Source organism: Ostrinia furnacalis, unplaced genomic scaffold (genome assembly GCF_004193835.3).
Source record: "Ostrinia furnacalis isolate ACB-3 unplaced genomic scaffold, ASM419383v2 OfSCF1516, whole genome shotgun sequence".
NCBI lineage: Eukaryota > Metazoa > Arthropoda > Insecta > Lepidoptera > Crambidae > Ostrinia > Ostrinia furnacalis.
The window spans coordinates 59667-131755 of NW_021131755.1; the positions used below are offsets into that span (position 1 = coordinate 59667).

At 39.8% G+C, this 72089-nt stretch overlaps 2 protein-coding genes and 1 non-coding gene across 3 annotated transcripts; all 3 read left to right on the forward strand.

Moving 5' to 3' along the window:
* The first annotated feature begins 38856 nt into the window (after positions 1 to 38856).
* LOC114352984 (transmembrane channel-like protein 3) lies at positions 38857 to 59816 on the forward strand. Its single transcript, XM_028304763.1, has 13 exons — positions 38857 to 39221; positions 42508 to 42655; positions 43218 to 43463; positions 46808 to 46956; positions 47978 to 48128; positions 51099 to 51337; positions 52319 to 52433; positions 53199 to 53311; positions 54410 to 54602; positions 55829 to 55923; positions 56108 to 56266; positions 56958 to 57091; positions 59474 to 59816. The coding sequence occupies exons 1-13, from the start codon at positions 38857 to 38859 to the stop codon at positions 59719 to 59721; spliced, it is 2355 nt and encodes a 784-aa protein (XP_028160564.1). The 3' UTR covers positions 59722 to 59816.
* A 7150-nt stretch (positions 59817 to 66966) lies between these two features.
* LOC114352985 (dynein heavy chain 3, axonemal-like) lies at positions 66967 to 71489 on the forward strand (the record flags this gene model as incomplete). Its single annotated transcript, XM_028304764.1, has 5 exons — positions 66967 to 66979; positions 67325 to 67466; positions 68884 to 69022; positions 70017 to 70192; positions 71286 to 71489. Coding segments are annotated over exons 1-5 (674 nt in total), but the record flags the coding sequence as incomplete, so codon positions are not given.
* On the forward strand, positions 67819 to 67890 carry TRNAM-CAU (transfer RNA methionine (anticodon CAU)). The gene has a single exon. It is a non-coding gene; the product is annotated as a tRNA-Met (tRNA).
* Positions 71490 to 72089: the final 600 nt, after the last annotated feature.

The following is a 72089-nucleotide window of genomic DNA, read 5'->3' on the forward strand; positions in this document are numbered from 1 at the left end:
GTGCGTTCTTTTCAGCCTAATGACGTTAACTGCTGAATAACCCTGAATAAGGGTGAATAAAGGTCTCAAGAATTTCCAAAATGACCAGTCCTGCACCGCCCGCATTCAAGCACCTCCCACGACCTTCACCAGAACGCAATAAAGATTTTTATATCATTTAGAAAGGAGATAGAAATGAAAAAACAAAATATCCCGCTTATACACATAATTACTATGTTGTGTCATTCTGCCTGTGACCAAGACTGTAGCAACACGCCCGAATTCAAGCTGTAAGTACTTACTCATGTACTAGGTACATAATAATTATGACAATTTTAACACTAAAGCGACTAGAACTACAAGCCCAAGTTATCGTAAAAACTGGGTAATTATGGTGTTTAGATATCCCACAAGATCTACTCCAATAACAAATAAATTACAAGAACAAAATTATACCAATTCCTGTCGGTTTTTTCAATAAAAAGCGATACGAATTACGAACGCAACGTCTTGCCAAAGACTTGGTTCATCCTAATTTGCCATCTTCAATCAGAAAATGTTATATTACTAGCTTCCCACTGGACCGGTGCCTTACCATGATCTTTCTTGCCTCCGGGATTGCAGCGGGATCCCGGAGGGCTGGGGGACGCGTCCCGTTATCCCGTACCTTTGTAATGTGGTATTTTGATGGATGGCCTTAGTTCTGCCGTTTGATCTTTAGTGTGGGCTTAATTTGCATTGTGGAGACTGGCTAAAATTACTGCTGGTATACCATAACTCCATATAAGATATAATTTTCATAGTTTCGTACAATTTGGTTATGCTCATATCTCGTAATTTAATCAAAACGCGACTCTCCCATACATTTTATTTGACAAGAAGGATTATGATGACTTCACCTGTTCGCTACTCAAAATCGAATCATCAAATTGATTAGGTACTTACGTCCCGTACTCGATATGGATTTAGTAAGTGCTGGTTGGATTTCGTAATCGCCATAAGTAAGAAATTAAAACATAATTTACATATTTTCATGTTTTAATGTAGAGTGAATTCTATCATATATTTTCTAGAAAGAAAAGCATGACTTAGGAATGTAGTATTTTGACAGGAGGCTCTTATGTTATTTCTCTGAATTCTGATTACGCAGTCTGACTGAACTGTAGTTAAACTAAACCGTTAACGCTGCCTGATGAGCGGATCAAGTTGAAAGCCGGCAATCAAGTGGTAATTAACTATTCATTTCACTACAAAAACCACTTACAAATTACAGAAATTAATTAGAATTAAGCGAATATTATTTAAAATTAGTCTACAAGACTAATTTATAATGTTTAAGGTATGCTAGTGGTAGCATTTTGTTATATTCCTTTCAACTGTGGCTAATACCACCTCATGGATAAAACTCCAAAAATCGTTTAAAAATTCTAACACAAGTTGGCTGCTGGATCTTAAAAAAGAAGATATACCTACCTTTAACGGAATAAGCATTCCATTTTAAAAATCGAGACTCCTTAAAGACTAAACACAATTCAAGCTAGCGCGTTGTAAAATCGCACAACGCCATCTATGACTTCTTAAACACACTACTGCAGAGCCCAGACGCTTGTATCTAATAATTATAACTCCCTACGCAAACAATGGGCCAACTCGACCAACTTGCTAACTTGGACGTGCGCCGATACAGACTATCGTAATAATTAGTTATTATTATTTAATGTTATGGAGAACAGACGCGTTAGTGTTTCACGGTTAGTTGGGCGTATCAATGGGTATTTAGTGTCGTAGTTTAATGCTTAACTCAGAGCCTGATGGGAGGGGCACGGGATGATTTTGTGACGGTAAAACGTCAGTAATATACTAAGAGCTAGTGAACGCCAGACCTAAGCCATAAGGAGTTGTACTTACCTTCCATCATCAGCTCATCAATATGAGATGATGATTTACAGACTCAAATACTTGAGTAACTTAAGAAAAAGTACAAAAAACAATATTTATAGTGCCTCGCGTTCGCACTTTCAGCCACCCTAAAAGCTGTCTGGCAAGGCGAAGGAACCATCAGAAGTGTCTGGCTGATGAGGAAACTTCATTAAATGATAGTTCAAATATTTTATGTAAATATCATTACGTTTTCATGAACTTTAAGGTGTCTGGCTAAGGGCTGCCACCATGGTAGGTGTCCGTCAATGAATGACGCCATTTCTAATAACATTTTGAAGGAAATATCAAAAAATCAGCCTTTATACTTTGAAGTAATTAGGTTGGTATTTTACACACCTTTAGTACCGTCTGTCTGCCAAAGCCACCATGACCCATACTTCATGTTTGGCCATGGTTCTTAGCTATGTTGGGACCATGCGCTGACAAACTTTCAGCCTTTATAAAATAACGTAGGTCTGGCGTTCACTAGCTCTTAGTCTATAAGACTTCAGATTTGTATGCCCTGTCACATAATATTTTATGTCAATGTCACCCCTCCCGTGCCGCTCCCATATCTCAGGCAATGACTGAGTTAAAATCGCTAGATCTTTAGTACATTTATTTATACGCTATTTCAAAAACATCTAAAATCAAAATTAACAACACAAGAGTTTCGTACGAGAAAGAAAAATCATTTTTTATCTCAGGCAATGACTGAGTTAAAATCGCTAGATCTTTAGTACATTTATTTATACGCTATTTCAAAAACATCTAAAATCAAAATTAACAACACAAGAGTTTCGTACGAGAAAGAAAAATCATTTTTTTCTGTGTTGGTTCTAAGTTTAGAACACTTATTATTATAAAAAATAATTGATTAACATAATTTACGCCTAATTCAGACTTTTTAGATGAGCATTATTGGAAAAGCTAATAACAAGTTCAAATTAAACCTTTATACAAACTGTCTAAAACAACTGATAAAGATAATTAAAATCTCGTAATCATAATTAAATTCGGTTAGGAAAGTTCCCTCTTGTTGGAAAATTTTGACGACACGGGGGTAGTTTCACCCCATGTTTATGTAGGGACTGACGACAAGTATAGACGACAGTTTAACAAGCTGAACACTGTGGCATCTTATCTATTGGTAATATGGGCGAATTTGCAACGAAAATGTATAGTCTGATGTGCTTAGGTTTGGTTACTAGATGAAAAAATCAAAAGTCCGGAGAAAAGGCCTGATTTTCTGAGATTTTGTTGTAGCTTGAGAATTTTCTCTAAAACGTACTGAGAAATTTCAAAAAGTCGCATTGTTATTTTTTTTTACAATTTTTTTTACTGTACAAATTACTGGTAACCCTAGATGTGCTTTCAACTGTAGATCAAGCTACACATTATGATATCTATTACTGTTGTAATAGGTGCTGTATTACAACAGAATTTGTAGTCTGACGTGCTGTCCCCTGTTCTAAAACTGAGACTCGCCCTGAAACTTTGTTAGGCAATGAATGTGTATTTTTGGGCTGCAGCCGAACATTCCTGCTGTTGACAATTTGTTAGATAGGTACATTAAACTTCACTACATATTATAAAACAAATTCGCTTTCCTGTCTGTCTGTCCCTATGGACTATGGACTATGATATTTGGCTAGTATTAGTGCTACTTACTGCAATTTCTGGCAGTTGGTGCAATAATTACGATCAAGGTTCAATTAAAGGCCCAGAGCCAAAAAAATCCTGTGTTCTTTGTTTCTCTAAGTAATTCTACTAAATCTTCGTACATTTGCAATTCCTTAGGCGTCAAAGGCCGGAACTTTTAAACTTAATTGACCCAAAGCTCCGGTTACCGAAACCTGAACGCTAAAGAGTACATGCGGGCTTTGAAACAGGAGTTCCAAGGAGGTAACTACCTACTAAACTACCTGAAATGTTACCGGCTGGCCAAGTTGAGAATACAGAGGGTAGGGTTGCTTATTTGTGTTTATTTAAAAAATGGGGTACCTAGTTTTTGTAACTGTCTACGTAATAAAGCCTAAAGAGCGTCTCATACTTAAAATGCATAATTATGATTATACTGCATATCGAAAGTCGAAGATTCTAGACAGATGATCACACAAACTTGTGCCCCCGACAAGACTCATATTGTATTGATACTAGCGTTAAAATCTAGGAAGGAACCACTAGACTAGGTGGCTGTCCTGACCTGTAAACCTTTGAAAAAGAGGCTGACAATAGTGTCTGAGTTTCTTGCGCTGCTTCTTCTCAGCACTGGTCCATTTATTGTCCTGAAGCAGTGGTAGGGTTAATACTGGGACGTGTAAAAGTGCTTTTTTAAAGCCTACTTACAGAAATAAATGAGTTTTACTGAGTTTTTTTTACTGTCAATTTTTTCTATCTAATAGTAATGCTGCAAACGATCAATTTTAGTACATAGGTAAACTGCTTTTCGACATCAGAACTAAACGTACGTAGTAGAGTATCGCATCAATCACATAGCACCTTTGCTCTGCAACAGAATGTATAATAAGGCTTTCCTTTACTAAGGTGCATCTCTTGTCTCCTCTACTTAGTACCTTACCTACCTATTTACATTTCTACGTGAAATAGTATAACAAAAAGTACCAGCAAATATTTTTTCAGGAACACTAGCTAGCGTCAACCCTGCAGAAAATGCGGCATCTTACAAGCTTACTCCTGAAGTGGCTGATAATACCCTGATGAAGTTTGATGCAGTTTGAGTGCCCGCGGGTTGCCGATACTAAACTTGAGAGCTTTAAACTCACGTGACTAATGGTTTAAATGGTGGAGATTAAGATTACCATCCTAGACTGCATCTTACTTAACACCAGGTACGATTGCGGTCAAATACCTGCCTTGTCCTGCATAAAAAAAGAAACTTTGTATATCTAGGAAAATGTGCTCTATGGGAAAAAATATTTTACACCACTTGATGATATGTCTAACTCATTACCTCCCAGTGATACAGCATTAAGACGCTGTTTTCTAAAGTCAAAACAGGTCGTCCGTCCATCGAGGAATGAGTGTCTTTTCAATCCGCATTCGCCATTCTACATAATTATAACATTTCATCAGTAACGGTATAACTTTATTTATTTTGCTCCGTTATTCGGCTAAATAGCTCTTTTTTAGAAACCACGTGAAGGTATTAATTAGATACTCCTAAAAATTGTACTTATTTCATCTTACTTAACTAAACAAAAAACAATTCTCATTTTAGAAACCACGTGAAGGTGTTAATTAGATACTCCTAAGAATTGCGTCTCATCTTTTAACTAGCCACACATAATTCTTATCTAAATATGTATAACTCTTCATAACTTAGATATTCCTACTGGGGACTGACAATTCCCAGTGCAGCAAACTCGGGCACTAATTGCAGAATTATCCGTCCCTCCTTTGTTGTTACTCCTCGAGGACTGAGGAGTCACGACGCTAATTGCATCTGTCAAATACTCATTGAAACTATTCCGTTAAGAGAATTGTTTGCTTTGGTGCGGTTTGTTGATCCTTTATCAACCTCATCTGAACAGAATCCTGAAAAGTTTGAAGCAAAAACTGCTATGTTACATTCATCATCATTTCAGCCATAGCACGTCCACTGCTGTACATAGCCTTACTGTAGATCCTGGCTTCACAGGATTTGCAGCGGTGGGAACGAGAGGTGGGAATAGTCCCGTACTGAACACAGGCCTATAGGATTTCAGATTAGCTGGTTGCTAGCGGCCTGCATCCAGCATTGTTACATTATGCAATTAATTTTCATTTAATTAACTAGACGTTGGCAGGCATAGACCTAAAAACTTATTAATTGATTGAAAATCACTGAGAAAAAAAATGTAGATGGAACCTTAGCGAAAATTTTATGAAACTCTTCAAAAAAAATATTTAATTAAATACCTATCTTTGGGTCCGCTTTCAATAGAAAAGGATGGATCATATGTTATGATTTTATCTCTATCGCTCATGAATAGTACCATCATACAAACAAGTTGGGCAGTTATCATTAAAAGCTAGCACCTTTAAGGTACCGTTTTACTGCATTAGTACGGAGAACTCGGATAAAACGGTATGTGTCGCGTAGCTGTACCGTGAACATGACGTCTTCATTAGGAAGGCATTAAAGTTTAGTTGTATTTAAACTTTAATGGCTTGGCTCATGCTTAGAGCACTACACGCATACTTTAGCGTTATACTAAATTGCTTGTACATCTTTATCTGTATAAAAAGAAATCTTGAAGACGTTATACTTTGGAGAGATACGTATTTATCTTTATCTGTTTCAAAGAAATCGGCCAAGTGCGAATCCTTACTCGCTCTACAAATATTTTTGCAAACTCTCCTTTTCTGTTACAATTTGTGGACAAAATAAGTTACGGAATTCTAAAAATTGTGATATTGATGATCACTTGAGACATTTTAATCTTTAAAAAATCATAATTAATGTTATGTCGATGTAATGCATGATATTTTTGGGTAAAGTTTCTCTATAAATTAGTAAAGATGCTTAGTAGAACTAATAAAGTACCTAAATATTTTTGTTTGTTTGTGTTTGTATTGAATATGTTCAGAGACTACTGGACCGATTTGAAAAGTTCTTTCACCATAAGAATCCTACATTATTGTTCAACATAGCTGGTACAAAGCACGCTGGGGCAGCTAGTGTATGATATTTTCGCTTAATTGTTATGGGTCAAAAATCCTTTCTACTCAATAAGCGATTAAAACTAGCAATATTATAACGAAAATACTATCGATAAATATAAATGAACATATTATGTAGGTATATTTAATCTAAGTGGACTAATCAATCAAGTCAATTCCCTCCAAAGGTTATCGCTTCTTGATATTGATTAATTTACAAGGAGCTCAAGTAATTATAAAATACGTCGAAATTAGGTCGCTATCAGGCATAAATAAAGGGCTTATCAATTAACGGTATCAAAGGAGCGTGTAAGACGTACTTAGCGCAGTGGAAGCGGAGGAAGAAGGTTCGAGAAAGGAAAAAATCTATAGCTAAATACTGCTCACTGATTAATCACGAAATCCCATAAACTATAACACGTACAAACTTGAAATTTGACAGGTAGGTTCCTTATGACACCCCTAAGGATGCATTCGCTTTGAACGGATTTTACGAAACTCCACCCCTAAAGGGATAAAACAGGGTCCACACCACAGTCCACACGTACGAAGTCGCGGGAGGCCGCTAGTTTAAAATGCAAGATTGTTTTCAATAATCATTTTGTTCGTTTAGCTTGTTCCAAGTTTCAAACTTATTCCGTCCATTGCTGGACAAATATCTTCCCCACGGAATTCCACAGCGATTGGTCCCACGCTGTGATCATCATTGTCATTCTCACTAAAATGTCTCTGGGGTGGTGGCGTAGTGAGGCGGGTCGTTACATTCCCTCTAATATGGTCGAGTGAAGCGATGGCTGGTTCACTCGTCATGTCTGTGAACAGGCGCTACTTTCGGGGACTGGTCAATCCAAGTTATTCAAATTTATGTATGCGAGTCATTTCTACTAGTATCTTAATATGTAAGTCTAGAAATTAGTACGTCACTACCTTGTTTAATATACCACGCAATCTTGTATACCCATTCTTATAAGATACACCATACAAGAATGCATGGTAAATTCAGTGAACTGCTCCTGAATCGAATGTACCTACTACTACTATTTCTATTTATTTATATTAACCGGCAGACAGTGGTGACTGAGTTTGTTGCGGCGCTTCTTCTCAGCACTTGCCAAATGTTGGTCTCGAAGCGCTGGTAGGGTAAAAAGATTATGAGACATGTAGAGGCTCCTTAAGAGCAAAATGACGATTTGTAAGAACTATTTATTAGTCCAAACAAATAAAGAAATTTTGACTTTGACATCATCCAGGTGCTTTCCGCGATTTTCCCCAGATCTTCGTCCTTAGATTAAATATCTTAAAATTTAATAAATACGTCGATTTCTCCGTTTATCCAATCAATTAACACGATTTTCCTGTCATAAGATTATTAATTATAAAACAATCAAATGTCATGAACATTCATTAACCTAATCATCTTTACAAATCAACATTTTTTTTTAATTGCGATCGGAAATGAAACTTCAAATATTGTTTGTTCGTATAAAATCTCTGACTGTGGCCTTATTTTTAAATGATTTCCTTGCTTTAAAGTAAGTAATACATAAGTAGTTATAATAAATAGAACAGCAAAAATAAATAGATGCGTCCTTGCAATAAAAAATAATGAGCTGTCGAATGTACACTAATAGGGTAGTAACTGTGCCCTTTTTTACCGACTTCAAAAAAGGAGGACTAATTTGTGTTTTTTTTTATTTAAACATTTTCTACGTTATAGCATACGATTGCAACCAAGTTTCGAAGTTGGTACGGTAGCCGTAGCTTATATTTTTCTTTAGAATTTTACTCTCTCACTTGCTCTACTAGAAGCAACCATTAAAATTTAGTGTCTTAGTATAATAATAAAGTAGATTGCTTAATGCTTTATTACATTAATGATTGATACGATTATGTATGAATATTGCTTTGTTTGTGGCGAGGTAATTAAATAATAAATATCTTTGTTAAGAGCGTTTACGCGAAGCGCGGCGTTTCAAGGGGCATCATTGGAAATGATTCGCGCGCGGCGTTTTCTAATAGTTTTCAAATGTTTATAGCAAAACAATAACAATGAATTAAATATAGTTTCAAAGTAAATATTTTAAAGAAGATGTTGTTTTATTATATTAAGCTATTTTTATGTTGAATAAAGGAAGAATATTGGTGAAAAAATCACTTTGATTTTTGGGTATTTCACGTTCTTTTAATTTGTGATTTCTTATTGTAAAATGCTTAAATCTAAAAATGTTCTCAGATAACTATTTGCCCAAGGATCTATGCTATAGGATATAAATGTTTTTTAAATCGTTTTCACAGTATTTTTATAAAAAATTCAGCTTGTAAACTGACGCTAAAGTGGAAATTTACAAAACCTGTGTGAACTTATCTTGATAGAATTCTTAAATACTAAACTAATCGCAATATTTTCTCAATTAACTATTTAGACGACGAAATTGCCTAACTATTTATGCCTATAACATATTTGTAGTATTACTGGTTAATGATTGTAACGAGTTGAAAAAGTACTGTTTTTGCGCCAAACGGCGTAAACGCTCTTAATTGGTATAAGATTGGAACAAATACATTTATTCTCTGTCAATACAATACGTCTTAACAAATCTGTTACATGCAACTTTATAGATCTAGCGCTTAGGTATGGAAGCGGCACGGGATGGGTGACGATATTGACATATAGTTCCAAAATACTGAACTGTCCTATCCCTGACATTGACAGTGGGGCACCACCGTCAATACCAGTGTGCCTACCATGAGTTTACGTTAGGTGAGCTCGCTAGCGAATACGTCAAAAAATTCTATGAAGATTTTATTTCTTGAAAGTAGCCGCTAGGGGCGCTGCACAATATGTCATACATTTAATTGTAATTTTTTTACGCAGTCGCTAGCGAGCACACCTAACGTAAACTCATGGTAGGCACACTGATCGCTGGTTCCGATTTTTTCCATGTCGGAAACCATATAGTTGAACGATGGTAGCGCCCCCCTGTCATTGAGTTTGGTGGGACAGTTCAGCGTGGGTCATCTATAATAAGACGTGACACAGCATATAAATCTGAAGTCTCGCACACATGACGTTTGAAGTTACAGAAACACCGCTCCCATACCTCAGGTACTGACTAAGTTAAGCGCTAATTATAGTACAGTATAATGAGGAGCATAGAACTCCCCTGTAGGAGTATAAAACTAGGTGGACCGACGATTTGGTGAAGGTAGCGGGAGGTGCCTGGATGCGAGCGGCGCCGGACCGGTCTTTGTGAAAATCCTTGGGGGAGGCCTTTGTCCGGCAGTGGACGTCTTTCGGCTGAAACGAACGAACGAAGAACTCCCCTCAAGGTGTGTTTATTATTTGCTGCAATTTCATACTTGCACTTATGTACTAACATGCATCAACATAGTTCTCAAGTTATCGCATTACCGCGGAGCGTTTGAAAGTTCGTATAAAAGTGCCCAACTTAAATTGGAGTCAAGCTCTAAAGGAATTTCAGCCGTATCGAGTTCGAGTTGCGGACTGAATTAGGGTGTAATCAAATCGTCGGATTTCATGTCATGTGATCCACCACGTTCTTGTTTTATATTCCCTCATATTACTTACCGTGAAATGTAAGGTTTAGGTATCAAGTTGATACTGAAATTAGCTGGAATTAGAGGCAAAAAATAGGCTCTACTGAGGCCATCGAGTATTGTGCTTAGGTTCTCCACCATTCCTACGATATCGTCCGCGAACGCGAATCGAAGGTGGGTGATATACTCGCCGTTGATATTTATGCCGAATCCGCTCCAGTCCAGAAGCTTGAAAACATCTTTCAGGGCGGTGGTGAACAGTTTCGGAGATATGACATCTCCCTGTCTCTGCCCTCGCTGCAACTGGATAGGTTTCGAGTCTTAATCCTGGAGACGGACGGACATTGTGGCGTTTTCTGAACGAGCCCTTCAACGCTTCGATATATCTAATAAATAAATAATAAATAAATAAATAAATCTTTGGACAATTTCACACAGCGCCAGCTAGCCCCAAAGTAAGCAACTTAATGCTTGTGTTATGGGTGCTAGCCTCAGATCATAGAAAGAGAATAGATATGAAGTCGTGCTTAACTACAACGAGAACCAGTGTCCCCACATTTCCCCCACCACAGCTCCCACACACACATTCAACTGTGTAAAAACAAAGCGACTGTGAGTCTACGACAACATGTGCAACCGGCTTAAAAGTGCTGTGATTGGCCAGAAGGCACGCCTTCTGGCCAATCAATGGCTGCGTGACGTGACGCACACATAGAAAACGCTAGTGAGAGAACAAAGATAAAATGGAGTCGACAAGATATCGATACTTTAAATCGCTAGGGGCAAGGCTCGAAACTGGTTTCACAAAATGCTTATGTATGAAAACCTTTTTATTATTATACGTTATTATTAACTACTATCACGCATTTATTTTTTAATTACGGCGATCTGCGTACCGCATATGTTTATCAAAAATAATGCCTATATTAGGCTTTCAACTAGCTCTTATAGTAATTACATAGTTGACAGTTACTAATTACTTCTACTGTTATTTTTTTTTTGTAAAATCTTATAATCGCAAGTAACACATCATTTTTTTATTTAAAATTACAAAATAGAAAATTATAATTTACTTCTATTTATCGATAATAGGAAACCGCATTAGAACACGAGCACGGCACTATGTTACGACCGGCACATGCGGCCGTACTGTGTATTTTCACACGACAGTGGATATCGGAAGAAATTAAATACATTGCGCAGTAGTTGAGCATGACATAAAGTGGTTGCTAACTAAATCGTCAATGTACAAGCGTGTTAGAATTTTTATCACCACTGATTTCGATATCGCAGTAACTGTTACGGCACTGAATTCGTTCGTAAAAATGTTTAGTTTTTTTTATTTATAAGCAAAATACCAATGGATTTGCAATACTTACATGTAGTAAATGACTCCATTGTTCCTGTAGTTCTTCGTTTCACTTGTTTTATTGCACGTAACGACGCATTATCCAAAATATCGGAGAACATTTCCTTAGTACGACTGAATCGCGACTAACCTAGCTACGCGGCCGATGTTCGTTTCTGGGCATATCGCGGAGACACGCGCCACGCCCCCGTTTCACATCTATTCCCTTCTATGATCTGAGGTGCTAGCTTAACGGATATACTACTTATATAATTTTTTTAATACATACATAATTATACATAGTCACACCCAGACCGTCACAGAAATTAAAATTCATCATTTCAATTTCTGCCCGGCCGGGAATCGTACCCGGGACCTCTCGGCATAGTAGTCCGTTCTGAACCACTACACCAAACGGCCGACAATAATAAATATCCTTAAATAATAATAAATATCCTTGGACATTTTACACTGCGCTTCTAGTCCCAAACTAAGCAAAGCTGGTACTAGACAACGGACATAAACGTACTTAAATACTTTTTTTTTGTTAATACATACATATTATACATAGAAAACACCCAGTCCAATACAAACAAATATGTGCGGGAATCGAACCCGCAACCTCCGGAATAGTAATCTGTTTCGAACCACTACACTAAACGGCCGACGATCTAAAAGAATTTAATTCATTACATTGCAAAAGAAGAAAACAGTTCAAAATGTCGTGCTCTCGTTAATTCGTTCCAGCCAAATGCCGTCCACTGCTGGACAAAGGCCTCCCCCAAGGATTTCCACAATGACCGGTCCTGCGCCGCCCATATCCAGGTGCTTCCCGCGACCTTCACCATCTCATTGCTTTTTTGTGAACAGTCAAGATGTCCATAACACCTGTCTATGATAACCTTCAGTTCATCTATGATCATAGCGCATAATTATAACTGTACTGATAAAAAGTGGCCAATTGTGCGTCGGACTCACGCACTGAGGGTTCCATACAAACTTGTAAGGTTGTAATAGTTTGTTCCTGAAATTAAGATTTTCGAGAAAATCTTTGATGTACGAGTGCCACTACTAAAATGTTTATTTCATTCTGTTTTAGCGGAAAAAAAATACATCATCTGTAAAAAATCCACTGTCTAGCTATCCACATCACGGTTCATGAGATTCAGCCTGGTTACAGAAAGACAAACGGATAGTAGAGTCTTAATAATAGGGTCCCGTTTTTACTCTGGAGTCTTTAATTATAGGGCCCCGTTTTACACTTCGGGACCGGAACCCTAATAAAAAGTATATGAAACAGTTATAACTGCATCAGAGAGCATCATTGCAACTGGACATTGCCCTTGCTCCATATGAGTTAACCACTGCGCTATATTCGCGCACCATTAATAGCGCAGTGACGTCACTCGCGTAACCGCGCGTGTAAATCGATTTTACGCGCGAGCGATCCAGATCGGGTTGCGAGGGGTCAAACGCACGCGCAGGTTATAATTAAACTTACGCATTATTGATGGTTATATTACGGTTATGTTGAGAACATTATAAAGGTAGCATAAAGGCGCTAGATGACGCTATCAATCGACCAATCTGGAAATCTTTGGGGGAGGCCTATGTTCAGCAGTGGACGTCTGGACGTCCTGTGGCTGAAATTATTATTGCAGGATTAAATATTTGCAGGAATTCGCTGGATATCCGAAAAACCACTAATAGGACCAGGAACACGAATTATTACTCCTTACCGGTATATTCGGGTCGATAAAGTAAAAGATCGAATGAGACGACTACCTATGTCCAAGGTAGTAGAACTTGCGAGAGGCTATGTCCATTTTTGCACCATGAAAGAGCGTTTACTCCCCAATTTATCGTCTTTTTTTTTCGTACGAAAACCTGTATGACCCGTTTCACTGGCTTCAGTGGCCAAAACTCGTAATCAAGTAAAAACTTTTTGCTGTCCTTCAATGTCGAAAAACAAGTCGGGTCAAAACACTTCCCCAAATAAACGCCCCAGACGTCCCAGTGACATCACTAACGTAGTACCGATGCGTGAGATCCTATCACCGAGTATCGAGTTGCGGTCAATGCTCGGCTCCAGTCGATTACGCAATCGATTCCTGCCGTAATTATGTTAATGGCGTATACATCGATGATATTTCATGCCTGAGCGATGACGTCACTGATACGGATCCGTCAACGAGTATAAATGTTTGTCTCGCTAATTAATATTAATGCGGTGGTTTGTTCTGCTGTTTAATATATGGGTAATGATTGCTAATAAACGATATATTATTATGGTAATTGATAGAAAATATCTGCTTGCCAAAGTGAAACGCACTTTATCGACATAATAATTAAGCCTGGGTGCAAACCACCGACATTTAGTTGGCCGATAGTTGGGCTCGATTCTAATTGTATGAAGAATCAGCCGATAACAAATCGGTGTAATGTGCGCACTTTCATACATCTCCATACTGATCAACAGCCCGACCCAACTATCAGCCAACTAAAATCGATGGTCTGCGGCTAGGTTAAATAAAATATCCTTGAAAATTTATATCCAGTAGTCATTTTACACTGCGCCTCTAGTCCCAAACTACGCAAAGCTTGTACTATAGGTACTAGACCACGGATATAAACATACTTAAATACTTTTTTTTTTGTACATACGTACATTATTATAGATAGAAAATGTAAAAAAGAAAATTATGTTACGAAATCTTGTTAACTATGTAATACAGTAAGTTTATTACACTCAATTTGGGTCGCTACACCAGCTTAGTTAGTTAGTATGTAGTTGATTACATAAGTTTACCGATTTAACTAATTAAGACTAAATTAATGACAAAATGATGCTTAAATACGCTTTTTATTATTGATAATATTAGCACAATGTAGTTTAATTAAGTATGGCAAAATATGCAAAAAATAAAACAATAGATATCTCCCAAAAACATTAATAATGTAACTTTACCGTGAGACTCCCCAAGGAAGAGAAACCTAGTAAATTACAGGTAAATAAATACAAGGCTATTATTAATTCAAGTACCTGCTACGAGAGATTAATTTAATTATGATCGTATCGTCCGTAACGGAATGTAAGGTGAGACAGCAATTAACAGCTGGAAGAGAACAGCTAATTCGTATTATTACCTTACTAACAGAGTAAAGAATTCTGTACTCATGTGCTACAACTGCGCGAGAGAAAATATCTAAAGTATAGTTTATTTTACTCGTAGTTTATAAGTTGTAATTTAAATAAATAAAACGAAAGTTTTGCGTGAGTAATTTTATGGAGGTAGACACCTTGTTACGGCTTTATTCTACACTCTATGGCTGAGTTGCATCACCTAACTATAACAATAACTGTTGTTGTAAGGAGTTTGGCGACCACTCGAGTGGCGACCACGGGCTGGAAGACGTAGCGTGGGCAGGCCTCCTACTAGGTGGACCGACGATCTGGTAAAGGTCGCGGGAAGAGCCTGGATGCCGGCAGCGCAGGACCGTTCATTGTGGAAAACCTTGGGGGAGGCCTTTGTCCAGCAGTGGACGTCATTTGGCTGAAACGAACGAAGGAGTTTGACAGATTTTTGACGTTTGTTAATGTTAAAGTAAGATGGTGCAACCCAGCCTAAATATAGCTATGCTAGCTCTGGCAGTTGTCAAGGTAGAAAATATAGAAAACAACTGTTATTACCTTAACCTAAGAGGTGTGTGCAGTGCATATAGGTACTTACGTATTCAACAACTCCTACCAAGCAGACAATGACTTATTGATGAAAGTCGGTTGTTTGAAAATTGTTTTGTACTCTACCTGGAAATTAAATTAATTATTTACTAGCTACAATTTACGATAGAGTTTCTCAGAATATAAATAAAATAGAGAGAGCTTTTCCAGAAGATGCGAACCATTATCTAGTGCCTTAACGTAAAAGCTTTAGTTCTATCATTATGTCTGAATCGACGTCCAAAGCTTAATTGAAACAGAAGTATTGATTGGTGTAAATATTCTAATTATGTAATTCGAAGACAGTCCTGAATCTTGAGTGTTAATACCTATAATATTCTACTAATTAAACTTGGATATCATATCACATCATAATCGTGTTTAAAGAGCTGTACTAACTTATAATTAGTTTATCTGTACTTGTCTTACACTTAGGGTTGCCACGCTTTAGCGGGACATGTTTGGCTTTTTACGGTCTTGTCCGGCCTGTCCGGCTTTTGTTAGGCTTTTTATTTGGCCGCCGCGCCAGGCGAAAGTCAAGCCACAGAATAATATGTAGCACACGCATCAGGATGTTGGGCAACCGATGATGATAGTACTCACTTACTACACAATACGCACACTAATTAGGGTAAAATGTCCGGTCAAATGAAGCACAGAGTCCGGCTTTTGTGTTTTTGGACCTGGCAACCTTACTTACACTGGCTGCTCTCTTTGTGCTGTGCCGTGTTAAATCAGAATTCGCATTAAACGTATTGTGCTTATGTCGATCTAATTATTAATTGGAATTTCTGATACATTTGGCTAATTAATTCTGGGTAATCATAATGGTTCGGTTCGGATAATAACATATTGGGATATTGTTTTCTATTGTTATCATTAATTGGATACAGGAAATTGTTTTGTTAAGTAAATGAACAATAATATACAGTATACATAAATTATTTATCAATCGCGTGTGTCTACATCTATCGTTTAAATTGATCTTAACAAGTAACAAATGTATACAGCTTTTTAGCCACCTTTCGCATCCATAATAAAGATCATTATCACTATTTAAAAGAATTCAATACATAATTTTAATAACATGTCAAATACGGGAATTAATATAATGGAATATACATATCTATTCAATCACTCGAACGATACTTGTGGAGCTTATTAGATCACAAAATTGGACTTGTAATTATTATAATTAATGACCAATATTTATTGTATTTACAATTTCAAACAAACAAAAAAAAGTACTCATCGAAAAAAATAATCATAAACATTTTATGAAATGGATAAAATTCTTGGGCAGGCTGAGATTTTGCCACCTGAAAGGAAAATACTGTAGATAGAAAATTTTACTCAAAGGAAACATTTCTTTATTTTTTTTTAAAGAAAGAGGACTGCATTCAAAGATTTCCTGTACTTATTAAGTTAGGCTGAGTTGCACCATCTAACTTTGACCGCAACTATAAAGATAACTGGTGTCTTTGTATGAAGTTTGATAGATTTTTGACGTTTGTCAAAGTTAAAACCAGCGTAAGAGTACTTTTCTCTCAGATGGCATTATATAAACCATCCTGTATATTACTGAACTTTGTAAACACTTTATTTTAGCGTATATGAATTTGAAACATGAAACTCAAGTCCCAGGATGTTGTGCGATGTTCTAGAATCCAGCCTAATCCAGACAAACTCGCTAGTGTTGAGCTGCGGCATATTCTTGTCGTGAAATATCGCCGGACTAGTGTCAGAAGCTTTATATTGTGTTTTGGAGTATACAGAGAGGAACCTGGTTGTCTAAATAAGAGTAAACTGTTTTGTAGGAAAATGCTAGAGAAAACATTTTTCCTATTTTATTTATCAAGTATAGGTACATCTCTATTATCTGTAACGACTGTTAATTTTGAGAGATAATACTAAGGAAAATATTTTAGGTAATTAACACAGTATTTTACCAATTCTATAATATCATTTCTTAAGTCGCCTTTACTAAGTGGCTCGTAATTTTGACATCAGGCTATTCTCAGTTTAAGTAATAGTTACCAAAAGCTCTAACGGAGATTTGAATATGATAGTTGTAAGTTAGTACTTCGTTAACACCTAAAGTTAAATTAACTATGGTTTGTGACGTTAAGCACTTAGGAACAAGACAACAAGTCCTAAGTCTAGAATCTCAGTTAGAACACTGTTTTGTCTTATGGTCTAGCAAACAGACTGAAGCCCGTATTCACAAACATTACTATGAGGTCTCACAGTGCGCGTGGACGCACAGGGTGACGCGTCAACCAATCACAGGGCTCTATTCAACTCTGTGCGTTCGATTTGCTGCTTCACTTATGCAAGTATCGTTTGTGAATACGGGCCTGATGTACCGACGAGACGACAGCAGAAGTTAAACACAGAGGTATTCTATTTAATTGTAATAGGTCTTATTTTGCAACAAACATTTATTGTAGCTTGATATCATATGTACAGTCTGCGTCAAATAGTTCATGACACCCAAAGTAGCCAAAAAGTTGACAACACCACAGAATAATAAAGTACTACGTAACAACACACTCATTCCAATTGTAACAAAGACGTGTTGCGAACTTTTTGGCTACTTTGGGTGTCACGTACTATTTGTTGCTGACTGTGCGTTGTCTAATGAAGATAAATATGTTGTGTGCAATACTTATACAGAGTAATGAAAACGTGAGAAGTGACAAAACAAAACGCATCCGTCTCAGTCAAACCTCGGCAACGTAATCGTCCACCTTATTAATTAACAGGTACAGTTGTGTACGTATTCTAAAAACACATTTGAAATATACAAACTCATAATATGACTAGCTGACTCGGCGAACTTCGTACCGCGTATGTTCGTCAGAAATAATATAGGGTTTTAATGGTGAATTTTTGTTTCAAATCGGTCAATTAGTTTTGGAGCCTATTAAATCCAAACAGTCTTTCCTCTTTATAATATTAGTGAAGACTAGTGTAAATTAGAAGGTTTTATTGCGTCTAAAGATTTGTTTAGTCCATACCAATCAATCCAGTCCATATTACTCAAAGGTGACTAACTGACATAGTGATCTATCAACGCACAGCCCAAACCACTGGACGAATCGGGCTGAAACTTGGCATGCAGGTAGATGTTTTGACGTAGGCATCCGCTAAGAAAGGATTTTACGAAACTCCACCCCTGAAAGGCAGTAAAATGGGATCCACGCATACGAAGTCGTGGGCGGTCGCTAGTGGCTAAATAAAACTAACATAAATAAAAATAATATATAGCATTCTCTACCAGTAGCCTTCGGGCTAAGTAGAAAAAAGTCGTTTTACAAAAATATCTTGTGTAAGACACAGAATTAGGTTTTATCACAGATAAAATCAACGCACAGCCCAAACCACTGAACGGATCGGGCTGATGAAATTTGGCATGCAGATGTTATGACATAGGCATCCGCTAAGAAAGGATTTTGATCAATTCTACCCCCAAGGGGATAAAATAGGGCATGATAGTTTGTATGAAACTTTGTCAATTTTAAACCGATCGGGCTGAGACTTTGCATGCGTAAAGCTACTATGACGTAGGCATCCCCTAAGAAAGGATTTTGATAAACTCCACCCCTATGGTATAAAATAGGGGACGAAAGTTTGTATAAATCTACTTACATTTTCGACTGATTGAACTGAAATTAAAGATTGGAGCTACTATGATAAAGACCTTAACGCGAGCGAAGACGCGGGCAAAAGCTAGTATTATTGTAATACTAGTGTTTTATTAAGATGATAAGGAAACGAAATAACAAGCTGCACACAACATTATTGTACTCGTTACTCCAGCATGCTATCCAATTTCTCACACACAAAGCTCAACGTTGTTACCTAGCGTTTGACGACAAAGTCTGTGTGCACAAAAGCAGACAACAGAAATGACGCAGTTTGTCGAACAACTACGGTTATACAGGGTGTTAGGTAAATGGGTATATGAGCCGACACTAGCCCATGTTAACATGGTCATATAGATGGTATGGTGAAGTCAGAAATTTGATATCATCATTTTAATTTTTTTAATTTTCATACAAAATAAATTTTATAAAATCCGATTTGTATGAAAATTAAAATGATTAAAATTGTATACCATAAATGTGACTTGAAAAATAGACCTCACTTGGGGCTCACCTCTGGGATCAATTAGACCAATTTTTATGGTTAAAAAACCAAATAATGATCTCACGTGTCCTCTTTAACAGATGGATGGATGGATATATTAATCCCAACTTAACAGTTTTATAGCCATAAAAGTTGGCTCTAGCGTAACTACCTATTTTTTTAAGAAGTGACTCTGGATCCTTCTAAATCTAAACACATATTTTTAGGGTAAAAACCTTTCCATTAATGTAATGAAGTTTAGAACTGGGCCTTCAAATGATGCCAATATTGGTGGGAAGTGGGGATGCATACGTTTAAAAGTGCTTGTCGCGGGAGGTGCGTTTATTTGATGTCGAGAGTATGTCAATTCCACCCCCTCCCGTGCCCGCTCCCATATCTCAGGCACTGGCTAAGTTAAGCGCCAGCCCTATAGCTTCTAACATTTCGTCTGTGACAGCTATAGCTTCGCTTTGAGAATATGTAGCCGACTGTACTCAGGTAATATTAGCGGAGCATCATGCATCAGTATCTTTGTGCAGACCAAATTAAAATTTGCTGACAATAAATTTTGGTGGAGTTTACTTTTAATTTGCGAAAGTATACTTTGTTGATGGTGGAGAAATTTTTGGTGAGTTCCAATTTTCCGTGTATTTTCCCCACCGGCACTGTCGGACATTAGGAAAAAAAGTTTGTCTAACTAAACATTTTTTCTCAATTTCCACCAGGGAGGCACCTTTGTTGCAGCGCTTCTGTGTTGAGAAAAATCTCAGAGCTTACCCTTTCTTGCGGCGCTTCTTTTCAGCACTTGCCAACTGTTGGTCTCGAAGCACTGAAAGGACAAAAACGATTATGAGACATATAAAGCACAGTAGATAAATCAAACAGTACGGAAGCTTCATACAAACGCTCGAAATCAGACTCACGCACACAGACGCACGCTTTACACGAGCTCTAAGCGAACCTCGCAGTCCATCCGTCGCGGGTGTCGCGCGCGTTGTGTTTTTAATGTAATAATAATTTTATTGCATGCGCTGTCCGCTGTAGTTTTAAAAACATGCCACGAGTGTATTGCGTTTTTAAACTTCATAATAATGGAAGGTGAAAATAATTTAATATTACTTTTTAAATAAAATGCTTAATTAATTACGTAATTAAGCTTCTTAACAATTTATCTGTTCTATTTGATAAGTAATTTGATTTGATTTTGATTTGCTAGTTTATAATGTAACTTCTTATACCTAACTAACGAAAAATAAAGACATCGTATTAGTTGAATCGTTGAACGTTTTTTTTATTACCTTACACATTTTTTGTAAACTAAGTACTGGTAAATGGTAATGGTGAAAAATCTAAAACGTTAAAAACGGTATCGTTATAGCCAATGAGCTGATGTCATAGTCACTCTAAAAACGTCAGATATAAAGGGACGCGCGTGGACGACTCCGCGCGACAACCCTAACACTCAATTGAAGTGTAGGTATTTAACTCGACGAAAGGGCCTAGTTTCCGTACTGCTTTAGCTCATATATATACTGTGTATAAAGGTTTATTTAGATTACCAAGCTTTAACTTACGTCGTTGAATTACTAGTTTTTAATGTAAGTGTTGGTTTTTCCTTATACAATGATGCCGTTTATCTCGGCTAGGTGGGCGCCGTGTAAATTAGTTTTGCAATGCTAATCCTGTTTAAGAGAACCTTCGGACACAATAAGAAGGGTCAGAAGACTCACTACTGGGACTTGAATATATTACATTACCTACATTACATCATTACATAGGTACAAGATTGTGGAGGTTAGAGAATAGAGAGTATTAGACAGTGTCGAGACTTGGGCATTAATCTGTCCAGCAGTGGACTGAGGCAGGCTTGGATATTAGGTATCATAAACACTGTGAAAGTTAAGCAGGGAGTATAAAAAACGGCAGAGCTATACTTGATCAAGTAGGACATGATTGAAAATACTCAAGTCTTAAAAAATTGAACCAATATAATAATATTTGATAGAAAGACAACTTCGCGTCCTCAAAATTTCTCGTCAAATAAAATATATTTAAGTATCTTTTACGCTCTTGTGAGACAATGGGACTACTGATCTTCTGTATATTTTGCTTGAAAGCCACGAAGCTGCGCATACATTATATGACTCTTTCACCTGTTGTTGGGTAGTTGGAAGGGAGGGATGGTTACACAAATAGCAGGCTAGGATTTAGGATGTTGTACTACCCATGTAAGCTTCACAAATCTGCCTTAAGGCTCACAAGTTTCGAGAAATTTTACCAGCATTAAAATGGTAGAAAGTTTAAGAAGAACTCTTAGAAATGTATTTAGAATTCGTTACACATTACAAAATTCCTTATATTGAAAGTAATAAAGACGAATTTACATGTTTTTATTTTATTTAGATAACATAGAAAAAAGGCTCTGTCAGTCACAGAATCAATAACATATAAAACAATAAGCAAAGCATCGACAAACATACAGCAAGACATTCTATTAACTAATATAGAAGGTAATTAAGCTTTAACCGCACAAATAGAAGAAGAAACAAGCAAACCCAGCTGATGCACAAAAGTGAAACTAACACAAGTGCTGCAAGTCGCAGAATGTCGCACGTAAACGAGCAAGTTCGATACATGTTTGCGAACAACGCCCTGCGAGTTGAAGTAAACACGGTTTGGTGCGGTGGTTCCCAAACTTTAACTAAAGATAGTAGCGGTATATTTACCGACGACTTCATAAAGGTAGCAGGAAGGCGCTGGATGCAGGTTGCTACCAACCGTGCGATGTGGAAGTCATTGGGGGAGGCCTATGTTCAGCAGTGGACGTCCTGTGCCTGAAATGATGATGATAATGATGTTCATGATGATGGCGGTATATTTATACCATATGCAAGCTTGGGCTAAGCAAACATGATCGATTTAATGCGATATTTAGGCATCTAGACAAAGTAATTCACATTCAGATTGTGTTTATTGTGAAATCACAGGTAGGTACATAAGTCAGGTAATTAAATTTGTATGATAGATCAGCTGTGTTCCGCCGCATGGGCATACAGTAATGGTAAGAATAATACCATATAACCAATACATGATTGGTCAAATTACATTTTAAGAAATTGATAGGTAGTATAAATCTATGACACAATAAATGATACAATTCAAATACAAGTCAATTATTATTAATAATTATAACTTAAGTCAGTAACTTACTCGAAATTGCAGAAAATAACTACTCTTTGAGCAATCTCGAAATAAAATATGTCTAGAGTGTCGTTTAGTCTTGAGGCACAGGGTTTTCAGTACTAGGGTTGAGAACCACTGGCCCCGCCTCAACTGACTGACAAGTACACCACATCAGACAGCTGAATGGCACCGAACAAACGCGGCGAGAGCTCAAATAGCTCCGAATTAGCTAGTGCTGATTGCTTTCTCCTTAGTTTTGTTAGTGTGGGTACTTGTTTGAGAACCACTGGCCCCACCTCGTCTGAGAAGCAAGGCTTTATTAGCTAGTGCTCGTTCGTTTCAGCCAAATGACGCATAGTTGGAAAAAGGCCTCTTCAAGGAGGAGATCCGCAGGGAAACCAAGGTGACCGACATATCCATTGCTAAAATCAAGTGTTAATGGGCTAGGCACATAGCTCGTAGAGCTGGTGGCCGTTGGGGCAGAAAAGTTCTCAAATGGCGATCAACGGCCGCAAGACCTAGGTAGGTGAAGGTTGTGGGAAGTACCTGGATGCGATCAGCACAGGACCGGTCCTTAAAGTGCTGATTGCTTTCTACATAATTTTATGGGGACGTATTAGATGTTTGAGAACCACTGGCCCACCTCGTCTGAGAAGCACGCTACATTAGACAAGTTGAATGGGACTAAACAAACGTGGCGAGCGGCAGGAATCGCTCCGAACTTGGATGCTGTTTGCTTTCCACTTAGGAGTAGTTTTTTGGATTGAACTAAGAGTGCTAGCAACTGGGAGTCGTAAAAAGCAGTTCAGAAAACACAACCGTGATTGATTGAACTAAACAAACCTAAAGCAGGTTTGTTTAGTTCAATCAATGTGACTTATTTGGTTAAGTACTTGTGGTTTTATTAAAAAGTCAATTAGTGATCGGGATAATGTCTACTTCGTCGTTACCGTATTTTCAGATATCTCTATCTAGAAATTATTTTTTCATTCTCGTTCAAAACCACAGACACATTGAAATAAGTTCGGTTTTTCACTTGAAAGAAAATAAAATATCTCCCCAATCACTTTCTTTTAGTGCCACATAAAATACACAAAAGATCATAAATCAGCGAAATCTAGATCGTCTGCTGGAATCACCTTTCAGGGGAAAGTGAAGTGTCAGTTTGACCTCGGGTAGTCTAGGGGGCAAGCAGTAAAACGGGTTGAATAAAATTCCGTTAATGTATTGAAAAAATAAAATACTCAGACCTCAAACAACTTCTACAAGTCCTAAATCGTACTTAATCTTAAAGAGTTTGTCAGTTTGTTCGTAGGTATCTCTAGCTCTAGCTAGAGCTATTGGAATTTTGTAAATTCTGTTACCGGTATCAGTAGTAGAAAGCTACGAGTAGATTATTCCTGTGTGACTTAATAGACTATTATAAAATCAGGGAGCCAAAGCTATCTTTCAGAAAATTAAAATATGTAGCGCAAAGTTGATTCTTTGACTGTACTTGTACTTTTTAAAAAATTGCTTCAAGGCACGGTAATACTATCATACAGTATTGTAACTTCATATAAAAGGACGAAACGCGAGCTTTCCTTCGAAATTCAAATCTCGGTATGCGCTCGACATGCAAAAGTCGGGGATGTCACGAATGTGTCACAGTAATAAACTGACGATGTGTTGTTTTGTAAACAGTAAGTGTTTTTTTTATAAAAATAATTACAAGTAACTATTTATACAGGGTGTTAGGTAAATGGGCTTATAAGCCGACACTAGCCCATGTTAACATTGTATGTAAATGGTACGGTTGGTGTAGTCAGTGATATCATATTTTTTTTAATTTTCATACAAAATAAAATTTATAAAATCAGATTTGTATGAAAATTAAAATTATTAAAATGCTGATATCAATTTTCTGACTTCACCATACCATTTATATGCACACGTTAACATGGGCCAGTGTCTGCTTATAAACCCGTTTACCTAACACCCTGTATAATAAATCAAGCATTTTGTACGCCTCAGTCGAGGCGCATACATTTTACGGTCGCAAATTTATCTACTAATGACAACACGACATGCATTTTTATCCTATTTCATTCACAAAGTATTTTGTTTGTCAAAATAAAATAAAAAATTACAATCACAAAATACATTCACAAAACTAGATAGAAATTCTTAGTAGGCAGATGTAGTGAAAATAGGGTCTGCAGGTGGGCAGCATGTTGTCATAGGGTGACGTACCGCGCGGCAGTTGACATTTATTTAAAAAATATGGCCGAGTTGGAATACTGTATAGATAGTATTACCGTGTTCAAGGACTCTATTTTGAAATTGGAAATTGTGATTGTTTACGTTGTTTAATATCTCTGTAACTGTAGAGTATTCACAATACGTTTTACTTCTGTCTAGCCATAAATCAGTAAACATTTAGGACACAAAAATGTTAATGTTACAACCTCCACATTTATTCAAACAATTCAAAACCAACTGAACTTGAACACATCTCATATTGTTCTTTGACTAAGTTTAAATAACTTAATAAACTTTTGAGTGAATTCCAGCATGCGGGCATAGTTCAAAAAAGTTAAAAGGACAAAATATTTTTTCGTAAGTCTAGAACTCCGAATCTATGAATTTATAGATGTGTACGTCCAGCAAACTATCTTCTATCGTCATGTTCATGATGAATCAGTTGCTTGATTTATTATTATGGTTGTGGTGTTCATCTATGATTTTATTCGACTAAAAGTTGACTTCATAGAAGTTCATCATTTATTTTTTTATCTTCTGAAAATATTACCTAAATGTATTGTAAAACTTGTTGGCGCTTTAGGATTTTTGTAAGCCTCCAAGCAGCTTATAGTAAGTAAATAAAGGTCCACAGACATTACAAAATGGAAAAAAGCCCAAAACGGATTTAGGTATGCCTTTTCCCGGAATCCCTTATTCGTTAGTAATACATTTGAGATGGCTTTTCACTTCAGGCTGTGCTCAGCCTCGGGCCACAGAACAAACCGCTCAGCTGAGCAAACGTTTGTGAACAGCTCCTATTATAAAGTTAATTCAATTGCACCCCTCGTACAAGAAACGAAAAATAAATTCAGGCTAACGTAGACCTTTGTTGAAGTACCTACAATTAAATAAATAAGTAATCTTTGTAATACAATGGGTTTTGAGAGTTAGATATGACTAAGAATAAAGTATTTTTACATTGTTTTATATTCCAGTATCCGTACTACGGACGACCTTATAAAGGTAGCAAGCAGGAAGGCGCTGGATGCAGACCGCTAATCATTAGGAGAGGTCTATGTTCAGCAGTGGACGTCTTATAGCTGTCATGGTGATGATGATCCATACTAATTAATCATCTTGGTCTGTTACCCTTTCACGCTTAGAGATAGTTTGATTTGAGACCCAGGGAAATACAAAGAACAGTTTTATCCTGGTTTTTGATAAAGAGTAAACTAATTCTGTGACATCGAAATCACGCAAACGAAGCCGCGGGCGAAAGCTATTTACTTCTAAGCAAACTCTCATTGGTTTAAACGTTTCAATACCTTCAAAAATTTTACGCACCGCCACAAAATGATGTATTACTCAGCCAAATTCTTTTTTAGGGTAACCCATCTCAACCCCATGAGTTATTTTAATCCGTACCCTTTCTTTTATAAATTGTTCAACATTGAAACACCGTGTCAACCTTTAGAGCCTTCGTCATTCGATCTACTTTGATACAATGTTAAAAATGAATAGGCGATGATTTTCTTTAACGTTTTCCATAAATTTTGTAAAATTATTTAAAAAACTAATAGAACATAATAGTTTTATTTTCTAGCGAAAACTCATGAGTTTCCATCAGATAAAATGCAGACCAAGGCCTTTATCGATGTGGATAAAAAAACTGTCTCTGCAGGGCTCTCTCTCACTCACCCTACTTTGGACATATTCCTGGTTCAGGACATATTCCTCCACGCGAATCCACTGAAGGGGTGGGGGTATAAGGCCTACGGTAACAATGTTATCAAACCAACTTATCCTAAGGCTTTGTGTTGAGTTGATCATTTTCAATCAATACAAAAAAAACAATGAAAATGAAATAATCCCGTTGAACACTAACAAATACAATACCACGCAAGTTATAAATCCATTTCAAGGGGTTTGTTGTACAATCATTATTGTGTAGAATACTTACAATACCACAAGTACATAAAAGAAATATTTACGGTGTACATGTTTAAGCAACCATTAAAAACAAATTGTGGTTGTCCCCTTTCATTGATACCATCTAATAATGACTGCTTCTGTTCTTATCATCAATTTTTATGTAATTTGGCTTCACCAAGCAACAATCAAACTAAAACGGATATTTTGCTAGTAAACTGTCCATCAATTTGTAAAGCATTTGTGGATTTGTTGAAAATACCAGTAGCAAATAAACAGCAGTCAGCCGTTGTGCTGAACGATACAATTAAGCCTGTAGTTAGTATTAAACATCGAAAGTCCAATTAGGCTTGCTGACTACAGCTAGCGGCCATTGGCCACCGACGTAATGAATGCCAATTAAATTGATCGCTGGTAATCAAGGCTCGATAACATTTTATGAGGAGTTTATGTAATGGTTGGTAGCTTTATAACCCTGTATAGTGTTTGACCTACAATTAAATCTTTGCCAAGATCAACTAAGTACACTCACCTTTAGAGTAGGCGCACACCGTTGATTTTTAGTTGGCCGATAGTGGCGATAGTTGTGCCAGATTTTAATTTGTATGAAGAATCGGCCAAATCGAATCGGCGTAGTGTGCGCACTCCCATACATGCCCATACTGATCAACTGCCCAACCAAACTATCGGCCGTCGAAAAATTAACGGTGTGCGCTTACTCTTACAATGTGTAGGAGTTTCATTTTCCAATTCTTTTTAAAGGCTCATGAGTCAAAGCGTATGTAAAACAGAATTCAGAATCGTATTTATTTGAGATACGTCAAAGCTTTCGCTTTTCTGGAAATTCCCTAAAGCCAATTAATCTCCATTGTACACGCGACAGCCCCAGGCTTTATTCCCTTTACACATTAAACACTCATGAAACATAAAAGAAATAGCACTCCGATAGGGGCTTTTCCGGATTTCACCAGATTCATACCGAGTCCGAGTGGCCCCATATTTATTCATGTGCGGTGAAAGGCGATCTTATATTTCTTAATTTGTGCAAAATGGTCCCCCATATACTCCTCTTATGCGCCAACTACATGTCATATAAGAATTAAGTGAAAATTATTACTGAAAATTTTACGTAGATGATATCATTGAGTCGGAAACATAATTAATGGATTCGGATTTTCGTGGCCGTTAAAATTATGCCAAGAATAATGTAACCTTTTCACGATACAATTTATTTTAAACGTTTCGAGCGTGTTGAATAGCCGAAACTGGTTTAATTTATTACAACAAGTACAGTTGCGATTTTGTATTTTATTATTCTGAACCGAAACAAGTAGAGAAAGACTGAGAGTCATAAAACTGGCTGGCTATGCCTTCCGTGTGATAAACTTCAAATTATTCATAAGCGTTTGAAGTCAACGATTCGTTTAGCACAATGACTTAAAATTCACGGGCCATAAACGGGGTTGCGAAATATGCCATTGTGTGCACAGGAAGCTCTAAGGCCTTATTAGGGGCCTCCTTGGCACTGCTGCTTGTTATTCGATGAGTAACTCCGGTTAATAGGTCAACAACCTGTTTACTGTTAAGACAGGTAAAGTACAGCATGTTTAATTAAATTTATAGCTTTAAATACACTGACATAAAAACATCCAAGTATGACATGAATCTAAAATAATGTAAATATTTTTGCTCAGTTATGCACCGGAAAGTACTCAAGATCTAATTGATAAACATAACTTCGCTTTGAAACATCAAACGAGTTACAATTTCTTCCTTAAAATGTCACTGGTGAAAATTCACCCTTTTTTGAAGAAATGGGGTTAAAGTTCCCCTTTCACACGCAGTCAGTGAAAACAGGTAAAGGCAGTCTAATTCTGAGATGCCTCTAAGAGCGCGCCGGCCTGCGGGACGCATACGAAATCACCCACTTTTCAGTAACTTGTATGTAGTATGGATCATTCTGCTCAATACCAATATATTCGCTTATAAATATTTGTTTTTTATATGTGTATTGAATAAGCATAAAAACATTTTGTGTTTATTTTTCTGAAAAGCACATATTTTTTAATCTGTCAGTGTTAAGTTGTCGGTCATTTAATCCATTGTATACAATTTTACAGAAACTTGCTTCAGTATTCGATGAAATTATCATTTGTTACGTTACTAGCGGACACTGGTTGGTAGTTGACAACATAAAGAAACGCTTCACGTAGGATCATGGTTATAATCTTTTTTTCTTTGAAAACGGAAGAATGAATAAGGTAAAGATACAACTAAAATACGATACGAGCACAATACGGTACAGCTCTAATAGTGGCAGACCCTAAAGGAGGCAATTATAAGACCACGTAACGAAGCTGAACAAAAGGCACCATTACACAAAACACTTCCTCGGCACTCCAAGTGGGGTGCAAGTCTAATTTGGGCCATTCTTGGCGAAGCGCGGGATGCATACTGATCAGCGTACGTTGGAACTGCTAGGAACGTTTGAGGAGCTGTGAGATAGATCGGGGATCATCTTGTAAGAGCTGATGATGACCCAAATTAAATGCATCTCATTGAAGGTCGACTGATTACGTGCTATGAATTAAAATTATTTATCAGTAGGGCATTTAAATTCATGCACTTGCCCTATCACTTTGAAAGGACACGTTAACAGTTAGTCAATTGAGCTGAAGTCTGATATTGTTATCATGATGGTGACAATAGATGAAGAAGATGTAAAATAAAATGTGATTTCTAACTTCATAATCTTGAAAATATTAAAAAGTAATTAAATTATCTCTGGTTGAATAACCACAATGAAGAAGAAAAATAATGGACAGACATAATTTATCCGTAAAGTCTACGCCGTAAAGCTCGATATTCTAAAAAATGAGTACCAAAGTTTTAATGAACAGACAAAAACTTGGAAGCAAGATAAATTGTCAAATAAATAATAACAGTTATTTATCCAGAGCCGTAGTGGCTAAGTCCAAAGCACAATTTACGATCCAAACTTTCTACACATTGTGCCTGGCATGATTTATACCAGCTTCGTCGAATACCGAACGTGATACAAATATGATCTGAGTCCCTCGGACCTAAGTGAATAGGCAGTTTTTTGGCAAGCAAAAAATAAGTCGGGCTTATCCTCATAAGGGGTTGAAGGTATTTATTTGGTTTGGCCAAAAGTAATGCCTTTAAGTTGTAAATAAATTCAAATAAACCTGTGATATTTTTTTGTTACGTGTCCGCATCGAAAAATGATTGAAGATTCAATAACTCTTTTTCTAAAAAGTAAAGGCAGTGTTTAGAAACAAAGCACGTACTGAAACGCGCATCGTTTATATTGAAGATAAATCATTTTCTTTAAATCTTTAAAGGCTATGCGAAACTCCTTAATGAAAGATGTAACCTCAAAGTAGAAAAAGTCAATTTCACCCGCCTCCGTTTGATCTACCCACACGAGGGCTCCGGCGTGCATTATTGGTTCCGATTGCACTCTTAAAAATTTCAATCTCCTCGGATTTTATCAGGCCGCATTCTCGTTCTAGGTATATTCAGAGAATTTCATTTCGGAATGTTGACGGCCAGGTATTGGTGCGGAGTTTATGAAAAAATCCCTGCAGCATGTAAACAGTTTCAAAGGAATTTGTAACTGTTGGAAAAAATATCAAATATCCATAGCCGTTTTTGCAAACTTGGAAAAGCTATTTCACGTATGCAACCCATAAATCTGTTAGCATAACTTTAACTAATCTAGTAACTGAACGAAAAAGCTTGTCACCACGTCCATATTTTAAACTCTAGATGAGAATAAACCGCAATAAAGACCGGAGGACATTCCAACAAGAACTGCGACATCGTTTTAATTCGTCCCTTTATTTCCATTTGCACCACAAATCTGCTGCACCGTGCATTTTAATTATAAAAATAATTAAAAGTTGCCGTCTAACTCTACGTCTGGTCGCGACAGAGGCGAGTCTCGGTGTGCAAACGTTTAATTTAGTATGCGGTCAGCTGAGCTCAAATTGGCGGCCATTTTGTTGACCACGTGACGTGGAATTGGCGGGAACTATGCACGTGTGACCGCTGTTACCAATCATGTTGATAATTGGGGATTGGTAATGTTTGTTTTGTCCTTAACTACATTATCAGTTAGACCGTAAATGATCATCTCATTTATCACGCGTATTTGATCCCGATTATATGCTGTGTCCCAGCCATGATGACATCATCACGTCATTTAGTCTCCTCCACTGCAGAACGATGACCATCTCTAAATGGAGAATTCGGCCAACACAATAGAAAGGAATTGGTTCTCAGTAAATTCTCATTTATAAAAATCTTAGTGCTATCAATTTAAATGCTAATATTCTTAACTTAAAGAATTCGTTTATTCCAATCCTCAGACTGGACTCAACAAGCTATCCAAAGCTTATTACCCTTCCCATTGTAAATAGCTGTCAAGGGAAAATCCAGCCGCTCAGAAATTTCCAGAAAAACGCTATTCAATAGACTATTCAAGATGCCTTCGTGTAAGCATTCAATCCATCCAAGGAACTAAGATTGATGTAGGTTTTTTGTGAAGGTCCAGCGAGCGTAATCGAATTGTCTGCCCCGTGTTCGGTTAATTGAAAAATAGTGTTCTGTTTGTACCAGTTTGTAGAAGTGGGTCAGTGCATTATGGACGAATGGAGGTTTTTTACGATGAGGTTTTTTGTCCTCGATCACAGTTTAAATGAGAGTTATCACGTCGGTGTGGATTGTGGATGTGATCTATGGTATTGGTAGCGCGTGTGAAAGTGTTGGTTACTTTTTAATTTACTCTGTTCGGCAGTTTTTGGTTGTGAGCATTATTATTTTTTCATAGTTTTACCTATGTTCAGTGCCGTAACTAGCCTTTTATGCGCCCGGTGCGAGCTTTCAAAACTTCGCCCTTGAAAAATGCTTGGTCTGGTCATTTCTGCGCCCCTCCAGGGTCTGCGCCCTGTGCCTGGGCACCGCTGGCACCGCCCTAGTTACGGCACTGCCTATGTTTATATGTCGCGATTCTCTAGCTGTAAAAGCTTATTGTTGTAGTATTAAGAAACAAATACAAGCTAGACTTCTATTATTATTACCCTCTCTAGCTGCTAAAGGGTTGCATGTATCCTAAGAACAACTTTTTCACCTAAAAATAAGTCCTGAGTATGAAACTGTCAATGTTTGCTTTATCCAATGAGAATTAATACTAACCATGTTTTCTTCATTTTGTAATGTAGGTAGGTTACTAACAATTAATATTTAAGTAAATAGGGTAGATTAACATATTCTGTACATAGGGCCAACCAGTCTGGAATAAATCGTCATTAGAGTAACACGCGTNTTGAGGACTCTAATCGCCTTAATAGCTACTATCGGAGACGAAGCGTACGAGCTATTGGAGAATTTAGCAAGCCCTAAAAAACCCGCGGAGTTAAATTTACAGAAGGTAAATGAATTGATGACGCAACATTTGCAACCTACCCTATCAATTTTGGCGGTAAGATATCGTTTTAGACAACGGCGACAAAGCGCTAACGAAAGCATGTCTGCCTATGTTGCGGAGCTGAGAAGTTTATCTAAACNTAAAAACTTGTCGCGGGATTTACTAGTGTAAAAAATACATTAATTACGTAACTTGATTTTGCTAAAAGTCTGATCTGAGAAAAAACCAAATAGGTAAATTATACATTATTTCTTTATTATTATGTATGATGTACTGTCTTAGGTACGATACAACTACGGATTAAGATCGTTTAGTCGACGCAGCGTTGAAATTGTACAGATATATGCAGTTTGCGCACTCACTACGCGACGTCAAGCAATAAAAACCTAAAATTCGAACGCCAACTTTTTGCTACAACGCTCTTAATGCAAACCTAATCATAAGTCACATCAGACGGAATATTTTAACGCAAACTCGACAACCAGACAACCGTCGCCGATTCATCTGCGAACGTTTTCGGAATATTCTTCTGTTGAAATCCGTAATTTATAGCTTTTCTCGTGTCCTTCTAAACTGGTGATTTATAGGAGTTCTGTTCTGAGGCTTTTGTAATACTTTCGTGGTTTCACTTACAAAAAGATTTGCGATGTTAAGCATTTGCGTTATATTAATGTAACTTTAGATATTTTATTCGTTTATCTAAGAGACCTTCATTCCTTCCGTCTAAAGTCAACTAACTTAACTTGTTTCCTAGGATAGGACTAATTAATTATTTGAATTCCTGAATTTTAGTTGCAGCTTTCAGGAAATTATTTTCATATTCTATTTAAGCTACCTTAACTCTCTCACCATATTGACTGACTAAAAATCTATGCGTGCCCAAGTGCGAAACATCTGTTGTTAAACTTCCACTTAAGGATAAAAAAAAACAAAACAACGTTTAGTTTTTCTTAAACGGGAACATAATAATTTCGCTTAAAGCAACAAATTAATTTAGCTCAGGGATGTTACGCTCTAAATACCTTTTCACGGAACCAATTATGAAAATTTCCAAGACGCGCTTATCCAGCGTGCTAATTAATATCTCGTACAACGGTTTAATTGGAAAAACATCCTCCGTGTTATAAAATGGTAAGCACAACCCTTTAGAGGAACGTCGGTGTATAAGCGCTCCTGCACACGACGCCTTTGTACTGTTTATACGCGTTGCGTGAAGCCCGCCGCCGCGCCGCGTGAAGCCCGCCGCCGCGCCGCGTGAAGCCCGCCGCCGCGCCGCCGCCGCGCCGCCGCCACGCCGCTGGCGAAATTATGCTTTGATGGCGCGGCGGCGCGGCGTCGGCTCAGCGGCGGGCTTTACTCGGTGCGTATGAACAGTGTGTGGCGGCGCCGTGTGCAGGAGCGCTTAAGCTTCGACCAAACCAACGCGTACAGCTCGCGTCGGCAATGGCGATGGCGATCACTGCGCGTGCATAGATCGTCGTCACCAATGACAGGACGCGTTGATATGAATACATCGCTCCAAATTCATACACGACATCTGAGGGCTTAGTGTGAGGTTGCATCAAACGTCCTTACTAGTGAGCGCGTAAAAAAAATGAAAATGTTAGGTAGTTCTTGAAATTTTCCGCTAGGGGTGCGTACAATCTGTCATACATTAATTTGATGTCATTTTTACGCAGTCGACATCGAATGCGTTTGACGTAAACTCACACTATATTTTCAAAAGCTTCAACCAAAATTATTTACCTACCAAAATACAATACATAGTTGTTTCAGATCAGTGTGCCTACCATGAGTTTACGTTAGGTGTGCTCGCTAGCGACTGCGCTGCACAATTATGTCATACATTTAAATGTATGACATAATTGTGCAGCGCCCCTAGCGGCTACTTTCAAGAAATAAAATCTTCATAGAATTTTTTGACGTATTCGCTAGCGAGCTCACCTAACGTAAACTCATGGTAGGCACACAGGTGTATAAAAACAAAAATCAATTAATTTTAATCTGATTCAATTTTCGACAGTTCTAATTCACTGTCATCCGCATGTCTTTAGTATCATCAACTTTCCGCTTGGAATCACTCGAGGATTGTAAGGATAACAACAATTATGTATTCTCTAGTCTGTTTTGCCACCAGCAAAGTTGGTAGCCCAACTTAAGACCGTCTCAAAATGCTGAATACTTAATTCATTTTAGAAAGTTTGTCCATCGAAGTGCGATTACTTCGTAATCTTTCAGAAGACAAATTGTTCTGAGATGGTAGACTGTCCTTGGTGCAGAACTCCGCAATTAGAAATATCTTAGCATTTCTAAGCTACAATTTCAGATTCTCTTAGGCAGATGGATTAATTATTTTCTATTTATCAAAAGCAAATATAAAACCGCCTTTCAAGTTCCATAGTGTCCAAATCATATAGCACGTCGAAGTACAAAGAAATTCATCATGTAACTTAGGTGGTAGGTACCTATGTGTAGACCGACCTTAGGAGGGTTGCGGCTTACAGACTCCAGTGGGCTTACTCTGAAAAACGTTATCCGTAGTTTCGAATGTTGCCATCCCTCTCACGCAAAGCGAGATGCCAGCATGAGCGACGGTGACAGATAGACCCGAAACTACGTAAACATCGTTTGGGAGTAGCCCTGCAGATAATTCCAGTATAAATATTTGTTCATTGAACAGGTGTTATCCCGAGTTCATATTTGTGGAGTTGTCGAAGGCTGGTATTTAGCAGGGGTTAGCAGAGAGGGCAAGATAATTGCGATTTTTTTTTGTTTTATCGGCGATGAAGTTCATCGAGTGTAATAGTTAAATCGTTTAACACAAAAACACTCATTTAACACAAAAACACTGGACAAAATGTTTGTAAAATCTACTTCCAAATGCTTTTTAATAGGTACTAATCTTTTTAAATAAAGACACGGATTTTAACGCGACATTTGAGTTACATTATGTACTCATGCCTTGACGTTTCGGCTGCTATGCTGCTGCGTTGCGACCACGGCTGCAGTGTAGCAGCCGAAACATGTAAGTTTAAAATCTTATACTAATATTTTACCTTGAATAACCTTAATTGATCACGGTGGAAACGTTTATATAAAATATTTTACCAATAACCTCGAAAATATAATGTTTTTTTTTATCCCATCATTGATTAATTTCAAATATTTTCTGCAATAAAATATTGATTCAGGACGCAACATGGCAACAAGATCGAAAATCAGCTACTTCCGGAACTCAACTCTCAAATTATTTATTTAGGACCCACTGGATATAAGTAAAGACATCTTCGTTCTGCAAGTGGCTCTGAAGAGTTCTTTTTGTTGGAGAAAAATGTACAAGTCCAATCAAAAATTTACATTTACCTTCTTCCTAGAAATATAGATTTCAATATGATTGTATTTTTGTGTTCTCGTATCATTTGAGAAATATTAATAAAGCATTGTGTTTTTTACAGGTTGCTCCAGAATTGACACCTCAGATAAGTTCCTCGAACGACGTATTACTAACGTAGCTCTGAAGCACTGAATTCGCACTTCAGTTCGTTAATCCTTTCGCTTGTATTTGCTGTTTTATTTTTCTTGTTTCCCTGAAAGATAAAACAAATCTAAATAGTGTAATGTAGGTAGGTTACTAACAATTAATATTTAAGTAAATAGGGTAGATTAACATATTCTGTACATAGGGCCAAGCAGTCTGGAATAAATCGTCATTAGAGTAACACGCGTCTCATTTCTTCGGCTCCCTATTCCCGGATACCAGGCTATTACCCTTCCCACCATCCGTACTCGCATACATTACATTGGCGACGAACTATTTCGAACCGTAAAGTGCAAAAATGTCCATCGGAAAGTTAAATGAGTTCAACGTGAAGTGCGGAGTGTGGTCGTCGTACATGGACCGTTTGGAAATGTATTTCAAAGTGAACAAGACGGATGAAGAGATGAAGCTTCCTATTTTAATAGCTACTATCGGAGACGAAGCATACGAGCTATTGGAGAATTTAGCAAGCCCTAAAAAACCCGCGGAGTTAAATTTACAGAAGGTAAATGAATTGATGACGCAACATTTGCAACCTACCCCATCAATTTTGGCGGTAAGATATCGTTTTAGACAACGGCGACAAAGCGCTAACGAAAGCATGTCTGCCTATGTTGCGGAGCTGAGAAGTTTATCTAAACATTGCAAGTTTGGAGACACATTGAACGATAATTTACGCGATCAATTCATTTGCGGGCTATACAGCGACATCATACGACAGCGGCTGTTTGCGGAAACCGATGCGGTAACATTTTCTGAGGCGGTCAAACTTGCAACATCATTGGAAGCGGCGGAACGAGACGCGGCGATAGTCGAGGAGGCGGGATCATCGACAAAGGCTATGCATGCTATTACGTCATCATACGCGCGCCAGCGGCCGGGCGGGCACGACAGCGGCGCAGGAGCACGCTCAGGCGTAAAAACACCGTATCGGAATAATAACACTGAACGAAAACCTACGCAGAATAACTATAACTGCAGCGCTTGCGGAGGACGTAATCACAACTATGCGGACTGTCGGTTCCGGGAGTATGTGTGCAGCAAGTGTCATCGTCCCGGACATCTGCGGCGAGTGTGTCCAGGATGGAATGCATCGGAGGCGTCGCAGGGCGCAGGCCGGCGGCAAGGCCTGGCGCCGGCGGGGATGGCGCAGGCCCGTAGTGGCTTGTACTTTGGGGAGGCCGATCGCGGAACTAGCGAGGAGTGCGGCGGAGACCTCGAAGAAGAACTACACCATTTATGCTTGAATGACTACAAATCAGTAAGTTTGTCAATCCAAATAGATAAAACTGTTCTAGAAATGGAAATAGACACCGGCACAGCCATATCATGTATAAGTAAATCTACATACGATAAATACTTTTCTCATTTAAAAATTGAGAGTGATAATACTGTACTAAACTTTTACGATGGATCAAAAATTAAACCACTCGGTATTGTCAAACCTTTAGTATATTATAATGGCTATTGTAAGGAACTAGAATTATTTGTAATTAGAGGAGGGACAACGTCTCTAATAGGAAGACAATGGTTAGCCGAATTAAAAATTAAAGTACCACTATTTAGTTGTCACCATGTAGCAAATAAGAGTGAGCCCAATGACGATGTTGCTCAATTGGTTGACAGGTTTAAGGAGCTATTCGACGGCGGGCTGGGGCGGTACACGGGCGGGCTCGCGACGCTGCGGGTGCGGGCGGGCGCGGCGCCGGTGTTCCACCGCGCGCGGCCGCTGCCGTACGCGCTGCGCGAGCGCGTGGACGCCGAGCTGGACGCCATGCTGCGCGCCGGCGTCATCGAGCCCGTGGACTGCTCCGACTGGGCCTCGCCGCTTGTGCCGATTAACAAACCGGACGGTACGCTTAGGATTTGCGCTGATTATAAATCTACTTTGAACCCGTCTTTATTGGTCGATCGTTACCCACTTCCTAAAATAGAGGATGTATTAGTAAATTTAAATGGGAATTTATATTTTAGTAAAATCGATCTTTCACAAGCGTACAATCAAATCGAGTTGGATGATTCTAAGAAATATACTGTTATAAATACACACCGGGGTCTATTTCGCTATAATAGGTTAGTATATGGCTTAGCATCGAGTGTAGGTATATTTCAGCGGATTATGACTAATTTATTGTGCGATATACCTAATGTGCAAGTGTTCCTGGATGATATTATTGTGGGTGGGAGATCCAGGGCTGCCCATTTACGGGCTTTAGAATCAATTTTTCAACGGTTAAAATCATATGGGTTAAAGTTAAAGAAAAGTAAATGTGTTTTTTTTGCTAAGGAAGTCACTTATTTAGGTTATGTGGTGTCTAAGGAGGGGACTCGTCCAGATGCATCTAAAATAGAAGCAATTGTTAAAATGGAACAACCTCAAAATGTTCCCGAACTGAGGTCATTTTTGGGAACCGTAAACTTTTTCGGGAGATTTGTAAAAAACTTAAGCCCCATGTTGTCTCCTTTATACACTTTATTACGCAAGGGTGTAGAATGGAACTGGGATTCGGAATGTGAACTAGCATTTAATAGTGTGAAACAACAGCTGTCCGGTGCAAGTGTCCTAGCTCATTACGACCCCGACAAGCCGTTGATAGCGACGTGCGACGCGAGCGCGCGCGGGCTGGGCGCCGTGCTGACGCAGCCCGGGCCGCGCGGCGAGCGCCCCGTCGCGTTCGCCTCGCGCTCGTTGAATAATGCGGAAAGGAATTATTCGCAAATACACAGGGAAGCGCTCGCCATCATTTTTTGTATTAAAAAGTTCCATCAGTACTTATATGGTAGACGATTTATATTACGCACCGATCATAAACCTCTAGTATCCATTTTCGGACCTAATACCGGAATACCAAACATGACGGCGAGCCGTATGCAACGTTGGGCAATAATTTTATCGGCTTACGATTACGAAATCGAGTACCTATGTTAAAAGTAACGATAACTGCGCGGATAGTTTGTCGAGATTACCTCCGAAAAGTAAGCCTGAATTTAATTGCAATGAACAAATTCCGGAACAAACATTTTTACATTTTGCTCAAGAGGCTTTATTATTAGATTATAATACGATTCGGAGAGAAACAATTAGGGATAGAATTTTAAGTCGAGTTCTTTCTTACGTTAGGGACGGCTGGCCCGACCAGTGTGACATCGATGGGTTAAAACCGTATTTTAATAGGAAAACAGAGTTATATGAGGAGCTAGGTTGCTTAATGTGGGGGTATCGAGTGGTCATACCCGAAGCGTGCCGGGATAAGGTGTTAGAAATAATACATGAGCCACACATGGGTATCGTCAAGTCGAAGGCTCTGGCTCGCTCATATGTGTGGTGGGCCGGCATCGACGAGGCCGTGGAGGGGGCCTGCCGCGCGTGCAGCGCGTGCGCCGCCACCGCCGCCGCGCCGCCGCAGCACGCGCCGCGCCCGTGGCCGTGGCCGCGCCGGCCGTGGTCTCGCATTCACCTAGACTTTATGGGGCCTATACTGGGAAAAACTTACTTGGTGGTCATAGATGCGATGTCCAAATGGATCGAAGTGTTCCAAGTTCCCAGCACTTCAGCTAGTTCCACAATAGATAGGTTAGGTGAACTATGGGCTAGGTGGGGAATTCCTAAACAGGTAGTGAGTGATAACGGGCCGCCCTTCACGAGTAGAGAGTTTGAGTGTTTTCTCAATAATGATGGAATTGATCACATTTTTACCGCTCCCTATCACCCAGCGTCGAACGGTGCCGCGGAGAATGCGGTAAAAACATTAAAAAGTGTGATCAAGAAATCAATTGTTGAAAAATCTGATGTTTTAAAATCATTAAATAAATTTTTGCTTTACTATCGTAATACAGAACACTGCTCGACAGGTGAAAGCCCTGCTGTTTTACTTATGGGAAGAAGGCTGCGCACTCATTTGGACTTATTAAAACCAGACATAGAAAACAAAGTCACAAAAAGTCAACAATTGCAGGTAAATTCATCAGGGGGGGCGAATAGGAATTTGCAAGTAGGGGAGGATGTTTGGTATCGTCAGTATTTGAAGGGAGAAAAATGGCAACCGGGAAGAATTCGCAGCTCATTAGGTAGTACTGATTATACAATAACAGATAATAACGGTAACGACATTCACCGACATATCGACCAATTAAGACGTAGGTCTAGAAAATCTTTAGCGTTCCCGATTGAAAATAAAACAGAGAGCTCAGATGCTAATACAACAATAAGTTCCCCAACAAAATCAAACACTCAGTCGAAGCAGTCTGTGGAATCGAACATAGCGCCCGCGCCCACTCAGCCAGAGTAGAGATGGGTAAGTGCTAATAATCCGATTAATAGCAATTGGCTAGTTACGGATTAAAAGCAGTTATTAGCCATTAATAGCCAATAATAGCCGATTTCAGATGGTAACCCTGCTATTAATGTTATACTAATGATTAAACATATCCCTTCATAGTTTACTTTAGCACTTGAAATTTGGAAGGGACGTAGCTTAGGTACCGTAGAGGTGCATTAAGAAAGGAATACCCGAAATTCCCACGAGTACGGAAATTAGCTGGAAAATCCTTTTGTATGAAAAATCTAAACCGCTTAAGTTAGACGCTTGAAATTTGGCATGCAGGTACCTTAGTAAACTTAAAGCTTAGTTACAAGAGGATATTGCACAATTCCCACGGGAACGGGAGTAAGCGGGAAAAAACATTTGTATGAAAAAATCTAAACCACGTAAGATAGACGCTTGAAATTTGGCATGTAGGTACCATAGTAAACTGAAAGCTTAGTTTCAACAAGGAATTCCCGAAATTCCCACGGGAACGGGAATTATCGGGAAAAAACACATGTATGAAAAAATCTAAACCGCGTAAGATAGACGCTTGAAATTTGGCATGCAGGTACCTTAGTAAACTCAAAGCTTAGTTACAAGAGGATATTGCAAAATTCCCACGGGAACGGGAGTTAGCGGGAAAAAACACATGTATGAAAAAATCTAAACCGCGTAAGATAGATGTAGGGGCTAAAACGGGATCCACGCGTACGAAATCGCGGGCGGCCGCTAGTCTAAATATATAAAAGGAGAAACTGACTGACTTAGTGACATTTATCAACGCACAGCCTAAACGGCTAAACGTATGTACAGTCACGGAATGAAAAGGTTCGTCAGTTTTCAAATTGATTCCTTCAACGAATCGCGAGCACATATTACCTTTTGAAACTATGTTACAGAATAATCTCGACTTAGAGAAAATAATCTTTAACTGTTTGTCAGTAAAGTTCAAAATTATTCAGATCAAAGTTGTTTGACGATTTATCTTGTCAAGAAGATTATTATGATTGATAAACTAAAACCTTCTTGTTGGTTCAACCTGCCATTATTATTTCTATTAAATAAAAAAAACTATTGTCAATTGGTCAATGTCATCATTGCATTGCACTGATGGGATAGAAAAATAAACAAGCAAAACCTTCCCCCCTAGACAAAACGCACTTTTTGATCGAATCGAAAATCGAATCCGTCAAAACTCCATACAAAAAAGGGGCTTTTCAACCACTTTTCGACTGGTTTGCGATTATAATTTGCACTTTGTCTAGACCCACTTATTCGTTAGCAAACGTCATATTTATTTAAATGTTAGCAGCATTGTTTCTTGCACTGTTATGTTGGCAGGTTTGACTCTTACAGTACCTAGTGCAAGCGAAAACCGACACTAAGGTGACGAACCTTTTCATTCTGCGACTGTACTTGAAATTTGGAAGGGACGAAGCTTAGGTACCGTAGAGGTGCACTAAGAAAGGAATTCCCGAAATTCCTACGGAAACGGGAATTAGCGGGAAAATCGTTTGGTATGAAAAATCTAAACCGCTTAAGTTAGACGCTTGAAATTTGGCATGCAGGTACCTTAGTAAACTTAAAGCTTAATTACAACAGGATATTGCAAAATTCCAACGGGAACGGGAATCAGCGGAAAAAAACATTTGTATGAAAAAATCTAAACCGCGTAAGATAGACGCTTGAAATTTGGCATGTAGGTACCATAGTAAACTGAAAGCTTAGTTTCAACAAGGAATTCCCGAAATTCCCACGGGAACGGGAATTATCGGGAAAATCCTTTTGTATGAAAAATCTAAACCGCCTAAGTTAGACGCTTGAAATTTGGCATGCAGGTAAAGTTAAAGCTAAAGTTAGTAAACTTAAAGCTTAGTTAAAATAGGATATTGCAAAATTCCCACGGGAACGGGAGTTAGCGGGAAAAAACATTTGTATGAAAAAATCTAAACCGCGTAAGATAGATGAAGGGGGTAAAACGGGATCCACGCGTACGAAGTCACGGGCGGCCGCTAGTACAGTATGAGTCTTGAGAAAGTGCACATATGAAAATAGGCGGAACTACTAAACCTATTTTTATCGATAAAAAAAGTCAAAAAATATGTGAGTTTTTATTATTTATTGACATTTTCTGGGTATTTTATGTATTTTTTTAGTATCGCCTGTTATTAAGCACTAGCGGCCGCCCGCGACTTCGTACGCGTGGATCCCGTTTTACCCCTTCATCTATCTTACGCGGTTTAGATTTTTTCATACAAATGTTTTTTCCCGCTAACTCCCGTTCCCGTGNTATTACCCTTCCCACCATCCGTACTCGCATACATTACAAGTACCATGACATATTTTCAAGGCGAGAGTGAATAGGCACTTACAGGACAGATATGTAACATCCTCAACTGCATAGATCAGATGACCAGGTGCGATTGCGGTCAAATACCTGCCTTATTATGCATAAAAAAAATCTCCAATTCAAAAACTAAGGACCGTATTTAAAAACAACGCCCAGATGTCTTTGTAGATCTGATCTCATTGTGAATATATTTCTTCTTCCAGGGAAGCATTGCGAGACCTGCCTCAAGGTCTCACCATGAAGAGGCACGTGCGAGCCAAGCTTTCCGCGTCTGTCAGCCTGAGATCCAAAAGGCGGCCCATATCCATGACCAAGAGGCTCAAGTATAGGATGGGGTTTGCTGTCAAAAGGGTGAGCAACACCTAATTCATAACCAACCGCTGGTTTTTACAATACTATTATGTCTGTCTATATGCCTGAAAATAAATTCTACTGTTTTCAAGATGGGGCAAACTGGTGACTTTAGCGTTTTTTGCCATTGTCAGTTTAGGGTGCGTCATTAATCCCAGCTCTCGTTCTCATCGCTGCAATTTCTGTGTAGCCAGGATCTACAGCTTGACCGCTGTTAAAAGAAACCCAACCAATGAAGGTCAAGTTTCTCCCGAGGGAAAGATAAATTGTCATCCGACACGCATTGAAATTAATCAGAAGAACATAGGAGTTCGAAGTTTGGGATCGTTGTAAGATCTGTTATTACCAGAGTATAGGCTAAATCCTGCATTTGCAAAATTCATTCATGCTCCTTTAGTAGAGACTTAATGACTGATGATAATGAGGGTTGCGGGAGGTGCCTAGACCGGTCATTGTGGAAGTCCTTGGGGGAGGCCTTAGTCCAGCAGTGGACGTCATTTGGCTGAAACGAACGATAATGTTGAGTCTAAATCATCAATTAACTCTCTATTTTTGTCGTTAGTTCCGCGAGCGTCTGCGCGACTTCACATTCAGCATCGAGCTGTGGTACGAAGCGATCAGAAACATCGAGGGTCACTTCGGCTCGGCCGTGGGCTCGTACTTCTACTTCCTGCGCTGGCTGTTCGTGCTGGACGTCTTACTGGCTGTCTTCGTGGTCTCCTTCGTGGTGGTGCCTCAGGCCCTGTATGATAGTGGAGCTAATAGTACAGGAGTCCAATGGAGCTTCTTGGACTTCATTTCTGGGAAGGTAAGACACTTTAGGAACGCACCCATACTCTGACACTTAGCGTCGAGCCATGATACGAGGCATGACAAGAGCATCTATCGCTGACGGTACTTCTGGGTGATGGAGCTTGGAGGATGAAGATAGGAGACGAAGTATATGCTTCATCTCTCGGAAGGTTAGACACTTAGGGAACGTCTACACTTCGTGACGTCATCATCGAGCTGTTACGAAGTCATCAGAAACATCGAAGGCCACTTCGGCTCGGCCGTGGGCTCGTACTTCTACTTCCTGCGCTGGCTGTTCGTGCTGGACGTCCTGCTGGCTGTCTTCGTGGTTGGATTTGTAGTGGTGCCGCAGGCGCTGTATGATAGCGGAGCTAACAGTACAGGAGTCCAATGGAGCTTCTTGGACTTCATTTCTGGGAAGGTAAGACACTTTAGGAACGCACCCATACTCTGACACTTAGTGTCGAGCCATGATACGAGGCATGACAAGAGCATCTATCGCTGATGGTACTGCGGGGTAATGGAGCTTGGAAGATGAAGATAGGAGACGAAGTATTTGCTTCATCTCCCGAAAGGTTAGACAGAGAACGTCCACACTTCGTGACGTCAGCATCGAGCTGTTACGAAGTCATCAGGAGCATTGAGGGCCACTTCGGCTCGGCCGTGGGCTCGTACTTCTACTTCCTGCGCTGGCTGTTCGTGCTGGACGTCTTACTGGCTGTCTTCGTGGTTGGATTTGTAGTGGTGCCGCAGGCGCTGTATGATAGTGGAGCTAACAGTACAGGAGTCCAATGGAGATTCTTGGACTTCATTTCTGGGAAGGTAAGACACTTTAGGAACGCACCCATACTCTGACACTTAGCGTCGAGCCATGATAGGAGGCGATTTGGAGCATCTGTATGATGGCGTCGCTAATGGCAGTACCATTAACGAGCGGAGTAGTGGAGCCTCATAGACTAAGGCATCGCACCTGTAACGCCCCTGAGACTGCGGATGTCTATGGGCGACGGTAATCACTTACCATCAGGTGATACGTTCGCTCGATTGCCTCCTGTCACATAAAAAAAAACTATTTCAGGGAAGGTAAGACACTTAGTGAACGTCCACACTTCGTGACACTTAAGGAACGCACCCATACTCTGTGACATTTAGCGTCGAGCGACATCGCAAGAGCTGACGATACTGCGGGGTGATGGAGCTTGGAAGATAGATAGGAGACGAAGTATATGCTTCATCTCCCGGAAGGTTAGACACTTAGGGAACGTCCACACTTCGTGACGTCAGCATCGAGCTGTTACGAAGTCATCAGAAACATCGAGGGCCACTTCGGCTCGGCCGTGGGCTCGTACTTCTACTTCCTGCGCTGGCTGTTCGTGCTGGACGTCCTGCTGGCAGTCTTCGTGGTTGGCTTTGTAGTGGTGCCGCAGGCGCTGTATGATAGCGGAGCTAACAGTACAGGGGTTCAGTGGAGCTTCTTGGACTTCATTTCTGGGAAGGTAAGACACTTAAGGAACGCACCCATACTCTGTGACATTTAGCGTCGAGCCGTGAGACGAGGCGATTTGGAGGAACTTTACGATGGCATCGCTAATGGCAGTGCCATTACCGAGCGAAGTAGTGGAGCCTCATAGACTACGGCAACGTACCTGTAACGCCCCTGAGACTGCGGATGTCTATGGGCGACGGTAATCACTTACCAGTTACCATCAGGTGATACGTTCGCTCGATTGCCTCCTGTCACATAAAAAAAAAACTATTTCAGGGAAGGTAAGACACTTAGGAAACGTCCACATTTCGTGACACTTAAGGAACGCACCCATATTCTGTGACATTTAGCGTCGAGCCATCGAGCGTCGCTGACGGTACTGCTGGGTAATGGAGCTTGGAAGATGAAGATAGGAGACGAAGTATATGCTTCATCTCCCGGAAGGTTAGACACTTAGGGAACGTCCACATTTCGTGACGTCAGCATCGAGCTGATACTAGCCATAAGAAGCATCGAGGGCCACTTCGGCTCGGCCGTGGGCTCGTACTTCTACTTCCTGCGCTGGCTGTTCGTGCTGGACGTCCTACTGGCTGTCTTCGTGGTTGGATTTGTAGTGGTGCCGCAGGCGCTGTATGATAGCGGAGCTAACAGTACAGGAGTCCAATGGAGCTTCTTGGACTTCATCTCAGGGAAGGTAAGACACTTTAGGAACGCACCCATACTCGTGCCATTTAGCGTCGAACCCTGATACTGGCGATTTGGAGCATCTGTAAGATTGCGTCTCTAATGGCAGTACCATTAACGAGCGAAGTAGTGGAGCCTCATAGACTACGGCAATGCACCTGTAACGCCCCTGAGACTGCGGGTGTCTATGGGCGACGGTAATCACTTACCATCAGGTGATACGTTCGCTCGTTTGCCTCCTGTCACATAAAAAAAAATTATTTCAGGGAAGGTAAGACACTTAGGAAACGTCCACACTTCGTGACACTTAAGGAACGCACCCATACTCTGTGACATTTAGCGTCGAGCCATCGAGCGTCGCTGACGGTACTGCGGGGTAATGGAGCTTGGAAGATGAAGATAGGAGACGAAGTATTTGCTTCATCTCCCGAAAGGTTAGACAGAGAACGTCCACACTTCGTGACGTCAGCATCGAGCTGTTACGAAGTCATCAGGAGCATTGAGGGCCACTTCGGCTCGGCCGTGGGCTCGTACTTCTACTTCCTGCGCTGGCTGTTCGTGCTGGACGTCTTACTGGCTGTCTTCGTGGTTGGATTTGTAGTGGTGCCTCAGGCGTTGTATGATAGCGGAGCTAATAGTACAGGAGTTCAGTGGAGCTTCTTGGACTTCATTTCTGGAAAGGTAAGGCACTTAGTTGAACTTGATGAGTCAGCGAATGAGGTTTTTTACCTCGCTCTTTTGAAATTGTCATTAAATATTTGCTACCGGAAATCCTTTTAAACTCAGCTTTATAGATCGTTTCGTTCACGACCCCACCAATTTTTGGTTGAGGGAAGCGCGGGGTGCGGGGAGTTTGATCCGAGCAATCCGAGTGACATTATTGTAGTGTGCGTGTGCACTCATGGATAATTTAGCGTGTACCGATAACATTCAGACATTAGCGGACGAATGGTGGGGCGCGTCTTCGTGGATGAAACGATCTATATCCGTTTCACACTCGCCTAGTAGTGGCGCAAATAAGTATACTATGGATTTCTCTTATTGTTTTACAAGAAGTCCTACTGGATGGTTCAAATAGCTAGATTAGAAAAAAAATAAATTAGAATAAAAAAAATTAAGAATGTGCTTTCTTCATAGGTCCAACAGTAGACTGCTATTATTTAGAAAAACTAATTGTTCATATTTTTCAGGGAAGTTTCGAGGACTCGCTCCTGTTCTACGGGCACTACCACTCCGGAGACATATCAGCAGGCTCGCCGCTGACCTACAGCATGCCCTTCGCCTACTTCTTCACCATGGTCTGTCTTTACCTGGTGGTCTTCGCTGTGCTGTGCTACAGGTTAGTTTGGAGTCACGAGTTGGATGTTTTGGCGCCTGTGTCGTATTCTCTGTTTTGCTCAAGGTCAGCTTGGAGAGAATGCCATATGGAATTAAGCTCGCCTTTTTGTACGGATCATTCTTATGTGTGTGCAATAAAGTCTTTAAATCGGCCGTTTGGTGTAGTGGTTCGAAACGGACTACTATTCCGGAGGTAGCGGGTTCGATTCCCGCACAGTACAAACATGTGTGTGCATGAACATATTTGTTTGTATTAGACTGGGTGTTTTCTATATATAATAAGTATGTATTTACAAAAAAGAAAGTATTTAAGTATGTTTATATCCGCTGTCTAGTACCTATAGTACAAGCTTTGCTTAGTTTGGGACTAGAAGCGCAGTGTAAAATGTCTAAGGATATTTATTTATTAAATCAATAAATAAAATGTTAACGGCGCAGTATAGCGCAGACGCGTGCGCGTGTTTCCACGCGAGGAGATAGCGGGCGCACGTTCGGTTTACCCGCGCAAATTTTAGAGACTCTTATTAGGTAAAATTAAGCTGTAAAGATATAGCAATATTGATACTTTCGGCGTCGGTGCCAGCCTACCAAGTGCCAATTTGAAAAAATATTAGTAATTTTCCGGCGCCGATTCAAATCTTTAATTTTTTTTGCGCCATAGAACTGTGTTGGGTGAAAAATAAGATTTTAAGTTCTAGCGTCACTCAGTCAGTGCCTGAGATATAGGAACGGCACGGGAGGGTGTTTTTGTAACGTCAAACATCAGTGAGACTTCTTCTTTTATTATGGCAACGTCTTGGTATTGAGAACCATGATTTCGCCAATGTCACGTAAACTCAGTGAGACTTCAGATTCTCTTCAGATTTATACACGTCATAATATGTCAATGTCACTTCTCGTGCCGCTCCCATAGCTCAGGCACGAACTGAGTTGAGCGCTAGAGCTATAATTTAAATTACTGACTGTGATAGCCTGTTATGCTGTTGTCACATTAGTTGAATGTTGTTAATGCATTCCAATAGGACGGCGTATTCTTACCGGCGCAATTTCATCGAGACGGCGGGCGGTGTGCCGCACGCGCTGGCCAACAAACTGTTCTGTGGTTGGGACTTCGGCGTCGTCACGCGCCAGGCCGCCGCGCTTAATGCTACAAGCATCTACAACGAGCTCAAGGTAGATACATAGAAAGTATTTATTTGTCTCAAAACAGGTTACATTTACAGCTTATCACAGAATACAATAGGCCATAGTCTAAAGCCTGGTCCGTGAGCACGTAGAATCCCGTCCAATGACCCCAAGCTACCCATCCTTATCGCTCGCGCGTGATTATATTGCTGTCGCGCTCGCACACTCACTGCGTCTGCCCGTCGCACAGTCGCGACAGCAATATAATTACGCGCGAGCGATAAGGATGGGTAGCTTGGGGTCATTGGACGAAATTCTACGAGCTCGGCGACCGGACTTTAGATAGATAAATAGACAGAGATAATATCCCATTGCCCACGATGAACTGCGATCTGCTGCCTTTGGTAGATTGTAATCGACCGCGCCATTTCACTCCCTACAAATTCGTTAACTTAATTCGTTAAATAAATAAATAAATAAACTCTTCGCTTCGTCCATGTCCCTAATGAAGAGTCTCCTCACTCAAAACGGGTGGCACCCTAGTATGGGACCGGGCAGCTAGCACCTCCTTATGGATCTGACGCAGAATGTGCATTTCGCGAAATGCGCACTTCAAAAAATGCGCACTTTTCTATACAAATGTAAAGGCTGAAGATTTTGTTTGTATAATATTAGTATAGAAAATGCGCATTTCGCGAAATGCTCATATTGCGAAGTGCACATTTTGCGTCAGACCCCTCCTTATGCCGAACTCTTATGCCACCTGCATACAACGTGTCCCAAAATTCAACGATAAGCCGGCGCCACAGGGCGGACATAGTCATGGGTACTTTAGGAAAAATAAGAAAAAAATTCTGTCTCAATTATTTTTTAAGTTACACAATAAATAATGAAATTCGTCGAAAATTGACACCCCTTATGATATTTTACATTACCACGGCCACAATTTTTCAAATACTTCTGTTTTTTTGTTTGTATCGGCAACCTAAGTAGTGCTGCTGTCCACCCCAATCCTTAAAACCCCCAGAATCCTTGCAATTTTTACACAAAAGTTAATCAAAATATGATATTTCTTTAAAATTTTGACCGATTTTTACTTTCACTCAACTTTGACTCGTCGTTTTGTAAAAAAAAAGTATGAACACTACTGCGGCAAGTTTTTTATAAAGTTGACGCAACTATCCAAGATTCCAAAATGGTATAATACTCTAAGAAAACTAGTCGCAAAAAAGATATGCGTACCATTTTTACAAGCACTTCGCTTGTTAGTTAGTATGGGATAAATCTTGCAACTGAATTTAAAACCAATTCTCCTCAACCAATTGAGCTGAAATTTGGTATACTTATGTAAGTACGATGACAATGCAATATTATGGTATCATTGAGCTGGATGGAGTCTGGAGGTGGCCATAGGAACTTCTAAACGAAACGGCGGAATTGCATCTAGTTTAGGTTCGTTGGATTTGTCTTTTTGTGCACTTTAGTGCTAGATGATGTCCAGAGTGCTGATGATGAAGTCAAGAGGTGGCCAGGAGCTGGCCATAGGAACTCCTAAACGAAACAGCGGAAGCTTATCGAATTTGGGTTCGTTGGATTTGTCTTCCCGAGGCTTGGGCTTGGGCCATGAGATTGAGAAACAACTAAAAAGTTTAAAATAAAGTTATAATCGCGCATGGAAGTTATTCCTCTTTTTTTCTGTTTGCGCTTCAAGCTTTCGAAATTATTTGAATCTTGCATACAATTATTTTTATCGTTAAATTCTTTCTTAAAATTTCGCATTAGGTAATGCTTGTTTTAAATTTTTTTTTTTAAATTATAACTTTATTTTACACTTTTTAGTTGTTTCTCAATCTTATGGTCCAAGTGCTCGGGAAGTCAAATCCAACGAACCCAAATTCGATAAGCTTCCGCCATTTCGTTTAGGAGTTCCTTTGGCCAGATCCTGGCCACCTCTTGACTCATTATCAGGATCCTGGATATCATCTAGCACTAAAGTGCTCGAAAAGACAAATCCAACGAACCCAAACTAGATGCGATTCAGCCGTTTCGTTTAGAAGTTCCTATGGTCACCTCCAGACTCCATCCAGCTCAATGGTACCGTAATAATGCATCGTCATCGTACTTACATAATGTAACCAAATTTCAGCTCAATCGGTTGAGGAGAACTGGTCTTAAATTCAGTTGCAAGATTTGTCCCACACTAACTAACAAGCGAAGTGCTTGTAAAAATGGTACGCATATCTTTTTTGCGACTAGTTTTCTTAGAGTATTATACCATTTTGGAATCTTGGATAGTTGCGTCAACTTTATAAAAAACTTGCCGTAGTAGTGTTCATACTTTTTTTTTACAAAACGACGAGTCAAAGTGGAGTGAAAGTAAAAATTGTTCAAAATTTTAAGGAAATATCATATTTTGATTAACTTTTGTGTAAAAACTGCAAGGATTCTGGGGGTTTTAAGAATTGGAGTGGACAGCAGCACTATTTAAGTTGCCGATACAAACAAAAAAAACAGAAATATTTAAAAAAATAGTGGTCGTGGTAATGTAAAATATCATAAGGGGTGTCAATTTTCGAAGAATTTTTGTGTAACTTAAAAAATAATTAAGATAGATTATTTTTCTTATTTTTCCTAAAGTAGTCATGAGTATGTCCATCCTGCGGCGCCGGCTTATCCTTGAATTTTGGGACACGTTGTATATGGCATAAGGTGCCTCCCCTGATTCGACCAAATATACTCGTAAGGTTGGTATGGCCATAGGAAATATGGAGGGATCAACACTGTACAGTATAATTACAGAGGTTTGATCTCTTAGCGAGTGTTCTAACGGCCTTTGTGTGCCCATACCATTAATTTCACTTCTTAACCACAATATCGCAATAACAATTAAAATCAAATTATATTTATTTTTGTTGTGATACTTAATATCCTCCGAAAATAGCCCAAAGCATCATGACCATGACCATAATGATGATTAGTAGAACCCAAAAAATTAACTAAAGTACCTATTTCTTTTAGGAACTCCTCAGCGAACAAAACAAAAACAAAGAATCGGCTTCGCTCTGCACTCGCATCGGGCGGAACCTGGCGAATGTGATCGTAACGACCGTCGTGATAGGGTCTATAATCGCTCTGGAGTATGGGCTGTGGATGTTGTTGAGCGCTGAGGTTAAAATTCAGAATTGGGAAGTGATTATATCCGTGATCATCACCGCTGCTGTCGCTTTGTGTCCGCTACTCTTTAATCTGATTGTAAGGTAAGATTTTAAGATTATGATCTTTATTTTTATTTACAAACTTCTACTACTAATCAGAGGTGGAATTGTGTAAAGCAATCGTAATCATATGACAGTTAATAACGTACGATAAAGTCAGTTAAACAAAGCGTTTGACAGAATAATCGTACGTTATGAACTGTCAAATGATAACGATTGCTTTACATAATTCCACCTCTGATTGGTATACCGTCATTAATCTATGAACTGTGTTGGGAGAAAAAAGTTTTCGTGTAGCGATAACAGACTGGAATCACGAGTGAACCTGATTTAGGTTGTGGGAAGGGATGTGGTGACCCAGACCGTTAGGTCTAAATTAGTTTTCCTCATTACTCTGACCAGTGCAGGATGGAGTTCTACGAAAACCAATTTTAAAGACAGTACAATTATTATTAAAATTTCTTAGCGAATAGAGTCGCTTCTCAAACTAAATTTTAAATAAACAACTTGAAAAAGTCGAACTGCCTAAGGCGGGACCAACATTGATGAAATAAAACGCGGCCATAACAGCGTATTACACTTGAAATTTCGACAGATTCATCCAGTGTCTAAGTAGCTCAGTTGGAAGAGCAGTCGCCCGGCAAACAGTACAATTAGGTCTATAATAGTTTCCCTCATTACTCCTGTGCAGACTAGAGTTCTACAAACCAAGCATTGCTGTGTACATGACGCTGGTTACTGGATGTTAGAATCCTGATGCTGCTGTTTGGATACTGGTCGCGCTCGAGAACACTTATGATTCCCAGAGCGCTAGGTCTAAAATCGTTTGCCCCATTAATAGTCCGTTATGTGCTGGCTGGAGTTACGAAAAACAGCTCTATAGTCAGTACAATTCCCAGTCCGTTAGGCCTATAATCGTTTCCCCCAAAATGATAGTCCGTCATGTGCATGCTGGAGTTCTACAAAAAACAATTTTAGACTCAGACCATTAGGTCTAAATTTGTTTGCCTCTATTGTCTACAGGCTAGAGTTCTACGAACCACGTACAGCTGTGTACGTGACGCTGGCTCGCACGTGGCTACTGGATGTTGGCACCCTGATGCTGCTGCTTGGATATTGGTCACGCTCGGACGCGCCCGTAAGTTATTCAACTTCGTCCGTTAACTAATGAGGTAAAAGTAGTTTCCTTTCCAACTGTTCCTTCTTGTGATTGTTAAATATTGTGTGGTGTGCAATAAAGTACACACGGCCACACTGTTAACTATCCATATCCGTTTTTGCTCTCGCTCTCATCAAATGGTGATTCTTTGCAATAGAACAAGATGACATGACCGACAATGGGTAGTTAACACTGTTACCGATAGTACATGATGTAAAGTTTCATAATAATCGGTACACTAGTTTTGATTTAAAAATCTCCATCTATTTAGAGTCACCTTTTTTGATAGCAATATAACAATAACCCCTTCGTAGTGATTAAATATGAATTGACAACACAACGACTGAGGATTGCATTACCGGATGCCAATGTATCACGTAAGTCTATGTAGAATTGTAGACCCTAACACACTCAATAACATACTTATTGCCATATGCACCATGGCCAGAAGTGTCGTTTTTTTGTAATCATTTTAATATACAAAATCTACAACCGAGACTTGCGTAGTAAAAGGCAATAAAGGTCCGTGCATATTAGGGCCAATACGATGTGACGTCAAATAGGAAATCCCACTGAATGTAATTTTTGCACGCACCCATGACGTAGCTTGCACTGCCCATTATACAAATCCTTGAACGTGGTAACGCCGGTTTTTGGTACGTACCACCTGTTACTTACCACGTTACACCTGTTTTTATTCTGTTGCAGTGTTTGATTCCATGCTTTTTCTATTTTGTTGAGTAGTGCTGGGAGACGACGTTCGGGCAGGAGGTGTACCGGCTGGTGTTGCTAGATGCGATCGTGTCGCTGTTTGTACTGCCCGTTGTAGAAGGCCTGAGAGCTTTGTTTTATCATAAGTGAGTTTTTTTATTATTTGTCCGCTTTTTTTGAACCTTAAATAATAATCAAGTAAACTTTCCTGATTAATCCTAAAGAAATTAATTTTCAATTGGTCTGTGGAATAACAGTTTAAAAGATTTTTATCATGTGTACATAAGAGCTACGGTTTTTGAGGAAAGAATCGGCTGAAAAAGGCTGAAAAAAAAAACCTACGTCATTACCGTCAGAATCTTACCGGATGATCCAACTTAGTCAAATTAGAAAACCCACTTGGAATAAGCCAAGTGAGCATAAAACACATTTTTATTGGTCTGTGGAATAACAGTTTGAAAGATTTTTGGGGTCTCCAAGAAGTACAGTATCGTCGCATATCGCCATAGAGACATGAAGGAGCTGGGCCTCTCTATTGACGACGCTTAACAGTGTAAATGTCGCTGCATGAAAAGGAATGCCAACATGGCGTAACGGGAATAGGCGAGGGCAAATATCATCTCTATTCGAAAATGTACATAGCTAGTTACCTATAAGTTCCTATGCTTGAGTGTGGTTTTATTTTAGTATTTGTAGTTACGCCTACCCTATCCTACACACAGATACGGCACTTATTTTTTATAGAAACGTCACAGTGCTGTCACGACACCTCGCACCACACTCGCCAAACGTGAGTTTAGCTCTATCAGCTACTCCTCAGGTTTAGGCGTTAGGCTTCGCACAAACTGGTCACCGACCACAGTTACTGATTTGTTAACGACAAGTCGTTTACGTGTAAAGCCCGGTCTGTGAGCACGTAGAATTTTGTCCAATAACCCCAAGCTACCCATCCTTATCGCTCGCGCGTAATTATATTGCTGCCGCGACTGTGCGACGGGCGCCCGCAGTGAGTGTGCGAGCGCGACAGCAACATAATTACGCGCGAGTGATAAGGATGGGTAGATTGGGGTCATTGGACAAAATTCTACGTACTCACAGACCAGACTATAGTAGTGGCGACCTTCGTTTGTGCGGTACCTTATGCTTATAGGGCGTTAAAAACGTTGCGCGCGACAGCCACTGGCTCGTTTCCGCAGAGCCTTATGTTTCCAATTTGTTTCAATATGTAATCTACCACCCATCAGGTTCAACCCTAACGGCAAGGCGCCAGAGTTCAACATCGCTTACAACTCGCTGACGGTGATCTACAACCAGGCAGCGCTGTGGTTCGGCGCTTTATTCGCACCTCTACTGGTGGTTGCGGTGGCGCTGAAGCTGCTTTGTTTATTCTACGTCAAGCGTATTTGTGCGCTGCGAGCCTGCCAGCCGGCTAGAAAGGTAATAGTCCTTAGCACTCGATATTGAACCTTAGTGACAAGGCGCTAGGGCTCAACATCGCTTACAACTCGCTGACGGTGATCTACAACCAGGCAGCGCTGTGGTTCGGCGCTTTATTCGCGCCTCTACTGGTGGTTGCGGTAGCGCTGAAGCTGCTTTGTTTATTCTACGTCAAGCGCATTTGTGCGCTGCGAGCCTGCCAGCCGGCTAGGAAGGTATTGATCACAGATATAGATAGATGCAGCATGTGAAAAAAATTGTATGAAGCCGAGCGTGCCACTTTTTAAACGTCATTAGTGTCATTTTAGCGAATTTTAGTGATTGCCGCAACGTAAAAATAATCGTATCATCGTACTGCATTCGCAAAGTCATCGAAAGATATCGTGTGACTCGATTCGACAATTAATTAATTCCGATAAAACTGATAATTTCTTAAATACAAAACCAAAAATATCTTTATTTACCTTTTTAAATAAATTCATTCTTACAAATCGTCAAATCTCGTTATTTTTTTTACCCTACCAGCATTTCAAGACAAAAATTGGTCAAGTGCATGAATACATGGATCAGTGTGTGTCTTATTGTTATAAAAGTAAGTACGGTTCCTTGTGATCGTTATGAGTGCACATGGTCATACACGGACCATGGTTTTAACTCTTAGAGTACATCGCAGAATATGTATTAAAAACAATGCTACTTTATACTTCTTCTACTGCTACTTTATTCTAATTAATTATTTGTTACTTGTGCTGTTAATTACAATTCTCAATCCGTAAATAATTTCTTCTTTCTACCGTGTTCGTACTACTGTCCTCGTAAAATCATCGTAACCGATTGTTGTAATCGGATTACATGAACATCACTCGACCATGTATGTCCATTTGGACATATCGGAATGGCACTCTTTGACGATCAACTTGCTGCATCTACTCTAATCCATATCTGTGGTATTGATACTTAGCACTCGATATTGAATCTTAGTGACAAGACGCCAGAGTTCTAAATCGCTTACAACTCGCTGACAGTGATCTACAATCGGTTCGGTCTAATGACCTAGCAATACTGTTATTTTGTCTAAAAGGACGCCATTTTACTTACTAGCGCTATTTTCCACCAAACTCCTCCATTGTCTTACAGTAGAATAGTTTTGAAATCAATCAATTAATAGTTTAATTAAATGCGTTTAACAGTAATAACTACCCAATTAACGCGTGACTTCATTGCAGGTATGGCGCGCGGCGCAAACGCAGACAGTTTTCTACATGCTGGTCACCCTTTCGCTGTTTACCACTCTTTTCGGCATCGGCTCCTTATTCTTCTGGTGAGTTAACTTATCTTGCTATAAATATTTGCTTGTGTTACGATTGATTCACCACATTAGTTCGTCGGCAAAAATGTTCAAAACAGCATCTCTCGAGCGATCTCGAGTCAGCCAGTCCGACATCGATAACGTTGAGCTATGTTTAACTTTTATAATATTGGTCTTTTTACTTAATTTATTCCAGGAAATCCTCCCAAGAATGCGGGCCATTCCGTTCGTACGCGTTTGTCTATGAAGTGGTCAGTGAAGGCGTGCTACGGCTGTCTGAGCGACCTACTACGAGGCGCGTGCTTGCATTTATTACGCGTCCCGGCGCTGTAGCGTTCCTTATGCTGGCTCTGTGGTAAGCGAGACTGAACCTTATTACATGATAGTAGAGTAGATAATAGATGGAGCCGCTAACTACGAGGAGTGGAGTTCAATAGCCCGAGTAGTCGACTACGAGTACATTTATTACGCGCCCGGGTGCCGTAGCGTTCCTTATGTTAATTCTCTGGTAAGCGCGACTAAACCTTATTTTATTGGTGTGGAGTACAATAGTACAAGTAGCTGACTATGAGGAACGTGCTTGCTTTCGTAACGTGCCGTAGCGTTTTTGGTGCTATAGTCTGGTCGCCGAGCACGTAGAATTTGGTCCAATGACCCCAAGCGAAAACGCGAGCGATCCTTGATGTCATTGGACAAAATTCTACGTGCTCGGAGACCGGGCTTTAGCACTGGTAAGCTAAACTGGACCTTATCACATTCACAATAGCTTTCAGCTGTCGATCGACAATTCTGCGTCTGGTTGTCTTTATGGTATGGGCCCCCGATGAAAATCAGTTTCGAGACATGCCTCTGGCGGTCTCTGTTTGCTGAGCAAGGCACCCATTTTTGTCAGAGGTGCACAATAAGCAGTTGTTTGTGTTTCATTTGCATTTTTTTAATGTTTAAATTTGCTTGATGTGTACCTTCTGTCAAATAAAATAATTATCTATCTAACATAGTCTTGTCTTCGCATTAGCTTGATGTTTACTAATTATATTTTTGCGCAGTGTGTGCGTGTATTACGTGCGAGCGCGCGCGCGAGCGCAGCGATCCATGGTGCGTCTGCTGCGCCAGATGCTGGTGCTACAAGCTAAAGACAAGGAGTTCCTGCTGCACGCCATCACCAAGGTGTCTAATGGAGGTCAGTCAAATAGGGACTATTCCCACCTCTCGTTCCCACCACTGCAACTCCTGTGTAGCCAGGATCTACAGCTTGACCGCCACAAAAACCCAACCAATGAAGGTCAAGTTTGTCCCGGGGAAAGTTAAACTGTCATTGGACCTGCAACGAAATTAATCAGAAGAACATAAGAGGAGTTCGAAATTAAGGTTCGACTTCCCTCCATTGCAAAGCGGATGACAGGTGACAAACAAAGGTTTAGAACCTTTAAGAAAAAGATTATGCACCACGGACAATAAATTTAATTAAGGGGGCCTATCTTATGAGCAATTAGCAACTACCTGCCAATAATATTTTTCACAAAATCGCTTAAAAGCACGGAAATTGGAGGTCAGTCAGTCTATACTCAGTACATGGAAAAATATTTTGCATTCGCTTTGACATGTATCATAGATACGAGTAATGATGACCTACACTGAACTGTCCCACCAAACTCATTGACAAGGAGGCGCCATCAACTATAAAGTTTCCAACATGGCAAAAATCGGAACCAGCGATCCGGTATTGACGGTGGCGCCCCTTGTCAATGTCACTGATGGGACGGTTCGTTGTAGTTGGACAATACATTCGCTTTGACATGTATCACAAATATTTGTAAGTTCTGAGTATTTTTCACTTGCCTAACACAAAATTATGTTCTTTTTGTTTTGAAATTTTCATTTCATCATCTTTTTTGTTCTGGTTCTGTTATTTTATTAAAAACAAATGTCTGAGAACATGACATGCGTTTATTTTTTTTGTTGTGTTCATTCTATTTTTGTGTGATAATTCGGCATCCATGCTCTAGGAGCAAATAAAACAACTTGTTGCGGAAAATATCTGAGAGACATTTTTGATCCATGTATTCCACGTCTTATGAAGTTTTTTTAAAGGTTATAATCGAATACATGTCTAACGTAAACTGCCTAGTTGCACTTTATATCTAAAAGATTGCGTCCACACAAGAGTTTATGAAATCCCCGAACCGAAAAAAGGGCTTTTAATCAACAAGTCCAGTATTTTACATCAAGCTTCATCCTTTTAACACAAAATTAAAAAATAAGGATGCGAGGAATTTTTCAATGTGTTAGTCAGTGCTTTCCATTGTCTGCTGCCCGTGACTAACAAGCCGATAAGTGTTTTTTTTTTACTTTTTTTTTATTTTATTTTAAATATTTATTTATTTTCTTTCTCAATGTTATTTTTTGTAATATTTATACTCAACTAGCGGCCGCCCGCGACTTCGTACGCGTGGATCCCGTTTTACCCCCTTCCCGCTTTTCTGTTGAAAATTTTCCTGAATTTTCTTTGCTATAAACCTCACGGAGCCTGAGACCTTTCCAACGAATGCAAAACCGTGGAAATCGGTTCGTGCGTTCTGGAGTTATAGCGTCAGGGAGGAAAACCCGACTTATTTTTATATAGTAGATTTGTATGTTCGATTGAAATGATACGAATTTTACATAAATAATAACATTTCTGCATTCTCATCAAAACCTTAACGTAAAAATAATAACAACTTTTATGTACGCTTTTTTAATGTAGTACAGTCAGCGTCAAACAGTTCGTGACATCTTAAGTAAAAAGTTGACAGACAATACTTGTAACAAATACGTGTTGCAAATTTTTTGGCTACGTTGAGCATTATACTATTTGATGCTGCCTGTACACACACACTTTTATACTTAGGTGAAGATATTATTTATTTATTATGTAGCTTAGAATATAGAATTACCGAGTAGATATTAGTATAATAATTGACTATTAGTTTAAGATGAAGTTTCTCGAAATAATACATTGCTGCCGAGTTTCATAGTTTCGATTGAACTTAATTTTGAGTGTTTCGTTTCTGTTGTATGTATGAAACAGAATAAGTATTAGATTAGTATTTATTACTTTTATTTTATAGTAATTGTATTATTTCTTGAATTTCATCTTATTACCAAAAGTATATTTACTGTAGTGGTACTAGAACTTAGTAGTGATAGTTTGTAGTGGATAGCTTAAAGATAAAACATACCAAATCCGTATACGTATACGTGCACGTGCGTACCTACGAATGAGGGTTTTCGCGTATGAAAAATCCGCCAGATAGCAAATACGTAGACGCGAGGTCCAAATGCTGCATGATTGGTTATTTTTGACATGACATTGACAGATATGTCAAAATCCACCAATCACGCAGCAGTCAGACCCCACATCCACGTCCCGCCATCTAGCGGATCTTTCATACGCGAAAACCCTCATTGACGAACACGTGGCTAAAGGTAGTAAGAAAACAATTGAGAAACGCACGTGCATATCTACGCATACTGATTGGGTGCTTCCTTAAATTCACCACACTACATCTCTTTTTAATTTCAGAATGGCTCTACAGTCCGAAGAGTCCAACCGAGGGTCCAGACAGTCACACGTGGAAGTACCTGAACGAAGTCCGCAAGCCTTCCAACGCGGGTTACCAGCTGGATGCGTCCCGATTGTCGCACTCTTTCCCGGATAGGCCGCGCTCGCAGGCGCCGAGGGATGATGGAGACACCGATAGTTCCTTTAGTTGGCAGGGCTCAAGCAACTGCTTGCACCAAGGCGAAGCCGCTGGGAACAAGTGGCTGTAATCCTTATGATTCTAAGTAATTCTAACTAAAGCCTGGTCCGTGAGCACGTAGAATCCCGTCCAATGACCCCAAGTTACCCATCCTTATCGCTCGCGCGTAATTATATTGCTGTCGCGACTGTGCGACGCGCGCCCGCAGTGAGTGTGTAAGCGCGACAGCAACATAATTACGTGCGAGTGACAAGGATGGGCAGCTTGGGGTCATTGGACGTGATTCTACGTGCTCACGGACCAGGCTTTACCAAGCGACATATTTTTTATGAATTTTCAAAACGCTCTGATATATTTTGTGTAGTAATAGAAACCTGTAACGTTATTTATTCGCGGCTACCAACTAGATACTTCACGATTGTTGCTGGACGAAGTCTGCTAGCTTTCTAACGCGGGTTACCAACTGGATGCGTCCCGATTGTCGCACTCTTTCCCGGATAGGCCGCGCTCGCAGGCGCCGAGGGATGATGGAGACACCGATAGTTCGTTTAGCTGGCAGGGCTGAAGCAACTGCCTTCACCAAGGCGAAGCCGCTGGGAACAAGTGGCTGTAATCCTTCTGGGTTAGAAACTTAGAATGCGGCAGTTGATACTGCCAGAGTAAATACAAATGAGTAGGTCATCTTCATGAAAACGCACCGAGCGCGGTTTGTATGTGAGCGCGCCAATACGTTCGGCGCACCTCCCCGCTAATCCACGCTAAATTTTGTCAGTGTGTGCGTGCGCACCGCATACGTATTGGCGTGCTCACATACAAACCGCGCTCGGTGCGTTTCTATGAAGATAGGTCATCTTCATAGAAACGCACCGAGCGCGGTCACTCATTTGTATTTACTCTGATACTGCCAACCAATCGAAGTATTTTTTATGAAATTTCGAAACGCCGCTCTCCTGTATATTTTGTGTAGTAATAGAAACCTCAGATATTATTTATTCGCGGGCTACCAACTGGACGCGTCCCGATTGTCGCACTCTTTCCCGTGACGTTCCCGTTTCCCTCACACGGACAGTTCATTTAGCTGGCAGGGATCAAGCAACTGCTTGCACCAAGTCAAAGCCGCTGGTTGGAAAACAAGTGGCTGTAACAATTCTGGTTCTAGCTACCAAATCTAACTATTAAAATCGTCAACGGTCGAACGGTGGAGGTGTCGGACTAGCGGACTCAATCGCCGGCTGATTTAAGTTCCTTATAATACGCTTTCTAAATGGGATTTTCCCATTTATTTTCCTTCCTCGTGATGGATTCTTGCAAAAATATATAGATTTAGGTACTACTTTTATACTTCAGGTGAAGATACTATGTAATATACGATGAACTTTTGTATGAAATTGAAGAGCTTACGATGACAAGGAGTTATTTTAAGTTAGTATGCTCTAGGACTACGAGGCTTTTGTATTAACTTTATGATTTTTATGAAATTTCTAGTGTAACAAATATGAAATAACCATGATCCTGTTGCTCAGATTCATATTTGAACCTAAACTTGGTTTCCTATGTATATTTCGGTTCTTAATTATGCTTTTTATTAGGTTTTTATTAAAGCCAGTTTCATATGAATACTGAAATGATAATTCAAAGATGGGGTTTTACGTCATATACTAGACGATGTATAAATAAATAGTAATAGTTTTCTGCATTATCAGTATATTTTACCTTAAAACTCATTTCAGTATCCGTAATGATACAAAATGTCTTCCAGTGCTGGTTGCTTTAGTTCCTATCCTAATGAGTTTTGAAATGAAATTAAAATTATTTATTTGTAGAATTTGTAATGTTATTTTCGATGGATTATCAAATAATAAGTGTTAACGCAAAACATGAGATTTGTGTAGAACTGTGCAGGTGTCTGAGTTTATACATTGTTTCAATTAGATACTCCTTTTATACTGTTAATCGTAGTTTCAACATACATTGCTCTTTCCTTGCCAAATGTAACTATGTATAGGCATAATTTAGGACTTAAAAATAATCATAATTTATTGTAAGTATATCGTAAAGTGAGGGCAGAGTTGTATCATGTTGCTCTGGGCCCGAGGGTTGTGCTAAAAAAACTTTGGTGCTATTATTTACCATTATTTTACTTTATGTCACAAAACAGTATTCTGTGCATTTTTAGTGATAGTTTTTATAAAATTTACAAAACTGTTTAAAATAAAAATTTTCGAAAAGCGTATGGCGTATGGTATTTGATACTAACATTTTTAATTTATTATGTAAGTATTGCTTGTACTGTAGAATAAATAAAACAATTATTGGAAATAAAAATGTGTTTCTTTATTTATCGTAGACTCGAAAAATATCCATTGTTTCTATAGGTCTAGCTTTTAACAGTCAATACCCGAAGTATGACAGGGGTACGGGTATATTACCACTCATCAAAATCATCTTATTTGGTCAGATTCAGTAATTTGGTATTTGACGCCGTTCATCTGAGGGACCATATTCGGCGAGTTGTAGCGTCCAACTTACATCTAAGTTCTGCTAAATCTTTATGTATACGAATCCTTCGTTTTCCACAGTGGCCTCTCGAAGGGAACGCACATTGTTAACATGTTAAGGCGTGATAGAGCATACAAAAAATAAAGACATGTGAAGTCTCGCTGACATTTGACGTCTCAAAAACTCCCTCTCGAGCCGTTCCCATATCTCAGGCATTGAAAGAAAGAAAATAAGAAAGAAAAAATATTTATTTGGTACTAATTGACTCAGTTAAGCACTTCTACTCTTTGCGATTGCAAACTTGCGAAGTAGAAATGAAGTTTGTGGCGCCCCTAAAAGGGTGCACAAATATTTAGCTATTGTAGTTTATTCAGACCTTATTGGTATTGGCTTTAACCTACTGGCTGTTGTCATTTGCGTTCTTAAAAATTACGTTGCTATGGCGACGGCGTCTCGGCGTCATGACGACGTTTCATTTACGTCAATATCATCCAACAAGTGTTGCGTTGCCAAATTATGTAAAAAATAAGGATCTGTTTCAATTAGGATATTATTTGAAAGGTACTGTGCTATTTTTCAGTTTATACTTTGTGTAAGTTGGTGAAGGTGGTCTCAAATCTATAAACATGTATTTTTATGAATGACTCGGTATAGTATCTTTATCATCAAACAGAATTATTATGTTATCACAATTACTACTGGAATATCCTAAATCCTATAAGTAAGGGTAAGTAAGAATGGTACTCACTACCAACTACTTTTTGTAGAATCGGCGATTGGCCACGAGGATCGACCAAACACTCTCTTCGCAAACAATAATTATGACATGTAATCACTATTCGTAAATAGTTCGTAAGCTCTAAATAAGTTTCGATTCTTAACGATTTGTCGAAAGTATAGGTATTTTTAAGGCATTTATTTCATCGTTCCATCCTTCTCATGAAAGAAGCGACTGAGAGCGGAATATTCTAACATCAGCCTCATCATCCACTAAAAAGGGGCGTATACTGGGGAAATTCTGAAATGACCCGATGATTTGATCGTTGCTTGTTATGGTGACTCTGTGGCACAACATGCTTGGTGTTTCTTTGCGAGATCGAATCAGAAATGAGGAGATCCGTAAACGAACCAAAGTCGCTGACATAGCCCGACGTATTAGCAAGCTGAAGTGGCAATGGGCAGGGCACATAGTACGCAGAACTGACGGCCGATGGGGCAGAAAGGTTCTGGAATGGAGGCCGCGTACCGGAAAAAGCAGCGTGGGACGTCAAGGTAGCAGGGAAGCGCTGGACGCAGGCCGCTACCAATCGATCAACATGGAAAGCATTGGGGGAGGCCTATGTTCAGCAGTGGACGTCCTGTGGCTGAAATGATGATGATGATGATGTGGCAGAACATTGCCCCGACGCCTACCTATTTCGATATTACAAAGTGAATGTCAAGCGGAGCCCGCAAGCATCCCAGCGGGTCTACCGGAGAGATTAATTTACCTACACTGGAAATATCCTGAAATAACCCGATGATGAATTGATCGTTGCTCAATATGGTAGCTCTCTGAGACTCTGACGACTGAGCCTGGCGTCACCTGTGTGTATTTCGGTCTGCTATTAATGATTTGATCGTTGCTCAATATGGTAGCTCTCTAAGACTAACTCTAACTGCGTCTGGCGTCACCTGTACGTATTTCCATCTGCCATTACTTTATTACAGTATAAAATGTCGAGCGGAGCCCGTAAGCGTCCGCGCGGCGGGCGCGCTGTGGACACAAGCGGCGCGGCGCCTTGCCCGCCGCGGTTCACGGGGGGCCCGCGCCGGCAGCCGCCGGTGCCGGTGGTGCGACGAGCTGGCTACGACCACGAGTTGGATAGGGACAGCGAGATGTTAAGGGCTACGAGGAATTATTACCCTGAAGGTGGCTGTAACTTTCGTTTTCATTATGTCAACCAATGGCAGTTCCTTGCTAGATGTAAGCCTCTCCTTAAGGCCTCAGCCTCGAACTTAGCGGGCAGCGAGGCGGCGGGATCTTATGCGTAAAATCAAATAGACCGGTTCTTGAAAACAGCGGCGCGGCAGCGGGGCGGCAGCGGGCAACGAGCGGGCAGCGGCGAGGGAGCGGGCAACGAGCGGGCAGCGCACTCCTTCTTTTGCCCACAATAAATCGAGCGTTAGGAATAAATTTGAATCAAAATAAAATTGTCGCCGTTGTTCAGACATTTCGTTTGCGAATAAAAACAAATATCTCGAAAACACAACCCCGAACACAACACTTCGCCGCTAAAGCGCCGCGCGAGCTGCCCGCTTGTTTCGAGAACGGGTCTGCGTTGCCCGCCCCGCTCCAGCGCCGCCGCCGCTCCCGCCCCGCTGCCCGCTAAGTTCGAGGCTGAGGCCTAAGAGTGCTTTCGCCCTTCTATCTTTTCAATGATTTTATTCAAAACACTAATGCCCGTTTTAACCATCAATCCCTAATTTTTAAGTGACCCCTATGAAAACAAAATTCCTGTTAAGTGTTATCATAGAAGTCACTAAAAAATTAGGGATTGATAGTGAAAACGGGCATAAGATCCTTGTTATACAATTTATCTACCTTTTAAGCCCACTTATGTAAATCGTGTGTAGCTGCGCTAGCTTGATAACTCCAACCGGCCGATGCCGGCAGCCAGGATAGTAGCCTGATTTTATCGTACAAAGAAAATAATCTGAAGATAAAATATTTATTTTATTTATTTAAGGATAGTACACAGCACAATATCAATCTGTAATAACAATGTTTTTTAGCAGATTTTGTAGGCCAATTATGACTATCCAACATTAAACATTAAATATGCTTAATTGGTCACTCCTAATAGAGTGGGTGTACTTAGATAACCACGTAGTACGCAAGCGAATGTACTGGACTATTTCAGGGGAGGGTGATGGCGGCTGCAGCGAGTTCCCGCCTCTGATGCAGCGGAAGTCCTGGACGCGAGGAGTGCCGTATCGCGACAGTTACGATCACTCGAAGCCGGTGGACTCAATCGGTTAGTAAGAATTCCCATTTACTTCACCGTTGTGCTATGGCTATGAATTAAGTCAGATTAAGGCTTTTGGTTTCAATATTTAGAGCAACCACCCGTTAGCTCGTTTGCCTCCAGTCCCATAAAAAAATGGCAGATCTATGACATAAATTGAATAGAGTTTAAGAGCTAAACGCGAAGCGCGGCGTTTCAAGGGGCATCATTGGAAATGATTCGCGCGCGGCGTTTTTTAATAGTCTTTAAATGTTTATAGCAAAACAATAACAATGAATTATAATATATCATTTCAAAGTAAATATTTTAAAGAAGATGTTATTTTATTAAGCTATTTTTATGTTGAATTAAAAAAGAATAATGGTGTTAAAATCACTTTGATTTTTGGGTATTTCACGTTCTTTGAATTTGTGATTTCTTATTGTAAAATGCTTAAATCTAAGAATTTTCTCAACTATTTGCTTAAGGACATATGCTATATGATATAAATATTTGTTATATCGTTTTCACAGTATTTTTATATAAATTTCAGCTTGTAAACTGACGCTAAAGTAGAAATTTAAAAACCTGTGTGGACTTATCTTGATAGAATTCTTAAATACTATACTAATCGAAATATTTTCTCAACTAACTATTTAGACGACGAAATTGCCTAATTATTTATGCCTATAACATATTTGTAATGTAACTGGTTAATGATGGTAACGGGTTGAAAAAGTACTGTTTTTGCGCCAAACGGCGTAAACGCTCTTAAGCGTTATTTTGTAATGCAGTCCAAAGTATTAGAAGCATCTTATATCCTCAGGAAACTGCCACACACCCGCTACGAAAGCAATGCGAGTGCTCAACATGCCTCCAAAGAAGCGAGTGCCGCCGGTACTGTACGGCCCTATAGGCCCCAACGGAGAGATGCAGTTCCCGCCACTCAAGTCCTGGGTCGAACGCGAAAAGGAGAAGCAAGAAGCTGCCCTGAGGGAGAAAGAGAAAAACAAGCTGCAGAAAGGTAAGGTCAGCCTCAGTGCTACATCTAGAAGCTCAAGAGACTCGTGCCACCGGTATTGTAAGGCCATATAGGCCTCAACGGAGAAATGCAGTTCCCTATGATGAAGTGAAGAGAAGCGGGAAGCTGCCCAGAGGGAGAAGGAGAATAACAAGCTGCAGAAAACATTGTCTCAGCGCAAGGACTAAAGTGCTCTGTTATCAATCCAGTTAACTGCATCATCTAAGACTGCTGTGTACCGATACGCTGCGTGGATGCACCCACCAGCATATTTATGTCTTTAAATCAGGGTTTCCCAACTTATTGTCCACAGACCACCGGCACCGCGGACCGGTGGTCCGCAGGAGCCAAAATATGGCCCACGAACGATTTCTTAGTGGGCAATCGCTGCACATCGTAATTGGCTGAAAGTTATAAGTTTAGTCCTGAATTACAGAAGATCTTCTGTATTTTATTTTTCATACAGTTTTTGAGTTAAGAGTGAATTAGTATATTTTTCTCGTACGTCAAGGTCCCCGCGAACAACTACGTAACAACAAAGTTCCAGACAGTCCCTATTCCAGAAAAGGTTGGGAGCCACTGCTTTAAATAATAAACCTCCGTACACTACCAGCATTTTGCTGTAGTACATAACAAGTAATCAGATTTCAAGATTTACAGAAGACTCGATTTTGAATAAACTCTATCATCTCCCTCAGGTAATGTTCCCGAGATGTCACAATTCTAAAATCACATTTATTGATTTTCTCTCCGACGACGACGTCACTGTTAATGACGTCACGTCTAGAGCCGCGTCCACACCGGACGCATGGACTCGCGAGGCATATTTGATATCTATGTATTCTAAATTTACTAATAAATAAGGTTATTTTTATATTGCTGTTTTTATCTGTTCTTTTATAATAAACTAGTAGCTGACCCGGCGAACGTTGTTCCGCCTTAATGGCAATAAATAAGCAGACTTTTTTTTTTATTTCGAACGGGATAAAAAGTATCCTATGTCCTTCTCCTGGCTCTAAACTACCTCCCTGACAATTTTCAGCTAAATCGGTTCAGCCGTTCTTGAGTTATAAGTGGAGTAACTAACACGACTTTCTTTTATATATATAGAGTATATAAATTTTTGTAGTGCCAGTCATCATGCTAGACGTTTTAATTTTGCCTAGGGTTGGTGCTTCTAGAAGATTTGGTTTCTGGAGCATACGATCGGAAAAAGGCGGCCGAGGCAGACGCGAAACGCAGAAGAATCGAGAAGAGACGGCAGGAGAAAGCAGAGGCAGAAATCGCAGCTGAAATAGCATTGAAAAAGTAAATATTTTACTTAGGTGCATTTGGGAAACAAACAACCATTTTAATATTGGACATAAAAAAGCTTTTAGTCCACATAATGTAAAAGCCCTCGTAAAGACAAAAGTAACAAATCCAGACTCGATACCAAAAAGGAACGTCCGGAGTTTCATCGTGGAAAGGACATAATCTAGTGATCAGATGTCCGAAAATCCTATTTTTCATTTTTTTCACAGGTAACAATTACAAAACACAATTTATTGCCTTTACAAAGAACATAATATAGCCTTTTTCTATCAAAATTGCATTCCCATGAAGGTTTCACATAACGTTTTCGCCGAAAGTAGTGAAGTTATTCACCCGCCCCTATAAGAGCAGAGTGGCGCAGTGGAAGCGTGCTGGGCCCATAACCCAGAGGTCCGTGGATCGAAACCACGCTCTGCTAGGCAAACGGCATATGTAGCTAGTTTTGGATTCCTCTAGGTACTCGTACTAGACCCAATTCAAGCTACATGCCGTTTCTTTTCGCCAATATTTCTTTAGAATTTCCTATTTTTTTTATTTCAATTTTGTACACAGGTTTACACATTATTTTTTTGCTTGTATTCAGGTTTTAAGACATTGAAAACTCAAAATACATAATACTCGTCGTTTTAAATAAAATGCAGTGCGGTCCCTTAAATCTCGACGAGTTGTGAAGATATAATATTAAAAAAAGACTCAAAAGACGCGTATTTACGAGAGCTGTAAGGTGCAAAAATAATTATTCTAGAAAGTTAAAAATGAAAAAGTTATAGCCGCAATAGAGAAAAAAAGTCTTCTTTTTTTGGATATTTTGGAAACTAAGAATGTTATCAAAAATTTGAGAATAACTCCCCTGGAAAATTTAGTCAACTACAATTGGAGAAATTGGTCAATTAAAACAGACAATCGGGTTAAGAGTTTGCCCTGTAGCCTCCTTTTTGAAAAAAGTCAAATAGGTAGTACGACATAATTTTTCATTTTGTAACCAAAAGATGACTTTCTCGTCGCTACGCCTACTACGACAATGTTTTTCGTAAATTCGTTTCTAATGCTTGATAGCCGTGTGAGGCATGAAATCATTTTTTTCTTGCTTATAAGATGAAATGTTTTAAATAAAATTATATTTATCTAACGAATCCGAGTAAAACTGGTAAAACAAATAATTGAAACAATTCCGTCATCAAGTACCCGTAGTACAAGCTTTGCTTAGTTTGGGGCTAAAGGCGTAGTATAAAAATATCCTTGGATATTTAATTATTATTAAAATAATTTTCTTCGACGCTTCTTTTCAGCATTTACTAAAGTTTTTCAAAGCACGCAGCGCGCTGGTAGGGTGATTTATTGACTTGATTTTTTTATAGGGGCAGATGGTGCGCTTACCAATAATAATCAATCAGCTATTATCTGGTTGCAGACATTTAGCCAAGCTGGAGTTTGAGTTACCGAGAGACCCCGACCAACAAAAAGAAGAAATGCTGAAGACCACGGAGGAGGAGCACTACAGATACATCCACCCTAAGGACTTGGAGAGGATACAATATTATCTGACGACGGTATACACAACACTATTGAATTTGCTTTTAATACGCATTTTTTTCACAGGTGGTAAAGATATTTTTTACTCGATTGAAAAACAAACGGAGTAGTATAACTACAGATATAGCTGAAATGAAAAAATAAACTGTATGTGCGCCGTCTCTCTACTATTTTCAGTTTTCAGTGGGAAGCCTGTTCGTTATTTCGGGTGCTCTAGGATTTATTAATTTTAAGACCCATAAATCAATTTGTTGACTTTGACTTACTTCTTTGACTTCTCCGGACAGTCGCATTTTTATGTGCATCTAAGAATTGAATCCAGAAACTCTGAATCGATAGTCTAATTTATCGACCGACAAGCACTTAAATTCCAATAAATAAAGTGTGCTTTTGTTTATCACCATCTGGCTTAACGGACTGACGGCCGATGGGGCAGCAAGGTTCTGGAATGGAGGCTGCGTACCGGAAAACGCAGCGTGGGACGTCCACCTACAAGGTGGACCGTCGACATCGTAAAGGTAGCAGGGAAGCGCTGGACGCAAGCCGCTACCAATCGATTAACATGAAAAGCATTGGGGGAGGCCTATGTTCAGCAGTGGACGTCCTATGGCTTTTTTTTTATGTGACAGGAGGCAAACGAGCAGACGGATCACCTGATGGTAAGTGATTACCGTCGCCCATAGACACCCGCAGACCCAGGGGCGTTACAGGTGCGTTGCCGGCCTTTAAGGTGAAGATACGCTCTCCTCTTGAAAGCTTGCAGGTCGTATCCGTCCGGAAACACCGCAGACGACAGTCCATTCCACAGTTTGGTTGTACGGGGCAGGAAGTTTCTAGAGAAACGTACTGTTGTGGACTGCCGACCATCTAAGTGATGGGGGTGGTAGTGCTGTCGGGTAGATCGGTGGCGAAAAGTGGCGGCAGGAGTAAGTCTGAGTCTGAGTTCAGGCTGAAATGATGATGATCTGGCTTAAAACTGTCAATATGTCAATATCGGTATTTATATTTTAGGCCCTGGTCGGCAAGCACTTGCCAGAATACCCTCAGCACCTGTACAAGCGAGCGAAGGTGGAAGTGGACAAGCAGACGGCGGCCATCAAGAAGCGCCTCCTCATCCTGACGTACCAGGCCTGCGTGCGGCAAAGCGAAGCTGATATTAAGGAGTTCTTTCTGATGGCTATGAAGAGGTGCGTGTTGCTATAGTGGCTGTAATGTTTTGCAGACTTATGTATATATTAGTCACTTGCTTAGTAAAGAGTGTGATCAGATTGTACTCTTCTCAAAAGATTGCTATACTTTTCTTTAGGTTTCTTTTCCTTTGCTTTTGGGCCAGTCGCGTCGCTTCGTCCTGTGATAATGCATGTAACCGGTTTGTCTCGTTCGCCATATGCTTAACTTCTATCCGCTTTGACTTGGTGTCAGTTAAATCCATAATTTTCACGTATTACATTTTTGAAACGCGCCGACGACAAACGCTTTTTCCTGCAGACCAGTTCGATTTTCCTGTGTAATATTCACAAGGCTCTAAGATGCCAGTGATAGGCCGTCATCCGTAAATGCTCACAAAGCTATTGGCTCCGCGCCATGTGCGTGCCTTAGTATCGCATTCACAAAGATGTGATTCAGTCGTACCCAAGTCAATATTCCCAGATGCCTGCTATCCTACATTCTGGAAGACCCCGCAGAGTGCGAGGCTTATTACCAGTTGTCTGTTATCTTACATCTTGTAGGACCCCAAAGAGTGTGCGTGCCTCAGTATCGCATTCAAAAAGATGTGACTCAGCCAAGTCAACATTCGGCCGTTTGGTGTAGTGGTTCGAAACAGACTACTATTCCGGAGGTAGCGGGTTCGATTCCCGCACAGTACAAACGTTTGTTTGCATATTTGTTTGTATTGGACTGGATGTTTTCTATGTATAATAACCCCCTTACTAATAAAAAGTTACACAGTTGTTGAACATTGTTTTAAAATGGCATATCCATACTAAATGTCACTTTAAAACACTGTTCAACGAGCGTGTAAGTTTTATTAGTAAGGGGGCAAGTATGGATTTACAAAAAAAGTATTTAAGTATGTTTATACACGTTGTCTAGTACCCATAGTAGTACAAGATTTACTTAGTTTGGGTCTAAAAGCGCAGTGTCAAATGTCCAAGGATATTTATTTTATTTTATTTATTCTACGCCCTGTATGGTACTGCAGAGTGCGAGCGCCTCCGCATCGCGTTCACAAAGATATTGGCATCGAGCTCTATGGACTCATCGCTTTCCTAATCACAGGTGCCTGCTATCTTACATCCTGGAGGACCCAGCCGAATGCGAGCGCCTCCGCATTGCGTTCTTACCAACTCTGTGGCCGGCACTATGCGTGCGCGCGCCCGTAGCGTGGCACGCGGACGCTGTGCGCGCGCGCCATTCGCTGCACTACCGCTTCTACCAGGGCAACCCTGTGCTGCTCGAGCTGCGACGCATCTGGCACGACAGGTGACGAGTGTGGTCTTAATGCCACAGCAGATAACCCTATTTATCAATTAAGGCGATTAGAGTCCTCAATGACCTTGGGCGTTTGACCTTCACGCCGCGAGCAACACCCGCGTACCCCGCACCAAAAACTCCGATTTGACACCGATCAAAAATACACGGGCATAGGTAGATACAGAATAGAAGCTCTTTCTTCATACATTACTGCCTATTATTTTAAACTTAAATTGATGAACCTTGATGTCGGTGTCATTTAACTCAGGCGTAAAGGTATTTAATAAAAATAACAAAATCCATGAACATTTTGTACGGGATAAAATTTTATTTTATTTTTCGTAAATTTTCTAATGCTTTTGTCGGTTCAGTCGTTCTCGAAATTTGAACAAACCCGACTTTATTACAAGCTTTTATTTAGCTTGCAATTTATGATGTATGTAGGTAATTACATAAATGTTTGTTCGGGTGGAATCTTGCAAGCTGAATTAGTTGCAAGCTGAATTAGTTAGACCAACTTCCTGACGACAACTAGGCTAGATGACAAAATTTCAATTATTTGTCCGCCAGACAGATAATTAGAAAATATTAGTTATTATTTATTTTCTT

Coding starts and splice junctions, on each gene's coding strand:
- LOC114352984 (XM_028304763.1), top strand. CDS start 38,857: ATGTGGGGGTATCGAGTGGTCATACCCGAAGCGTGCCGGGATAAGGTG. Junction 46,957..47,977: donor TTCGCTGTGCTGTGCTACAG/GTTAGTTTGGAG, acceptor GCATTCCAATAG/GACGGCGTATTCTTACCGGC. Junction 52,434..53,198: donor GGTCACGCTCGGACGCGCCC/GTAAGTTATTCA, acceptor TTTGTTGAGTAG/TGCTGGGAGACGACGTTCGG.